This window comes from Equus quagga, chromosome 9, assembly GCF_021613505.1.
Source record: "Equus quagga isolate Etosha38 chromosome 9, UCLA_HA_Equagga_1.0, whole genome shotgun sequence".
NCBI classification, from domain to species: domain Eukaryota; kingdom Metazoa; phylum Chordata; class Mammalia; order Perissodactyla; family Equidae; genus Equus; species Equus quagga.
The window spans coordinates 73,760,123-73,832,211 of NC_060275.1; positions in this window are offsets into that span (position 1 = coordinate 73,760,123).

The following is a 72,089-nucleotide window of genomic DNA, read 5'->3' on the forward strand; positions in this document are numbered from 1 at the left end:
TCACAAATCTGCAAATACGCCATGTTCCTTCCCACCTCTGCCATGCTTTTCTGTTTCTGTTCATTTTCAATACTGATATCTCTATCTGAAGTGCCTTAACCCCACTTTTCCTCCTGGTGAAAAGCCTATATCCCTTGAGACTTCTCTACACGTACCAGGCTTGTTGGACTCTCTGTCTTCTGGCTACACAAGATTCTGTTCAGATCCGTCATAGAACAGCAACTACATTACTGTAAATATGTTTCTACTTCCATCCCTTCCCTGCTCAATGTAGATCACTCATATTTAAGTTAGTAACAAGTCCTTTACTGTGATTGCATTTTTTCAAACAGAAATGTTCAGAGTACAGATCCAGAGCATAGAGCTGTAAGGGCCCTTGGAGAATATTCAGTTCAGTCTTTCATCTCACAGATGAGAAGTGTCTTAGTTAGTTTGGGCTGCTATTACAGAATACCATAGGCCAGGTGGCATAAACAACAAACATTTTTTCTCCCAGTTCTAGTGGTTGGGAAGTCCAAGATCAAGGTGCTGGCCAATTTGGTTCCTGGTGATGGCTCCATTCCTGGTTTGCAGAGGGGCATCTTCTCACTAGATCCTCACCTAAAGGAGAGAGATCATCTTTCTCATGACTCTTCTTATAAGTATAAACAGGCTTTCTCATGTTTGCAATATGAATAGGCTGAGAATTCTACAAATCTTTAAGTTCCAGTTCCTTTTTGCTTAATAATTCCACCTTAAAGTTATTTCTCTCCTCTCACATTTTACTATAAGCAGTCAGGAGAAGCCAAGCCACACCAACACTTCACACAGAAATCTGCTAGCTAAATATCCAACTTTCTCTCTCAGAAGTTCTATTTTACACAAAACCCTAGAACATGAACACAATTCAGCCACGTTTTCTGCTACTTTATAACAAGGATTGCCTTTTCTTCATTGTCCAGTTACATGTTCCTCATTTCCATTTGAGACCTCATCAGAATGGCCTTTACCATCCATATTTCTACTAACATTTTGTACGTGATTATTTATGTATTCTCCAAGAAGATGGAAACTTTCTCTACTTCTCTCCTCTCTCCTTTACGGTCTTTCACCAGAATGGCTTTTATAACTCCCTTCACAACAATCTCAGCTTCTAGCATGCATCTCAAAACTCTTCCAGCCTCTACCCATTACTCAGTTCCAAAGCCACTCCTGCATTTTTAGGTATTTGTTACAGTAACACCACCACTTTTCAGTACCAATTTCTTAGTTCAGGTTGCTATGACAAATTACCTTAAACTGACAACAAACTTTTCTCACAGTTCTGGAGGCTACAAGTCTGAGATTAGGGTGCCAGCATGCTCAGGTTCTTGGTGAGTGCCCTCTTCCTGGTTTACAGATGGCTGTAATGCATACCTGAGACCCCTTCTCACTGTGTCATTACATGGTAGAAAGAGAGCTAACTAGCTCTCTGAACTCTTCTTATAAAGGTGCTAACCTCATTCATGAGGGCTCCACCCTCACAATCTATTTACCTCCCAAAGGCCCCACCTCCAAATACCATCCTAATAAAATTGGGATTAGGATTTCAACATATGAATTTAGCGGGACACAAACATACAGTCCATTGCATGTGCCCACCTGGATACCTATTAGCACCAATCTTAATTCTCTTTCACATCAATTACCCCACTGTCCTTCTCTGACACACTTTCCAAATTATAGTGTATATTATGATTTGAGTATGCCATCTCTTGCTAGGTAAGGAAGCTCATTGAGATTTAATCTCTCTCATTTATCTCTATACCCCCATAGCACCTTACATGTGATATTTTCTGCATAATTAATAGGTAAATGAGTACACAAGTGAATGAATAACAACAAAAAGAAATGGACCCCTTGTAACTGAGAAAATTAGCCACTGTGAACTGAGCATGCTCTTTCTTATTCCAGAGATGATTAACAATTTTACCTAAATCTAGTGTCCCTAATAAGAACTCAGGTATACTCATTTAACGTGATTTTTTATTTAATGACCTTTTAAGCTTTTTCTAGATATTTTGATACCTTGGTACAATGAATAGCATTTTTCTTTCTTCCATTGGGGTAGCTAGTCCCTGAAACAGAGATTACTTAGTACATTTCTCCCTTCACACTGGGGTCATCTAAATTGGGGGGAAAACCAAGCACTGTGCTAATATCAAATATAGTTAAACTGCTTACTTAAAATTTTCTTTTTGAAATATTTTTACTATTGTAATATTGAGCCTAGGATCCCTACAATATTTCTGTTTACTTATTGTTGTGCAATGAACCCCAGTAGATCTCTGAAATATAGGAAACAGAGAGGACTAAAGCATAAGTCTTCAGAAGAGAGAAAAGAAGAAAAAATCATGTCCTTTGATATAAGAATGATAAGACAACTAAAATGATTATTTAATTCTGACTGAAGGAAACATCTGAGGTGGTAGACACACTGCTTTTTTCCTTTTTTATATTTTTCAAATCTTCACTGATAAATGTTTTTCTAAAACTTAAAGAAATGGCCCTCATATACACTTAATGATTGGGAACCTTTATTTTTGGAAAGGAGAACTTTTAAGCTTAATTTTACATTGTTTATTTATTTTTTGGAAGAAAAAATGTCTTAGCTCTCATCAATGATAATTATCATTTTCTCTGTTTTTAAAAAGTAAAAATAGGCTTTTTTATACTTTTGAGATATTTTTGGTTTAGAAACCATTGTTTGAAGGATGAAAAATTCTGATGGAATCTATTTATAAAGCACAGGTAGGAAATATTAAATTGCTAATGAATGAAGGGGTGTTGGCAAAAGTGATGCAGACAAAACCTGCTGAGGGATTTTTTGGTAATATTATGTTTTAGGGGTGCTTAATTTATTGCTACAGAAGTGAATTACATGCACTAAAAACTCCACTATTTCATGGAAAAAAGGATGAAGTCTCCTAACACTTTTACTTAGGGCATTTGTAGAAATACATTTCTTTAGCTTGTAAATTTAAAAGTTTCTACTGTAAAAAAAAAAATGACAACCCACGAACTGGGAGAAAATATTTGCAAATCACTTATCTGACAAAGGGTTGATCTCCAAAATATATAAAGAACTCATACAACTCAACAACAACAAAAAAAACCCAAACAACCCAATCAAAAAATGGGCAGAGAATATGAACATTTTTCCAAAGATGATATACAGATGGCCAATAGGCACATGAAAAGATGTTCAGCATCACTAATCATCAGGGAAAAGCAAATCAAAACTACAATGAGATATCACTTTATACTGGTCAGAATGTCTATAACTATCAAGACAAAAAAACAACAAATGTTGGAAAGGATGTGGAGTAAAGGAAACCCTCACACTGCTGGTAGAAGTGCAAACTAGTGCAGCCGCTATGGAAAACAGTATGGAGATTCCTCAAAAAACTAAAACTAGAACTACCATATGACCCAGCTATCCCACTACTGAGTATTTATCCTAAGAACTTGAAATCAATGATCCAAAGAGATTTATGCACTCCTATGTGTATTGCAGCATTATTCACAATAGCAAAGATGTGGAAGCAACCCAAGGGCCCTTCTGTGGATGAATGGATAAAAAAGATGTGGTATATATACACAGTGGAATACTACTCAGCCATAAAAAAGACAAAATCATCCTATTTGCAACAACATGGTTGGACCTTGAGGGTATGATGTTAAGTGAAATAAGCTGGACAGAGAAAGACAAACACTGCATTATTTCACTCACATGTGGAACGTAAACAAATACATGGATAAAGAGAACAGATTAGTGGTTACCAGAGGGGAAGAGGATTAAGGGGTCAGCAGAAGAGATAAAGGGGCACATATGTATGGTGATGGATAAAAATCAGACTACTGGGAGTGAGCGCAATGAAGTTTATTCATAAATTGATAAATAGTAATGTACACCCAAAACTACATAATGTTCTAAACCATTATGATCTCAGTAAGATTACTTGGAAAAAGAAAAGAAAAGAAAAAAAACTTTCTACCAGAGGAAAACAGCAGCTGGTCAAATTCAAACGTATTATTCTTATACAGAATAACAAACAGTGATGACAACAGCAAAAATCCAAGAACAAAATTTTCAGTGTTTTTGTAATTTCTCTTAAATATTCAATGCATCCCAAACCACAGGACACCTTAGTTGCAATTCAGAAACTTTTGGCTTTCCTTTTAGTTCTTTCAGGCCAGGGTAAGTTGGTATATAAGTTGGTTTCCTCAGGGCCTGCATGAGTGTTAATGAACTATCCAAAGAAGACATAATAAAAAATGTTGTGTTACTGAGCTTGAGCCATTTCCCAGGTGGTATAAGGAGCTGGAGCAAAGTGTCAATAATCCAAAGGTCAGAGGCTTCCAGAAGTCTCTTTGTTCAGGAAAGAATACTCTGCTGGTTGGATCAGGATTCAACAGTCTCAGCAATTTACCAAATCAAATTAATATGTTAGTTTCAGATGTCAGACACAATGAAGAAACTTTATGCAAGAAGAAAAAAACCTTAACTCTTTTTCTTGAAGCATCGATGTAGACATATTAATGCATATGAATGTGATCTTTGACAATAATGCACTGAAATGATTGATTTTGGAATCATTAACTGAGATTATTCCTGGGAATGAGTTTCTTCCAAAGTATATGAAGCATATTTTCCACCAAATCTGCAATATTTCAATTTGACAAGGAATGAAATTTTTAGTAGTACTGTGAAAAATTAGAAGGCAAAGCTTTTGATGGTTACTTATTTGGCAAGATCTGGCCAGGAAAAAAAATGTGTTGAGAAAGGGGGGAAAAAAAAGAAAAAAAAATTAATGGTAATCACAGATTTTTCTTAATTAGGAAATGGGAAAATTATCTTAATCTCTTTTTATTGGATTATCATTACCATTTATGAAATTTTATTTGTAAAATGTAGGTGCAATTATTCCCAAACCTATATCCACGTCTTACAATGTGATTTTGCAGATCCTCTTATATCCATTGCTGTTAAGAGGTTAATTTTCCCACCCCTAGCACTTGGGCTGCCTTGTGACTTCCTTAGCTAGTGGAATGTGGCAAAATTGCTATGTGTCAGTCCTGAGCCTAGGCCTTAAAAGGCCCGGACACCTCTGTACTCCCTCTTGGAACTCTGATCAGCTGCTATTTGAAAAGCCCAGGCTAGTCTCCTAGATGACAGGAAACATGAGCATCTATTGCCTGGGTGGCCCGGGGTTGGCAAATAGCCAACCACCAGAAACGTGAGTGAGGCCATTCTGGACCAAACAGGCAACTTGCCAGCAAAACGCAGATACACAGGCAAGCCTAGCCAAGACCGGCTGATCCTACCCCAGATCAGCAGATCCATCCAGCCAACCTTCACATGTGAACAAAACTAAATGGTTATAGTCTTAAAGCCACCAAGTTTTGGGGCTGCTTTATTATAATATAACAGAAAACGGACGTACGATTTGAAAACTTTATTCATCTTATTATCTATTTTTTCTAATGTAATTAGATCTCACTTAAGATCTAACTGAATAAAATTGAGAAAGATTCCAATGAAGATATTTATGCTCTAACTGCTCATTTATTCTGAACATAGTTTTAAGGTATCTTGCTACACAGCAGAGTAAAAATTGTTATAAAAAGGCAAAACCAATGCTCCTTCTAGTCTGGTTGTGTGTATGAATAGGGTAATGGAGGCGCTAATACATAAGGACAGGATAGCTTGTCTCTGTAGTGCCTTCTTTCCATTTTCAGAGACTAGCGGGGCAGGGCAAAAGGAAAGGATGAAATTCCAAAGCTTCTGTGTGTTCTGTGCTGCTAAAGTTTGAGATCTGAAGTAAAAGGCTCTTTTACGGCAATTCTTTGCAAAACTGTGGAAACCAGGTATGATCAGCACAAGGAAATAATAGGGCTTTGGGGTTTGTCAAATGCTCTGATGGGGTCTAGGATGTGCTCCCCACCCCCCAAGACAGCACCTTGACATACTGAATATTTTAAGCTGAAGGAGTTTGAGAAAATGGCAGAAGCACAAAGGTCACTCTGACCTTTACCTCAGCCTTCTCTCCTGAACAGATCATAAAACTCTCTGTGAAGGGTGCCCTCCCAGTACCGAGAGGAAAGCAGCAGCCGCATCTCGAAGACAGCAGGAGGCTGAGAAGAATCCAAACTAACCTTGCTAATTTCCCCCAGTTGACTACACTTAGCTCATAGTCTTTGCTCTCTCCTATTTCTCCACGACTGTGCACCCTTCATCAGACCTAGCATAAAAATACTCTGATTTAACCATTTCTTTGAGTCTTCATTTCCTTAAGAAGGCTCCATGTCATGTGAAACTAATATTAAACAAAGGTGTCTGTTTTTCTCCTGTTAATCTGTTTTCATCAGTTTAATTTTCAGAACCAGCCAGGGACCCTATGACAGTCAAGGAAATGTTTTTTTCTCCCCTACAACTCTTTTCTTTTTTTAAAATTATTTCACTTACTTAGCATTCACAACCAGTATTAGCCTAGGAGAGCAGTGGATGTTGAAGGGGAAGTTGTTCATAATACATTGAAGAATCACATAAACCCAGTGAGTGGAGGAGAAAGTTTTAGAGAAGCCCTCAAATTCAAGTTACTGTGGCAACCCTAGGAGTCCATACCTTCTAAGAGAGGAGGCATTGGTTCAAATGTTACGTTATTCTCAGTTTACATGGAGACTGAGGCTCAGAGCAATTAAAACAACTTAATAAAAGTTGCTTTGCTCATAAATTTCAGATACTACAGTCTCAGAAGAATCTATTTCACTTCAAAACAAGTTTTCTAAGAAACCAACCTTCAGGATTAGTTTAGAATATCTTTTTTGCCAATGTAATCCCTTGGGTCTTATCTAAAACCTCTTCTTGGGGCCGGCTCCGTGGCTGAGTGGTTGGGTTCGTGCGCTCCGCTGCAGCAGCCCAGGGTTTGGACTATGGGCGCGGACATGGCATGGCTCATCAGGCCACGTTGAGGCGGCGTCCCACAGCCCACAACTAGAAGGACCTGCAACTAAGATATACAACTGTGTACGGGGGGTGGGGGGGGGGGGGGGGGGGTTTGGGGAGATAAAGCAGAAAAAAAATAAAAAATAAAAAAAATAAAACCTCTTCTTAAAAAATGGAAAAATGTGTCTGTGATTTTGTTCTCAATCTATTTTGGATTGAAAATTAACATAGATAACCAGAATTCTTGTTATATAGATCCTCTAAAAGTTGCAATCATCCTTAATTTTTCCAAGAAGAGTAACAGGAGGCACTGCTAGAATTTGTTTTTAACATTTTATCATTTTGTACCAATGCAGGTATATTCTCTCAAAGAAGATTTTTTAATTTGCAGGTTCAGCCTGAATGAGTCATGTTGTTTCTCAAACCTGTGGCTTATATTTTATCTAATCCTCTGCAAAATATGTTAGTTGCCTTCCACGTTCAACTAATAAATTCTTAAATTGTCAAGTAAATTACACCCAGAAACAAAAATGAAAGATAGAAGAGCAGTAGCTGAGTCTTTGTTATTGGATTAACATCATCCTTGGTAGGTTTTGCGCTTAACTTATTTCATCTTCATTTTCAAGAAAAATAAGATTGTCATTTTCTTGACATTAAATTGACATTTAAAAACTGAATAGGCTCGATTTTTCTGGAAAATAGACATCTTAATAAATATCTGTGCCATACTACCATGGTAACTACATTTAGAAAATGTGTTTCCTTGAGAATTGAAATTATATTGTTTGATAAGTGTTGTTTAAAAGTACCAAATTGTTTGCTAATAATACTCTAGCTGATGGAGACTAGAGAAAGTGATGGAAGTTAACTCCTCATAAAGACAATACTGAAGTTCTAACACTGGTGTTTCTCATATTTCCAAGGAATTTGTAAAGAGACATTTATTGAGCATCTTTTATACTCCAGTAGCTACGCCAAGAGACAGGGGCAATAAGACATACACAGCTCCTCAAGAAGCTCAAAACTTTAGCCAGATACACAGATAACAGCCAGATGAGACATAATGTCACAAGTGTCATTGGAGAAGCACAGGAAAGAACTATAAAGGAATTATCTAGTTAGGAAAACTTTATTGTGGCATGACTTAATTCCTTTTCTGTTGCCTTGAGACCCAGCGTGCTTCAGCTACCTCATGAATGTCTTTGTAAGTAGTTGATCCCAAAAACACGTTGATCAAACTCTGAAATTTGTCTGTCACTTATATCTGAAAAGAGGATGTCTTCAATAGGAATCATATTCCAGGAATTCATGTCAAAATAAACTACAAAACCTTGGTGAGGGTGGAACTTACAGACTAGTGGAAGAGATAAATAATCCATAAGTATGGCATATATTATCTGTGTTTTACCCTCCTTCTATTTCTAGCGACTGGTGGGGCAGGGAAAAAAAGAAAGGACAAAATTCCAAACTTCTGGCTATTCTCCATGCTGCCAGAAGTTGAGATCCACAGAAAATAACTTTTTATATAGTCATTCTTTGCAAGACTATGGAAACCAAGTGTTATTGGCACAAAGAAAGGAACTTGGCAAATCCTCTCTCCAAAAGGCAACAATGAAACTGGACAAAATTGTCACAAACAACCATTTCAAGACTCTGGAAATCAACTAAATCCTTAGAACAAATAGAGAAGCATTTGTTTAAGAAAAACTACTAAACCTTTGGCAAAAACAGTGCAGCCCTGCTTAGGGCAAGCAATGGAATGACTAGCCAGATATTCAACAGGGAGATCCAGGGGATGGGATGGACATAGGGAACTTTGATAAGCATCCACACATCCCTGGAGGTCTGGAAGGCTGTGCTTATGTGCAAGGCTTTGTGCATGCACAGAAGACGCCAGAGAGGGAGCAAGTCATCCACTTATTCCCTGGCTGAACATGGTGCCATATGCACATACAGAAGAAATGCAAAAGGACCCACTGGAAAGAAAAAGCCTGAGATCTGAATACGTTCTCCAACACACATACAGACTCACAGATTCCATGCAGAGAGTGGAAGGGTTACTGTCTCAAGGTGCTTGAGTATAACCTCTATTTAATCATTGGCTGAGTTATAAAGACACAGGAGTGACCACCAGGAAGCTGGATTTTATAAAAAAAGAACTAAAAATTTTTTTGAGCAGAGACTTTAAGGGAGGCACACTAAGCGGGAAACAGACTATGTTTAGTTCAAACAAGTAAAAAACAAAAATACTAAAAACAGAATCCAGAGTTGCTATAATGTAATATCTAAGATATTCATTTTTCAACAAAAATTAAGAGATACAAATAAATAGGAAAATGTGGATGCAAGTGTTGGATTTAGCAGATAAAGACTTTATAGTAGTTAATATATTCAAAAAAGTTAAGGAAATCACGTACAAAGAACTTTTTAACAGCTTTGAGATGGAGTTCACAAACTATATAATTCACCCACTTAAAGTATACAATTCAGTGACTTTTGGATTCACAAATATGTGCAACTATCACCTCAGTCAGTTTTAGAACATTTTCATTACCTCAAAAAGAAATGCCATCCTCTTTAGACATCACCTTCTATTCACTATTTTACGCTCCAGTCCCAAGCAGTGACTAAACTATTTTCTATCTCTATAGATTTGTCTATTCTAGACATTTCATGTAAATGGAATCATAAAATATTTGCTTTTTTGTGACTAGCTTTTTACACTTGGCATCATGTTGTCAAGGTTCATCTGTCTTTATCTTAGGGGAAAGCATATATGCTGTACCATGTTATCTCTTCATTCCTTTTATGGCCAAATAATATTCCAGTGTATGGATATACTACATTATGTTTGAACATTCTTTAGTTGATGTACATTTGGGTTATTTCTACCTTTTGGCTATTATGAATAATACTGCTATAAACATTCATGTTCAAATTTTGTGTGTATATAGTCAATATCTCTCTTGGGTATATACCTAGGAGTGTAATTGCTATAACTCTATGTTTAACTATTTCAGGAACTCCCAAACTGTACCACTTTATACCTTCTATCAGCAGTGTATGCGGGTTCTGATTTCTCCACATATTTACCCGGGCTTGTTCTTGTCTGACTTCTTGATTCTAGCCACCCTAACATGCATGAAGTGGTGTCTCATTGTGGTTTTTATTTGCGTTTTCCTGATGGCTAATGATATCGAGCATCTTTTCATGTTCGTATTGCCCATTTGCGTATTTTCTTTGGTAAAATGCTTATACAGATCCTTTGCCAACTTTTTTTCCTCTTTTTTATTTTTTTGCAGGCAAAGATTCTCCCTGAGCTAACATCTCTTGCCAATCTTCCTCTGTTTTTTTCTTTTTCTCCCCAAAGCCCCAGTACATGGTTGTATATACTGGACTAGAAGAACTAGTCCTTCTAGTTCCTCTCTGTGAGCTGCTGCCACAGCATGGCAACTGACAGATCAGCTTGTATGGCAGGAAAAAGACCAGAGCTGCAGAGGCAGTAAAAGCACCAAACTTTAACCACTAGGCCAACAAGACTGGCTCCTTTGCCCTTTTTTTTGTTGTTGTTGCTGAGGAAAATTCACTCTGCACTAAAATCTGTTGCCAGTCTTCCTTTATCTTGTATGTGGGTCACTGCCACAGCATGGCTGATGAGTGGCTGGGCCCAGGATCCAAACCCGCAAACCCAGGCCACTGAAGCAGAGCATGCTGAACTTAACCACTAGGCCATGGAGTTGGCCTGTCTTTGCCCATATTTTAATTTTTGTGTGTGCGTTTTGGTTTTTTTTATACAGACAAGCCCGACAAGTGTGCTTCTTTCTTTCTTTCTTTTTTTAAAGATTGGCATCTGAGCTAACATCTGTTGCCAATGTTCTTTTTTTTTTTCTTCTTCTTCTTCTTCTCCCTAAAGCCCCCCATTACATAGTTGTATATCCTAGTTGTGAGTGCCTCTGGTTGTGATATGTGGGACACCGCTTCAGTGTGGCCTGATGAGCAGTACCATGTCTACACTCAGGATGTGAACCATCAAAACCCTGGGCCACCAAAGCAGAGCACATGAATTTAACCACTCAGCCACTGGGCTGGCCCCTAATTTTTTTCCTTTTTATTATTGAGTTGTATGAGGTCTTTCTATAGTCTTGAGTAAGTACTTTATCATATATGTGATTTGAAATTAGTTTCTCCACTTGTGTGAGTTGTCTTTTCATGTCCTTGATAGTGTCTTTTTAAGCACAAAACTTTTAATTTTGATGAAGTTCAGTTCATTTATTTATTTATTTTTGCTTCTCTTGGTTTTGGTGTTACATCTAAGAATTCATTGCCAAATTCAAAGTCACAAAGATTTACCTCTAAGTTTTCCTCTAAGGGTTGTATAGTTTTAACTATAACATTTAGGTCTTTGACTCCTTTTGAGTACATTTTTATATATAGTGTGAGATAAGGGACCAAACTTTTTGTTGTTGTTGTTGCATGTGGATATCCAGTTGTCCCAGAACCATTTTTTGAAAATACTTTTCTTTATCTATTAAGAGGTCCTGGCACCATTGTTGAGAAACAGTTGACTGTAGATGTTTGAGTATATTTCTAGGCTCTCAATTCTATTCCCTTGATCTACATTCTTATGCCAATACCACAATGTCTTCATTACTGTTGCTTTTTAGTAAGTTTTGAAATTGGAAAGTGTGAGTGTTCCAACTTTATTCTCCTTCATCAAAATTGTTTTGGCTATGTTGGCCCCTGGCAATTCCATGTGAATTTTTAGGATCAGCTGGTTAATATCCACAAGGAAGTCAGCTAGGATTCTGATAGGGGTTGCATTGAACCTGTAGCTCTATTTGGGGGTATTTCCATCCTAACAATATTAAGTTTTCTGAGCGACTAATATGTTTTTCCAATTATTTTGGTCTTCTGAACTTTCTTCCAACAATGTTTTGTAGTTTATAGGAGTACGTATTATAGGTTTTGCACGTTTGTTAAGTGTACTCCTATTTTATGTTGCTGTTGTAAATGGAATTGAAATTGTTTTATTTTAATTTTTGTAATGTTCTTACAACTGTATAGAAATACTATAGATTTGTACATTGATCTTGTATCCTGTAAACTTGATGAACTTGTTTATTAGTTCTAACATTTTTTAACATATTTTTTAGGATTTTCTATATTTAAGAAGATATTATCTGCATATAGAGATAGTTTTACTTCTTCCTTTCTAATCTGGATGCCTTTCATTTCTTTTCATTTTTTTGTATTACCTAATTACCCTGGCTAGACCCTCTAATACAATGTTGAGTAGAAATGGTTAGCACAGTCATCCTTGTCTTAAAGGAAAGCATTTAGCCTTTAATTATTAGTGATGACATTAGCTGTGGTTTTTTCATAGATATCCTTTATCAGATTCATGAATATACCTTCAATTCCTAGTTTGAGAATTTTTAATCACAAAAGGTGTTGGCTTTCATCAAATAGGTTGAAATTAAAAAGATAGGAAAAAATATACCATGCAGATTGTAACCTTAACAAAACTGGATGGCTATACTAATATCAGACAAAACAATCTTTAATACAAAAAGTATTACTAAAGACAAAGGTGATGTTTCATAGTGATAAAGTATTATTTCATTATGGAAATATAATATTGTGAACACATATGTACCCAACAAGAGAATCCCAAAATACATAAAACAAATGCTGACATTAATTGAAATAAAAATAAGCAATCCAACAATAGTGGGAGACTTTAATACCTGAGTCTCTTCATTGATAGAACAATAAGATAGAAAATCAACAAGGATAAAGATTTGAACTCTATCAGCTCACTTGACCTAACTGAAATCTAGAGAACACTCTGCACAACAAAAGCAAAACATATATTCCTTTCAAGAGAACATGAAACCTTCTCTGGGATAGACCCTATGCTAGTCCAGAATACAAGTCTTAATAAGTTCAAAATGGCTAAAATAACACGAAGGACATTCTCCCACCATAACAGAATTAAATTAGAACTAGGCAATAGAAAGAAATTTGGGAAATCTCTAAATATTTGGAAATTAAACAATATAATTCTAAATAACACAAGGGTCAAAGAATAAATCACAAGCAGAATTGGAAAATGTTTTTAAATTAAATTAACCTGAAAACATAAGAGATAAAAATTTGCAGGATGCAACCAAAGCAGTGCTTAGAGAGAAGTCCATAGCTTTAAACTCCCATATTAGGAAAGTAGAGCGATCACAAGTTAATCACCTAAGATTCCACCTTAAGAAACTCCAGAAAGAAGATCATATTCAACCCAAAGCAAACAGAAAAAGGAACCAGTAAAGATTAGAGATTAAATAGAAAATAAAAAAAGAGTAGAGGAAAGGTCAACGAAACCAATTTTCTTTGAAAAGATGAAAAAAATTAACACATTTTTAGATAGACTGACAAAGAAAAAAAGAGAGAAGACACAAATTAGCAATATCAGGAACAAATTTAGACTCTTATATTGTACCATACACAAACACTAACCCAAAATGGGTTGTACACCTAAATGTAAGAGCTAAAACTATAAAATTAGAAAACTACATGGAAAAATTCTTGAGGATTTATTTTAGCAAAGAGCTCTTATATATGACACCAAAACATGATCTATAAAAAACAATATTGAGGGGCTGGCCCTGTGTCCGAGTGATTAAGTTCGTGCTCTCCGCTGCGGCGGCCCAGGGTTTAGCTGGTTCGGATCCTGGGCGCAGACATGGCACCATTCGTCAGGCCACATTGAGGCGGCATCCCACATGCCATAACTAGAAGGACCCACAACTAAGATATACAACTACGTACGGGGGGATAAAGCAGAGAAAAAAAAAAATATTGGCAACAGTTGTTAGCTGAGGTGCCAATCTTTAAAAAAAATATACATTGATAAGTAAATTTCATCAAAATTGAAAACTTACATACTTCAAAATACGTTAAGAAAATAAAAAGACAAATCAAGGACTGGAAGAAAATATTTGCAAATCACATATTTGATAAAGAACTTGTATCCAGAATATATAAAGAACTCTTACAACTCTTACAACTAAACAATTAGAAGACAACCAACCTCAATAAAGAATGAGAGAATGGTTGAATAGATATTTCATCAAAAAAGATAATAATGGCAAAGAAGCACATGAACAGATAGTAAACATTATTAGTTATTAAGGAAATGCTCATTAAAGCACACACCCATAGAATGGCTACAATCAAAAAGACAAACTATAACAGATGCTAGTGAGGATGAGGAGAAACTAGGACCCTCACACTTTGTTGGTGGTAATGTCAAAAAAGCACCTCAGAGAACAGTTTGGCCATATGGCAGAGAGACTCTAAAATGGTCCCCAATAATTCCCAGCTCTTAGTAGTCACTCCTCTTGTAATCACCTCCCCTTGAGTCTGGGTATGACATGTGACTTGTTTCTAACAACTAGAATATGGTAAAGGAATGTTGCAATCTTACAAAACGTAATCATGAAAATAGTATCTTGCTAGCAGACTCTCTCCCTTGCCAACTTGATGAAGAAAGCTGCCATGTGGTGAGCTGTCCCACAGAGAGGCCCACAAGGCAAGAAAGGGAAGGTAACCCCTGGCCGACAGACAGCAAGAAACTGAGGCCAACAGTCTCCCGACCTATAAGGAAATAAATTCTGCCAATAACCACATGCGATTGGATGCAGATTCTTCTCGAGCTGAGAGTTGAGATAAGACCATAGCTGGCACCTTGACTGTAGCCTTGTGAGAGACCCAGGACCAGAGGACCCAGCTACACCAAGCCCAGACTCGTGACACACAAAAACTGTAAGATAATAAATCTGTGTTGTTTTAAGCCTCTAAGTCTGTAGTTTGTTTTTACAAAGCAAATGATAACTAATACAGGCAGTTTCTTAAAAAGTTAAACACTGACTTACCATACAGCCTAGTAATTCCAATCCTAGTTATATACCCAGGAGAAACAATAACATATGTCCACACAAATATTTATACACATACGTTCAAAGCAGCATTATTTGTAATAGCCCAAAACTGGAAATAATCCAGCTATTCATCAACTGCTAAATAGACAAACAAAATGTGGTATATCTATTCTAGAATAATATTTTTCAATTAAAACAAACTAGACAGCAACACCAACGAACCTCAAAAACATTGGTAAGTGAAAGAAGACATATGCAAAGACTATATATTTATGATTCCTTCTATATGACATATTCATAAAGGGCAAATCTTCTGAAACAGAGGCTCAGTGGTTGACTGGGGCTGGAAGTGGGAGTGGGGCTTACTATAAAAGGACAGGAGGGATCCTTAGGGTGATAGACATGTTCTAAAGCTAAACTGAACTGATGGTTACCCAACTCTACGAATTACTAAAACTCACTGAATTGTACATTTACAGTAAGTGAAATTTACAATAGGTACATTGTATTTTAATAAAGTTTTTTTTAAAATCTTGATGGAGATCCTACCTTAGGAAGAATTATTTTCACTCTGGTCACTGTGTCCCTGCAACGTGGCCCCAAATGGAAGCCACAGTTTACTTTCATCAAACCACCAAGAACTCCCCCAGCCAAAACTGACTCTTCTCAGACTTTGGCTTCTCTGAACAGCTAAAAGGAGGAAGAGCAGTGTGGTCTAGCTACAGACCTTGACAGAAAGAGGTAACTTCTGAGCTGGGTCTTGAAGGAAAAGTAGGATTTATAGAGACTGGAAGGAAGAGCATTATAAGGAAAAAAAAAAGAGCATGAAAAAACAAGATATATTTGAGGAAGACTAAGTAGTTTGTTTTAGCTGAAATATTGTGGAAGGAGGAAAATCTACAGATAAGAACAACAGGATTCTTAACATGGGCTGGTCTTAACAGGTAGAATCTCTGATGATCATTATCATTTTCTTCACCAGCAAATGTTTACTGAGAACATGCTGCACACAATATTATATTGTAGGGATAAAATAGAAAACATATATTCTCGGTAGACCTAGCATAAGCATTAAAAAATAGTAAAATTATAAAGCAGGAAGAATTCTCTCTGACAATACTTGTCTTGTTATATTTTCCCCTCATTGTCCTTACATAAACAGAGAAGAAAATGGTAAAAGAAATCTAAGCTATTTTGCCTCCACTCCTAAAGATTCTCTAACCCAGAAACCAGAGGAGCAAGGAAAGAGGTGCATAGTGATCTGATAACTCCCTTTTTCTTGACCCTAAATTGAAATACATACATCTTATAAGGTCAGAGATTCCAGTTCTAATTACTAACTTTGCCAACTTGTGCTTCTAAAGTGCTGCTAATGGCTGGTAAATATTATTCTCACTCCAAGTAACGAGACGAGGGAAACCTAGCCACAAAACAACATACAGGGCCCTCCGCGGCTTATAGAGAAACAAAAATCAAAGTCATGGTGAAAAAAGGATAGCTATTTCTCAACATCTAAAAGGAGAGTCTTACTGTGGTCTTGTCTTTTTAGACTTTGTGGAAGACATGATGATAAAGAACACACGTCCTTGGAGCTAGAGTCAAGTTGCTGACATAAAGACTGCGCTACAATATGCTTTGCCTTCTATCCTGATGTCAGTGAAGTCAGGGCAAGTCTTCTGCTTTGGCTGGTGTTTTAGTACTTTCCATTAGCAGTTTACACATAAAAGTATGCTTTTAGAAGTCCACCAATTATTTTAGGAACTTATCTATATTTGAAAAGTGAGGCAATTTCAAAAGAGATAGCAGCCACCCATCTATAATGAAAGCTATGTTTTGACTATTAAATGGAACTACAAGGCTACATATAAGAATTAGACCTGCCTGAAATGCAGAATTCAAAATGAGGAAAGCCAACAGGAGCTGCAATACAAGTAATTAAAGCTCTAAGAAAGGTTTGAAAAATTTGAAACAGACTCCAAACTTTTCACTTAACTTAATTGGTTTCTATGCAAATATACATATAGTCCATCTGTCTGTATGAATACACATCCTTCTCTTTTTTCGTTAAAGCTTCATTTCATTCCTTGGTTAACTACCATGAAGATATTAGAAAGTTTTGTTCTGCAGTGTTAGAATGTCACAGAGTGACTACGTCAAACCTAAAATAGAGAACAATGTGAAATGTTGTGAACATGACATTCAACTTGAGGGCCACATGGGGAGCAGTAATACCAAGTAAAAGGTGGTGGTAGGTATGCCCACAAACTACTGCCATGAGACTACTTCTCGAGTTTTGGTTCCTTAGGGAATTTTCCCAGGCAATCTTTTCTTTCCAGTTCACCCTCACTTATCTAATTTGGCTCTACCAATTAAAATTTTCTCAAGTATTTGTAAAGAGACACATCCTCTATCTTAATTCTTCTAGATAAAAAAGTGACAGGAGATGAGTAACTTCTGGATCTTTGACATTTCTCTTTGATTTTGGATGGATAACGCTACCAACTTTATTTTATATGTGAGAGAATGGAGGAAAAAATGTGAAGAGATTCTGAATAATGTACCAAATGGAATTATAATTCGGTCAATATAAAAGTAGTCTTGAATATTTTCCTCTAAATAGTAAAATAGTAGCAACAACCATAGTACAAAGAAAAACTAAGTTAGAAGATTTGGGCTGAAAGCAGAATGGCATAACTTCTTGTTTCAAGGACAGGTCCACACTTAGAGCTGATGTGGACTAAATTGAGTCTTACTCACAAGCTGAGAGTACACTCTGAACAGGCAACAGGCTGATTGTGGGTGGGATAGAAAGTTAGGCATTCCCATAAAACTGGTGCTGCTTCCTACAATCTTGCCTCCCAGAGAGCCAAGCGACTCTCAGTAAAGAGACAATCTTGATCCTTGATTTTTGTAATCAGAGATTAGAACAGCTCATTTACTTCCTGCAAGAACTGAACTTCCAGTGACAAACATTTAATCTGATATAGAGTTATGCAAAGACAATTTATCTGTTTATTTTCTTGAGTTTCTAAAAATTGCCCTTCATTAAAATAGCTTCAGGGTACAAGAACCATCAAACCACATTAGTAAAATACATGGAAAACAACAAGCGGCAATTATTAAAACATATGAATTTACAAAGCTTATTTTAATTCTTTGTTAATTCATCTGTCATTTGGGATGTCGAGCAGTTTTAAAGTATACATAGATGTTGGCCAAACAAAGTATTTAATGCAGACAATGAGAAAGTGTTTCATTTGAGGAAATTATAGGAGCATAGCTATATTTGAAAGGAAAAAAATGACTAACAGCACAGCAAAAACTGTCCTTATAGATCACCACCAAGGGTCTAGCAGTCATTGAGCCATGCCGCCAGACGGTCCTGAATCATAATTTTGTGCCTTCTGCTGGGATAGAACCCAAAAGTGTCATCTTTGTTTGAGCATTGGCTGAGTTCCTGTAAGGCTGGGATTAGGAAGAAGCTCTGACACGTAGGACCCACTTTGCTGATATTTTTATTCTTTCATTTATTCAGCATTTTTTTTATTGAGCATCTATTATACTCAAAGATTTGAGGGATACAAGGAAAAACTAGACACAGCCCTTGAAGTCAAAGAGCACTTGTGCTACCCCTCTTGGTGGCAAGAATGTTCTTACCCCTCACATACTCATTTCCCTCATAATAACCCTCTAGAATATTTTCCATGTTAAGTGGTGTTAATTGGTTCATTTTACTGACACTAAAACCATTACTCCCCCAAATACCCAATAATTATCTTGAATTATGAACCTCCATGTCAGCTCATTATAATTTCATTGTATATAGGTTAATGTCTACCTTTGGAAGAAAGGAAAGACATGTAAAATATAAACAGGATCTCCTTACACCTGAGAAGCCCAGTCATACCAACAGGGAAACAGAAAAGAGTATATAAAAGATGTTATATATGCAGTTTCAGCTAGCTCACATGCCAACGTAGGCTTACTCTAATGCTAAGAAACAGAAGCAAAAATTGTATAATAATAATAACAAATAAATAAAACGTTAAAACAGACTCTAAATCATTTTAGAGAATGCGTATTTAGAAATAGAGGAAGGGATGCATGAATACGTAATAAAGAAAGAAGAACTTAGAGAAGTTGATTGTGAGGCCACACTTTCAGAGATTGAAGGAACCTAACTTTCTTTTCATTATTCTTTTTTTGCATTACCTATATCCCCACAAAGTGGGTGACTACCAGAGGAACTACTTTCCCCTTTCCAGCTTCACTGATGCCTTGTAAAATTGGGGCAACTGCTGATTCTAACTGGCCAGGAATAAGCTTCCATGCCATTTTGTGACTTAAATTACACTAAGTGTGTGAATAACACACAAAGTCTCCTTCTCTGCCATTTGACATCAAGGATGGTTGGAACTGGCCTATTTAGACATGAAGACGACATCCAAAACAGTAAAGAATGAGAATGCTGACTCTCATCAACAGCCAGTTGGGAGTAACCTACCTGGGAATGACTTGGAAACATTTAGGAAGCCATTCTTTGAAAATTTAACTCAAGAAGACAAGTGAAAATTTTTACCACAAGACAGGAAGCACAACTAAAGAATTTTGATACAGTAATCCAGATCTAATTCTCCAAAAGCCATATAGACACTTCCATAAAAGTCCAGTGAAAACCTTCAGAGATATTCTGTTAAACATAGTAAATTGTATCTAAACTATTATCTCTGCATACTTCAGAAACTTCACTAAAATTAAAGTGGAGGAAGTAAAATATAAATCCAAAAAGAAAAAGAGTACTAGAGAGTAGAACAGTAGACAAGAGAGGTCACCAAAACTTCACAAGATGGAAAATGGACAGAAGAATAATAATTGACTAAGGTGAATTTGTACTGTGTACAGTTGTGCATAAGGAGAAGCAAGCCAATTCATCCTATAGAATCCCAGATAAGCTCAGGATTTGAATCAACAAGCATACAGAAGTCAAGATGACACAAAGTGCTGGTACCAGATATTATGTGAAAGTCTGATTAGACTTGAGATCCCCTCACCAGCTTCAAAGCAAGAAGCAACTATCCCTCCCCAACTCCTGAAGGAAATGATTAGATATGGATCTGGAGAATTGAACTATGGAGGCTCGGGATTCAGGGACAACAGGCATAAGTGAGTGAGGACTGAGACCCCAACTGGCGAGAAAAGGAATATATGAAAGTCTGCATAATGAATGATGAGACCTCCCCACTCCCCACCCACTGTCAGCCACCTTCCTTCACCCACTTCCAGGGACACTGGTGGCCAGACATGAGACTAAAAGCTTCCTCTTTAATGAAAATTGAAGTCCTCACAGAGAAGGAAGGGAGGGAGAAACAACCTTTCCTGATGCCTCTGATGATATTCAGGACTCACTGGTCAAAGCTACCTGTTCAATAATTAGTGAATACTATTTGTAATTAATGTCAACCTTATCCATATTATCCTCTCAGGTACATTGTAAGTTTCATGAGTTCAGAGCCCATTTCTCAATACAGTATCTTCTGTATAACAGTTATTTCATTAAAGTTTCAATTCAGTGGTGATTGCTTCAATCGATTCTCGTTGATAAGCACAATTGCCAGGCACAAATAGAATAAGGCTTTCCAAATGACATGGAAGGAAGAATTGGCCTCCATTATTTAAAGAATTCCTCTTCCTTTTTAAATTGTCTTCTGTGGGAGCCAGAGAACACAGAGCCTGGTGTGTGGTTGAGGATGATGGTACTTTATTTCTTCTTCTGGTGCACTCACTTTGTCCAGAGCTCCAAGAGAGAAGTGACTGCCTCAACTTAACATGTTGCTGTATCTGTACTACTTGTCTCTAATTCTTGTAACAAAAGAGACCTTGTGATTATGGAATCCTTTCACTTTAAGAAGGAAGAAAAACATGGAAGCCTATGAATTTTAATATAAGTACAAATGCAAATGCAAATCTAAGTGTAAACACACACACAGACAGATCCAGAAGTGCTTTTCCTTCCGGGGCCTAATCAAAAGTCACCCTTTTCAAACACGTTCTCACTGATGTAAATCTCAGTGCTAGCTAAATGAAACATATTAGAGTTGATGCAAACCAAGATCTGCATCAATTTTCCACTTTAATAAGTAGAAACAAGTAGCTCAAACCTTGATATGAAATCCAAAATGTACTTTGTACAGATAAGCAGCAGAATTGCTTTAAAAAACGTTTCCCTGGGCATATTTCAAAAAATTGCTCATTTTTAAATTAGCGAGGCAGTAATATCTCAAAGTCGAATTGTGTTGATTCTCAACATATTCTAAAGTCCTGTAATGCTTGGATAAATATGCTGACTAGTTCATCAGTCTTTAATTATATCCCTTTCTAAAAAGGCTAACCCCTTGAAACTGAAGTATGTTAGAATAAAAACATGGCTATTTAGGTTAATTATCTGCAGTCTTCAAAATGCAAAAATGTTCAAGTTTGTACTTGCTGTACATGGCTCTTAATTTTTTTATTACATACTTTCTGGTTTTTCATGTGAGCCTATTTATTGCTCACAATTTTTCTTGTGGCTAATGAAAGGAGATGCTACAATTACCTGTAGCATACCATATGTTGTGGAATTCTTAATTTGCTAATCACAGTTGATGAGGCCCTGTGTTGGGACCGTGCATAAAAATGATAAGCTAGAAATAATAACTAAGGAGTAAGTCAACTTATTTTTAAGCTAAGCTCAAGATATTTGCATCAGAATTCAATAAAATTTCACATTAAAACAACAGTATGACACATCAGTGTACTAATGTGCCTCCAGTATCTAGCACACGGCGAGTATTGGTCAACACTGGTTGGATGAAGGAAGAGTTAATGATTAATTTGTTTCCTTATAACACAGTCAGCTTTTTTTAATTTTACCATTCCTATTCATGGACATTCTTAAAGATAAAAGTCATTTTGAATCAAGAAGCACTCTATAGAGTCCCTTCTTCTCTATCCCAGCAACATGTCATTATAGGGAGAGGCACAGAACTTAACCATATATACCTAAAGGCCCAGCCCAGAAAAGAAAGGAGAAAGAGAAATGATCAACGATAAAATAATAGTAATAAGCCATTGGAAACAAGAGAATTAAATGGGAATGGTTGCAGCTGTGTTTTGCCTTTGGAAAGTAATTAATCTACATATCATGGAATTTTAGTAGACTAATAACCCCAACAATAATGATATACTGAGAGCCAATTTTGTGCCAAGAACTGTATTAGGAGCTTTACATAAATCCCTCATTCGATTCTCATGTAGATTCTATTTTAAGAAGAATAATATCATTGCCTCACCACAGCAAACTCTTCCAGATGAGAAAGCTTAATGTATTAAAGGACTTTTAGTGATATATCTAACAAATTGGTAACAAAAGCATAGCTAACTTCTTTTAGCTCTATCTAGTCTTTCCTGTAACCTAGGAGACAGTATGATGTAGTAGATAAGGAAATTAGGATTATGGTTATCTAGAATGTAGTTCAAGTCCTCTTTCTACCACTTACTAATATTATGCCGCTGGGCATACTATTTAACCTTTCTGAGGCTAAACTTTTGATATCAAACCAGAAGTGCGTTCGCTCACCCGCTGCACAGCAAGCCAATCTCTGACACTGGGGATAGTGGAAGAAAGCAGGAATTTTATTATTGCACAGTGCTGAGCAAGGAGAGAGGGCAGCTAATGCTGAAATCCCAAACTCCCCGAAAAGCTAAAAGGAAGAGTTTTTATTTGGGATTTTAGGTAGGGGAGGGAGAGCATATGACCTTGCTGGTCAGAGCTTTCCCACCAGCCTGTCTTTGGCCTTGAGACAATTTGCAGAGAGGAGGGAGCCCGTGAACTTGCTGGTCAGCAGCTTTCCCACCAGCCTGTATCTCTTTGTGGGGAAGAGATAGTGAATTCAGGTGCTTGTCCTTGGTGGTGTCTGCCTCCATGGAGGATAGTGGATTCTGGAGCCAGTAAGCCAGGGAGTAAGGAGGGAATGAGCGTTTTGATTTTAACCCCATATATGCTGGGTTTAATGTGGGGAAACTGATATCACGGTCAGTGTCACTTTCTTGGTTATAATTATACTTTGTCTGGGACTATTACGTTTTAAGATGTATGATGTACTCAGTTCAGGATCTAAAACATGGCAAACATTCCATTGTGGCAGTTTTTATTTATGATGCAGGCTTTTACATTTCTGTGCACCTTAAAGAGAAATCCATTATGCTCTATGTGCATTTTCAGAGCTCCTTAAAAAGTAGACTGACCATGTGACCCAGCCATCCCAGCCACAGCAAAGTAGAATAGAGATTTATGCCTCTCCCACAGGCAGTTAACCTCTTTATGGCCAAGAACATCTGAAGCAACTTGGCATGACAGATTTGCCCAAGAGGGTCAAAAGTGTACAACTTAATAAAATCCCTTATGTTGGGGATTTTGAATGTACCAACTTTAGAAAATGATCAGAAGTTGGTGGCAGGTGGCATATCTCAAATATATACCTAGAGAGGGGAGTACATAGAAGCCATTAGCAATAGAAGCCATGAGTAAACTAAAGGCAATGAAAGAGTCTTTAGTTGGTGGATACAACTTGAAGTGCTTCTGGTCATTAAAATCTGAAGCAGTTTAACTAACCCGGTGTATATTTGGTATTAGAATGATGAGCAAAGGAACCAAGTGAACATAGTTGATAACTTAACTACTATATTGGAGCACATTTCCCAGCCTGAGAAGAAGACAAGGAGGAATATGATGTCCAAGTAAGATTATTTATGGAGAAAGGAGAGTTAATAATGAAGGGAATACATGGTCTTCTCACTCAGAAGAAAGCTAGTCTTTCTCTAGGATTATGTGTTAACACGGCCACTGGGACAACAGTAAAGAGTAATGAAATGGTCAAATGACCACACCAGCCACTTCCGTTAGCACAGTGCCAATTGACAAATAATTTGCAAAATGTCACCAGAAGCATTTAATTAAGCTGATAATGGCTGTTTCTGTTAGCTTTGTCTATAATTATTCTTTATTTCCTTAACATAAACAAATTAGCTTTAATAGTATGTCAGGCAATGTTTTCAGTCTCCACAGGACTTCTAATTTGTAGGCTTTTCAGTTACTGATTAATCAAAACCGCCAGAAAACATGCTCTCAACCCCATGCGTCTGCCTCTCTGGTGCTCTCCTGGCCCCTGAATGTCTGTTAATTTACTTTCTTCGTACTGGGACGATTTTTTCCTTTGCCTTTACAGGGATAATGTCACTTTCTAAGAATAGATGCAACATGGTGTCGAGCATGTTGTAGAACTCCAGGATACTAGTATAATTTTGAAAATTTCATGCAAGTATTAGAAAATTCACACTTTAAGGCAACAATGTTCCTCAAATACTTTACACAATTGAAAGACAAGATGCATTTTGTAATTTGAAAAATATTTTCTCCCTATCAACTAGTTTAAAATGATGAGTTACTACTGACATCTAAACATAATTAATGGGGATGCCCTACCTGTCTACAAATATGAAAAGCCATTCAAGTAAGAGACAGGAACAATTGAATACATTCCCACCCGTGAAATAGGGTGGACTTAAAGTGTTGCTTTCTTGCTGAATATCACGGTTTTATTCATCATGCCAGCTATTACCATCCCTGTCTATTGAAATGGGTCAAATACAGGCTGCCCTGGCTGATACAAGGCAAAGGAGGGAGAAAGAGACATTTACTCCTGTCTCTAGTCCACTCTCGTTCCCACTGTATCCAATGCTGATATATTGTTGATATTTTTATTAAATCACATGGGACTGAAAAAGGGACTGCCTGGGTAAAACAATTTTGACTGTGATCACAACCAATTACTTCCCAGGTGGTATTAATCTCTTATCTTAACACAGCACAATGGACTGTCCCCTAAATTTAGGAATGTGTATACTAAGTAATTAAAAACACGTAATTTTGTAATCTCAAGGTAATCTTACAAATGCAATTTCAATAACATTTCAGTATATTTCTGTGTCAAGTGGCCCACTATAGCAGCTTGTCAAAATCTCCTCTCCTACTTCCTGAACCTTATTCTTATTGCCCTATGTCCTTCCTGTAAAGCACTGGCTTTAAGCTTTTTGAGGTTTCCTAAATTTTGAAACCTACATTTATTTTTTAGAAATAATTTGGGGACAAACTATAATGGAGATGAAAATAATGTCTTTCTGAGATAACCCAGTGAAAAGTATAATCATAGCAGGCAATCTCTTCCTTAGGAAAGCACATCAGGGGAAAATATCTTTCATCGGCACTAAACTAGTCCTTGGGGAGCACCAGGTTCAACAATAACTCAAATAAAGATGCTAATATTTTTCTTTATTCCTTTCCTAGTTCATTTCTGAGGCATCGGAGGTCCCACTCTGTCACAGAGACCTATTGTTTTAGAGGTACTTCTATTTTTCAGTAATCCTTCAGAAATTAGAGGTCTTGGCTAGCTTATGTCAGAATTACAAGGATCAAGTGGACAACCTTCTAAAATCTTTATAATGGCATTTAATACTCCAGAGTACCTTACTTCTTCCAAAATGAAATGATTGTTCTCTACTCTCCCTTCAGTCCTTAGCTGTATTCATTCAGACGTATTTCTAGCATATTTAAATATTTCAATTCAATTTGATTCAATTCTAGAATGACAAAAGAACCAATGATCTCCAGAATCATTAAATATCAACAAGAAAAAACTTCAAAGTAGGATGGAGGGGGAATAATATCTAAATGCTAAGGTTTTCAGAATCTGGTGTTTATTGCCAGTCTCCTCATCTCTGGGCAATTGCTTTGTGTAACATGTGAATAGCAGCTCAAAAAGGAGAAACACGCACTTCCTGCCTGAACATACTAGCCTTCAAATCAAAGTTTTGAAATAAATGACGATTTTTTTTAAATGTAGCAACATTTCCCCTATTAAATGTTTTAATTCAATACCTTGGGAGTGTTATTGCCTTTTCTTATATAATTTTGTTTTTCTCATGACTCCTTCTAGTCCAGGGGGAGAGCTCAGTGTCAGGTAATATCAAAATATAACATAAAAACTCCTTCCGTCTCCATTTCACATGAGCTGGGAGCAAAGCTCAAAGCAATTTATTTGCTGAGATCCAGTAAAGAAAGATGTTTAAATTTAAATAAATTACGTAATATTGGGTGTTATAACATCAAAATTGTAAAGGTGGTTCCCAAAATATATGTAGAGATGGGACCAAATTTATCCATCACTTCAACCTTGCAATTCTCTATAGATTTCCACATACTTTTGACTTATAACGCTATATGACAGATTACAACCATCATCCTAAATGTGCAGCTGCTTCTCTTCATTTTATATACATAAAACTCATGTATCTTTTATTCCCCTTGCCTCTTGGAAACCTCAGCTGTTTACACAAGGACACTCCTTGCTTCCATGCAAAGACAGATATAGCTTAAAACAAAGACAGTATTGCTCAGCTTTTGGTTGCAAATTTAATTTCCTCTGTCCATAGTGATCTCCAATAGTCTTAATGGTTAAGCCATACTGAGAGAGAATGGCTATTCTTTACATATCTAAACCCAAAAGTTATTTGGTTCCTTGAGACTTATAAATATTACTTTTGAAAAGATACATAATATGACAAAAGGAAAAGTTCCCACCTAAAAGGAAGTAGTAGAAAAGTTTTTGGATTAGAAAGAGATACGGGGGTAATAATGACCCCTGGGATTCTGAGGATGGATATAGCGTTGAGAAAAAAAAATCTGGGAACTGTCAGATTTTCAAGCTGGTGGTATACCTCCTCACTGCTTCCAATATGGCACGGGAGTGAGAAAGCTGCAAGGACAGAAATGGATCTGGATACATGGTCCTGCAAGATGGAACCTAAGTCTCTCTGATCATGTAGAATTTCTCAAATGCCCATGGATGGCTGTGAAAGATCTCTCATCATAACAAGGGATAAAAATGGCACTGGAGGAGAGAAACAAAGAGAAGAACATCTAAATGCTTGATGCAACTGTGCTGTAACAAGGCCTGAGAGGTTCACCCTTGCTTTCAGGAACACTGTCATTGAGGAGAGCCATCATGCCTTGTTTGTACCAAAAGAGTGTGCTAGAAATTATATAAGTCCAGGCCTTCCTGGAGTGGCTGTAGTCAAGTTGATCCAGAGCTCTCAGAGAAGACCAACATGTCACCCAGATGTCCCTCCCTTCCCACCATGTTGACGCTTTTCGCAAGCTTTCTCCACAAGTTGGAAGACAGAGAGGAAGAGAGAGACAGGAAGAAACCTAGAGGGGCTGACAGTGTATCAAAGAATATTAGATTAAACTTAACTAGACTGCTGAATGCTGGAAGAAAGTTACATCAAACTAGCAAATTTCCCTTTCTCTTCTACCATCTTCAGAAAGGACAGCTTATGAAGATTATATGAGAAGTTCCATTTTTGCACATTGTACTATATAAATTATGCCCACTTCTTTAGAATTGTAGGATTTTTCACATCAGCTTGCATTTACGAATGTTTCTATTAGATGTGACAACTATATCTCCCTTAGTGGTACTATTATGTCAGTCAGCACAGAAACACCTCTCTCTCTCTCTCTCTCTCATTTGTCTTCAAATCCACTCATTCTGCCTGATATCACTCTTAGATCTCTCCATTTTCTTCAATCAACACCGTCACTTACATAGATGGTTCCAAGAGATTCCTAACTGGTCTTGCTCTCCCTGCCTCTGAATTTTTCCCATTCCATTCACAGCCAACACACCCCCAAGGTCTCAGTTTCATTCTTCATATAGTGCATCTAAAATAATCCCTCAACATGAAGATCTGTCCCATTATCGCCCTGCTTGAAATCCAATGTTTTTTTATTTTCCTGAGGACAAATCCAAGCATATTTAAACGGTGTACCATTCAGGGTCCTAAGGGGAAAGATACGGCACACTCAAATTGGTATCATTTCAGGTGGATTTTATAAATGGCTTATTTAACAAGTTGTGGGTGCAATGTAGGGAACCCATATGGGATAGCGTTGTGGGATTAGACTGTGTCAGTATGGCTAAGGTAGAACCACATTTTCCAGAATTTCCTTTGCTCTGTGGCTCTGGAATTGAGTTGACCAGAAGGAAAATGTATCTTGATATTTGAAAGGCAGAAGTGAGGCAACAGCCATTACAGTTTGATGGTAGATGTTTTAGAAGGTAAAGAAAAAAACACATGGATTCCAATTTTTTCTTGTCCATGTCCAGCTCTTCCTTCCCAACTGCTGACCAATAGCGACCCCAGGCTCACCGTTAGACACAGACTTCTCCCCCAGCTCTCCTTCATTGCTCCAGTCCAGCAACTGAATGTGACTAGCTTCCTAGATCGCCTGAAAAGCTCTGATTTGCCCACCTCTACCAGTCCCTCAGAAGGGCCAATTTGTGACTTCTCTCTGATCGTTCAACTCTCCTTTTTGGACCACTATTTCCCCAGCTTCTCCCAAAATTGTGTGAGGTCTTATTTCCATAATAAATCTCTTGTTCTATAATACCCATAGCAATTCTGCTTCCCTGACCCTGCAGATAGTACAGGAGTCTGGGATTATTGTTATCCTTAGACTGAAAGAAGAGGAGAGAATCAGGTAGAGGAAGCCTCCTTGAGACGAGGAGGAAATTTGAGCTATGGAACAAAGCTATTTCAAGGTGGTTTCATGGGAGTGACAGTAGGGAAATAAACACTCTAATTTTACTCTCCTTCTTCTTTCCAGTCTACCATCTTGGATCCTCATTGGCAGAACGTGGCTAGAAACCAAAGGCACAAAAACCATTGACATAATCCACACATATTGGCCTCTGGTGCAGAGAGCAGGGGACATTGGATCTGGAAGAAATCGAGCACACATAGCTCACATGATACATCATAGCCTGCCCCACGGCCCTTAGTTCTTTCAATGCCATGTCTCACCTTTTTCCTCACACTCTATGCTACAACCACTCTGAACTTCCTTTACATTCTTGAGTCTCCACATTTCTACTTTGCTGAGGGCCTTTGCACATAACATTCTCTCTGCACGTGCTATTCTTTCTTTTCCTCTTCTCCTTCACTTGGACAATTTCAAGTTATCCTTCATGTATCAGCCTGAATATCACTTCAGTATAGCACCATCACTAGACACCTTGGCCAAATTATAAGTCCTTTAGGTGGGTTTCTATAACATCCTATACTCTCCATGTCATAACTTGTATCACATTTTATTAATTATAATTTCCTGATAGAACATAGACTATGTAATGGCAGAGACCATGTATATATTGTTCACTGTCATAACCCAAAATATAGCACTATTTCAGACACTTAGTAGACACTCAACGTTTGTTAAATGAGGGACTGAATAAATAAATGAATGAAGACTGAGTGTTTACTACTAAGCAGCTGAAGTTTTAAAATATGAGCCAGAATATTTTTGTACTTTGTAGAGATTGTCCCAAAATCTCAAGAGTGAACCTACTAGCCCACGGTGTCCATGTCCTCTTTGCCTAGAGTGATGGCAGGGTGTGTGGAGAGCCCGGGCCCCTGAGAATATTGCCCCTGAGAGGGAAATAAAAAGGAAGTAAAGAATGACCACTATGTCCTTAACTGCCCAGGCCTAGATTATGGTGTGATTTCCACTTATAAGTAGGACAGACTTAGTCTACCAGATGAACCCTTCTGCAGAAAACAACTATAAAACTTGGACATAATACAAAAAGCAATTATCTGAAGGTACTGGAGGATGAACAGAACAGAATCTGATGTAAAGTACACACTCGCTTGGAGTGGGGAAGATGGTGTGCTCCACAAGTATGTTCCCATCTTTCATGGCCTTTAACTTGGGACTAAGTGCAGCCCTCATGGTACACACAGCGATGAGAGGCTCACATGGAGAAATTTGCACTCTTCCTGGTCCAGAGAATCAGAGAAGTGAAACCAGACAATGTCAAACTCTGAAGAAACTGTGGGAGTTCTGAAATGGTAAAAACCATAAAGGGGATCCCCAAACTCTTCTATTCATATCTCCAACTGACCCTGGCCATGCTCAAAGCAGAATAGACTCAAAGCAGCTGAATTAAAGACAAAAGATCTGAATGGAGACCAGATATGGTATCCGTGCAATAGAACTTGCAGTTCGAATCCATCCCAGCCAATTATCTCTGAAAAAGGAAATGACCCTGATTACAGAAAAACAACAGAATCCAGAATCTCCACAACTTAACATTCATAATATCTTGACTATAATCCAGAATCATCCAACACAAAAATCCCCGAGAAAATAGAACTCATCAGGAGAAAAGAAAATCACTCTGACTCAGAGATGAACAAATACTGGAACCAACATACAAGGATTTTAAAATGGCTCTTATAGTTATTACTAATTAAGCAAAACAAAACATTTTTTCAGTAAATGGAAATATCAGTAAAGAAATAGGAAATTGTCTAAGGCAAAGAACAGAGAGATAAAACATTGAGGTAAAAAACAGTCTTGGGAACTGATTAGATGATATCAAATGCTCTAACATACATGTAATTGAAATACAGAAAAAAATAGGCAGAAAAATATTTGGAAAAAATAACAATTGAAAATTTCCCAATTTGAGGAAATATAAAAATTTTCTGGAAGAAGATACTAAACAAACATATAAGCAGAATAAAACCCAAAGAATCTCTGGTGAGGCTCATCATAGTGAAAATGATGAAAGCCAAAGATAAGGAGCAACTCTTGAAAGCAGTAAAAGAACACAACATATTACACACAGGGGACCACTGACCCAATTAATGGCTGATATTTCTCATCAGAAACCATGAGGAGTGAGAAAATATCTTTACAATGCTTAAAAAAAATTTATTTTTAATGCCAAACCAGGATTCTAGGATATCTTTATCCTAGATATTTAAGCTATTTTCCTTCAAGAATAAAGGCAAATTAAAGATATTTTCAGATGAAAGAAAACTAAGAAGACTTACTGCCCGTATAATTGCACTATAAGACATGCTAAAGGAAATTCTTCAAGTTGTAGAAAAATGATATTGGGTAGCAACTTGGATTCTCTGAAAATAACAAAAAGAACTGAATTTTGTCAGCAATCTGAATGAACAAGGAAATGGATTCCTTGTTCATCCCCAGAGAATAATACAGCCCTGGCAACACCTTGATTTCTGACCTATAGAGCTGTGAAATAATAAGTGAATGTTGTTTTAAGCTGCTAGCTTGTGGTAATTTGTTAAGGCAGTAATAGAAAACTAATAGAGGGGCTCCTGGATAAATATGATACTCTTCCATGTTTTGGATGGAAAATTCTGAGGTAAGAAACTACACCATTTTTCAAAGGGTCCCCAACAGAACTGAGCCCCAGTTTCCTATAATAGTATCCAGCCCAATGATCCTACTTGGGACAGCATTACTACTAAACTAATCTACCTACAATCCAGCTTTTGCCTCCAGTTCTGATTTTTGGGGGACCCAGGCTAAGACTGCTGGTCCCGGGAGTGGCCATAGACAGGAGGTCCTCAGACTGGAGAGTACTCAGGTTAGCACCTTGGTTGTTCTGAGTGACCCACAGGTCAGCTGGCAAGCAGGACCCCAGTGCTGTTAGTAGGTGAGGTGGTGATCACAGCCAGCTACAGTAGCGGCACCACTATGACATTCTAACCCGTGGTAGACTGGGACAGGTTACAGGTGAAAGTGAAGCACTGGTTCATGAGGTAGGGAGAGCAATTGAAAGGTTTGGAGTCAATGGTAATTATAAGGTCTGTAGAATTGGCTACCTTCAGTTAACAGCTTTTAGAGTCTTAAAAAAGAAGACAGGTTTGGGTTATTCAACTCAATTCAAGGCATACTGTGAAAGCAGAAAGAAGCCTCATGCCATCATTTGACTCTGCTGGTCCAAGTGTGGTGCAAATCAGGTTCAGGCTCCAATTGTAGTGGTAGCACACCTACAAGGAGACTGAATTCACAGCCTCAGCAGGAGTCCGGCGTCAAAACCAGGGCGCTAATAGAGAAAGAGTGAGACCCTGATCCCTGGGAAAGACGCATTTGTTTAAATGAAGCTGAGAAGCTTGAACCCCCAGGCCAGTAGTAACAGATCCCACCTTCTTGATTGAGAGCAACCTTTCCTTGCCTGGAAGGCCTTGTGAAGACCTCACCTGAGATAGGTACCTCATCAGATGGGGTCTTTTCAATCTCCATTTGCAGAATAGCTAGCTCTAACCCAAGTTTCTCTCTCCTGTGGGACTTTTTCGAAAACTGCAAGCAGCAGCTAACACACTTCAACTTTCTGAATTTGTGTGATCCTAAGAACATAGACCTTTGGAAAAGTTTTAATTGTTTCATAAAGAGAAAAGTGCAAGAAGAAACAGAATATAAAAAATATAGGTACTAGCATAATAATTTAAAATTAATTATGTATAACAAGAATGTTATGTCTTCAAACATTAGTGTTTAGTGCTTACAAGGAATTCTTTAGTCAGGAAATGCTATTTGATTTTTGTGAGTAGTTCCAATGTGAAATCAATATCTGAATGCAGAACTTGAGGCAAAATAAAACACGCCAGGCAGTCAACTTTGGTTTGTTTACATTGCTAAAGCAGGTTAAAAAAATTTTCTTTTAATTGAGAGAAAATATTAGTTTAACAGGTAGTATTCCAAATGTTTGTGGTTGCTTTGGGCGCTAGGTACTTAACATTAAAGGCTTCAATTCATTCTTTGGAGATAAGTATGCTAGTCACTACAGATTTGATAATATTGTGCAGTGTTGCCATAGAGTCATTGCTCCAGGCATAAATGAAGAGATTTGCCTTTACTCTGAGACCAGGCCCCTAAGTCAATTAAACAAATTTCACAAGTAAGCCTGGGTAATTCTCATGTCAACAACAATAACAGGTCGATGTTATCGAATGCAGTATGGCAACATGTAAATAATTAAGTGATACGTCCATTTGTGGGAATTGTGGTACTATGAAGACTATGGAGCCAGAGAAACTTGGGTTCAAATCCTATTCTTCCTTTACAAGTTGTATAAATTTATTTGAGTAAGTCAATTTCTCTGAGCTTGAGCTTCCTATTCCCAAACATTGACATAAAAATGCATCCCTCAGAGGGTTAAACTATATAGCACATGTAAATATAGCAAATACATATTGGAGAAATATAATCAAAAATGAAACCTCCTGCCAACTCGTAAAACTTCTCACGAAAGTAGAAGGTTTATTACTGAATAAACATTAAGCCAGCATGTGATGTGCATCACAGTCTGCTAAGAAATTGTGAAGCAGACACAGCCCATTGCATACATGTTCTCAAGATGAACAGTAACTAGTCCTCAAGTCAGACAAGTTGACAGCACCATTTGTTATGCATAGATCATCCTAAATTCACCTGGTAATTTGGGTGGCCATATGTGTTTGCTAATTACCTTTAGCCAAAAGAAAAATAAACTTCTCATATCTTTATGACAGGAGGTAGTTTTGTAACTTGAAACAAGGGACCCACTCAAGCTAGGCTCTGATTCTCCCACAGACAATAGGAGATAGTGCCCCTGTCTTTCCCTGTTTTTTTTTTTTTACAAGGAAGACTGTCCCTGAGCTAACATCTATGCCAATCTTCCTCTATTGTGCACGTGGCATGCCACCACAGCAAGGCTTGATGATCAGTGTGTAAGTCCATGCCCGGGATCCAAACCTGCAAACCCCTGGCCACTGAAGCAGAATGTGGGAACTTAACCACTACGCCACCTGACCAGCTGTCCTGCTATCTTTCTTGATGATTGCATTTTAAAGAAATGGCACCTAGGTCCTTGAAAAAGACATTCCTGGGTCTCAAAACTGGCGAGAGTCTTTTAGCTTTTAAAAAGACTTACAAACATTTCAAAGGGACAGAGAAAGGACTTACAAATTACAAGGTTTCTAAAGTAAATGCTCTAAGAAAAAGGAGGGAGAAGTCTCGTCTTATTTTCAACAGGGAGGATTAAGCCTCTTACTTTTAATTGTAATTGATCTTACATATAGCACAATGTCTACCACATAGTAGATATTCAATAATTGGTCAAGTTTATTATCCCTTCATTCAGAATCTTAACTATAGTACTTATAAAGTAAGCACGTTTTTCACTTCCTATCAAAAATAAAACTGGTACATAAAGTCTCCAAATGTTTTTCTGTCCTATTAAGAGGCAGTAAAATAAAACACGAGAAATGTATGGGCTTTCAATATTACAATTCATCCATGCAGTAACAATTACTCCAGATTAATGCCTGAACAGATACACTGCAGCAGGATTTAACTACAACAATTTTAAAGACCCAAAACATCCAACTACAGAGGTTGAAGGATACCCAGTGACTATACTTCATGAAGTTGAATAGCCAAAAAACATTTCTTTGCAACTTGCAGCTCTGATAAGGCTGTTAGGTAGACCATATCATTAGATGACTAGAGAAAAGATGTGTCTGGACATTCTGGGGCTGTTCTTCTACTCTGAAAGGACATACTTCACAGTGGGCATTAATACAGTCATGGCATAGGGACCTTACCTATACCTCACACAATGCAGTCCCATGACCTAACGTTTGAGTGACAGACCCAACTTGGTCCAGTCTCGGAGTTCCTGGAGCCAGAAAAAAAATAAGTTACTGAGGTAGAAGTAAATTTCAGGTTTAGGTAGGACTACAGCCTCTATAAGATCATATTTTTATACAGATCCTCATTTAAATCTGGAGGGGAAAAGCAGGGGCATCTTGAATTGTCAAGTTACCGGCGGCATTTGGAGGACAATTGCTGAGCATGACAGGAAGCTCAATAAGATGAATGACAGGAAGCTCAACCAGCTGAACGACAATTTTCTGGAGGCATGAAAATGTCAATTCAAATGAGGTTGCAGACAATAAATTCCTTAAATTGAGAGGTAAATTCAGGCACATTGTAGAAAATAATGTTGGACAATCCGTAGCTTAGAAATACCTTAATAATTGTAGTTACAAGGAAAAAAACATAGCCTTTAAAAAAATTTTTAACAGAATACAAGTAGTTGACGAATTGACAGTCATAATGAAAGAGATTGACACACTTCTCTGAGTAATAATGGATTATACAGAAAAAATAGAGATCTAAAAGATTTCGATATCATAGTTACAAAGCATGATCTAATATTACATTTATTAAGATCCTTCATCTAACAATTAGAGAATATACATTCTTCCTAAATACATATGAAATACATATAAAAACTGCCCACGGCAACATCTCAAAGGAAATCTCAACAAATATCATGGGACAATATCCTCAGGCCGTGTTCTTTGACCACAGTGCCACAAAGTTAGAAGCAAATAAACTTAAGATAACAAGAACCCCCAAAACATTTGATATTTTTAAAGTCATACTTCTGCATAATCCATAGATCAAAGAAGAAATCACAAAGGGAAGAGAATAGGTCTCTGCCAAAATTGGTTAAGGAAAAAAAGAGACAAAATGCAAATAAAACACAAAATGAAAAAGAGAAACTGGCTAGAGATAAAACAGATCAAAAGATCATAAAAACACAGTTTTGGGGTCACACCTATGAGAGTTCCCGGGGTGAAATCTGATATGGGGCCTCCCACACTGAGGGCAAAGAGAGACTGAAGAAAGAGCAGACCACTCCAGACTGGTAGGAAGCAGGTTTAATAACCAAGGAAACTTAACTAGGAGACTTGTCTTGTGCAGCCACAAGACGGGTAGATCTCCACACCAGCCTACCAGAATCTTAAGAATTTTTAGAGACCTGAATTGGGTTCAGTCAGGTATTTAGTCCAGGTGATCTCAATAACACCTCACTCTCTCAAGGCTACATCCTTGAAACTGGCCCCATCTCGGGGAACATGGGCAGAGCATACATTCTAAGGACAGGGGAGGGGGGAAGAGCCTCCAATTGCCTGGGTCCAGCTTGCGTGTCAATCGGCAGTCACATCCTGTTGATGACATCCTCCAACAGTAGTCAACTACAGGCACACCTCGGAGATGATATGGGTTCAGACCACCACAATAAAGCGAATATTATAATAAAGCAAGTCACAGGAATATTTTGGTTTCCTAGTGCATATAAAAGTCATGTTTACACTATAGACTGTAGTCTATTAAATGTGCAATAGCATCATGTCTAGAAAAAAACAATGTACATACCTTAATTTAGAAGTACTTGATTGCTAAAAAATGCTAACCATCATCCCGCCTTCAGTGAGTCATAATCTTTTTGCTGGTGGAGGGTGTTGTAATAAAGGAAGTATCTGTGAGGTGCAATAAAGTGAAGTGCAATAAATATGAGGTATGCCTGTATGCTCTAATCAAAATGATGACCTGGTGCAAAAGAAATAGGAAACTTAAATAACTAATAAGGGGGCCAACCCAGTGGCGCAGCGGTTAAGTTCACACGTTCCGCTTCTAGGCGGCTCCAGGTTCATCAGTTCAGATCCTGGGTGCGGACATAGCACTGCTTGGCAAAAGCCATGCTGTGGTAGGCATCCCACATATAAAGCAGAGGAAGATGGGCACAGATGTTAGCTCAGGGCCAGTCTTCCTTAGCAAAAAGAGGAGGATTGGCAGTAGTTAGCTCAGAGCTAATCTTCCTCAAAAAAATAATAATAAATAAATAATAAGTTTTAAAGATATTGAAATAATAATTGAAACCCTCCCCCAAAAAATGTTTGCAGGTGACTATTCTCAAATATTCAATATCAATATCAGACTTTCTAATTTAAGCTAAACAAATATTGCTGTTTCCCTTAACCTCAAAAGAAAAGTGGAGTTGGGGGCAGGAAGCATACAAACATATTTTATTACAAACATATTTCAAAGTTAATTGGTTCTAACTTAAAACATTAATGACATTTTGCTACTTGGAATTGAGTTCATCCATGACCAGGAATATCTCCATAACAAGCTGTGGACAGACAAGGGAAAATCTCCTTGAGCTCAGAGATAAATCACCAACAATCTATACAAAACTTAAATTTTATACTGCAAAGGTAAAGAATCAAATGTAATAAAACTGAGTTACAATTAGGTAATACATATAATTTGAAAACTAGCACAGCAGTTCCATTGCTTGAATAGGCTTTATGGATTGGCTGAGTATCCCAGCTCCCACTCAAGGGAGCTTTCCTCAGAGCTCCTTTGAGGAAAAACCACCTTGCACTCTGAACAGCTGACTTACAAACGAACTTTAGAAAAGATACCCATTCCCTTTCTGATCTTTGAAGCCTCCCAGGTCCACAGCCCCCAGTTCCCTATGTTTATATATCTATGCCATTTTAATAACCTATAACTGTTAAGAAGAAACTTATTTTATTAAGAAGTGGATCTGATTAAACCAATGGACAATGAAATATGATTGAAGAGTACACCTCTCCTAAGCTATTCCTTAAAGCAGTGTTTTCAAAGTGTAGTTCATAGACCAGCAGCGTCAGCATCAGTATCATCTGGGAAGTTGTTAGAAATGGAAATTCCAGGGCTCCACTCTAGATCTGCTAATTCCAAAACACTGGAGTCAGGGCCCCACAATCTAGGGTTTAACAAGCCTTGCAGGTGATTCTTACATATACTCAAGTTTGAGAATGACTCGCCTAAAGGTCTACTCCTAGAAGCAACAAAATTTATTAAAGTGTTTGTACAAATTGTCCAACAATATTGTTTTCTACCATGTGTCTGAATTTACCTGTCATTTTAAGGCATTTGTCATCTGTAACCTCATTTGAGTTACATTTTTCATGCCTCCAGCAAACTGTCAGACTGACAGCATGCAGCTTGTTGAGCTTCCCGTCATGCTCAGCAATGGTCCTCCAAATGCTGACAACTTGACAATTTAGGATGCTTGCTCTCCTTCTCCAGATATGAAAATACAAATGGCCAGGCCCCACTGCCAGGGATTCTAATTGCATTGATCTGGGATAAGGCCTTGGTATCAACATTTTTAAAACCCCCATAGTGCACGCATGCACATACACTTCCTAATATGTAGGCAGGGTTGAATACCACTGCCCTTTAAAGCAATTGCTATATGAAGGTTATAAATAAACAAATAAATCTACTATATGAAGGTTAAAGAATCCAAATAAATCTTCAATTGGTGATCTGTGTGATGATAAGTTCCCATGCTGTTCTGCACCCTGCCTCACCTCCTCTTCAATTTCCAAGACTAACTAGATAGGGACAAAAAAGGAAGAATGGAAATAATTGGAAGCATGAAGCCCCACACCACTACATGTCACTTTTGTAACTCTTGTAAATGGGTCTACACTCCGAGGAAATCATCAAACATGAGTCATCACTGAGGGCCAGAGTGTTGGTTGGCATAAGGACTGTTGAAGACTGAGCACCACATAGAGAATAACATCATACTAGAAGACTTTCAACTGAGTCCCGTGCTCCCTGTTCCTTGCATGATAACCTTGTCTCCTGTTAACAACAGCCCACACGCAAGATCACCTCCAGGAATGCTTCCGTATTTGAAAGGAGAGTGTCCCATCTTGCGAAATGCCACCACCTTCATCATTTCCAAATGCTCTGAAGTCTCCACAGAAATCTGCCCTTAGCCCCTTCCCCTCTCATCAGTAGATATATTTGTCCACTGAGATAGCAGTATTTGTACTGTGGGATTACACAGTGCCAAATCAATGGCGGTCATAGTCATATTCAGAAATCATCTGGAAACATGTTTTGCCAATGTTTTTTTTTCTGCTCAGCCATAGACTCTGGATACAATAATATTTCCCAGAGAAGTAACCAAAATCAGGCTCCCACTCCCCATCACTGCTGCTCCTCCCATAGCTATTTTTTTACCCACCACTACCACTAGTGCTTATTAATCTTTGAAAACTCATAGCCCTGAGAAAATAATATTAAAGTATAATGTAAAAGTGTATGTGGCTTCGTACATATGCTTCATGGGAAAAGTGAGTAACACATTACACACAATGAAAAAAAATTGGTTTTGTTAAAACTTATTATGAACTGAATTGTCTCCTCCCAGAAATTCGTGTTACAATCCTAATCCCCAGTACTTCAGAGTGTGACTGTATTTGGAGATAGGGTCTTTAAGGGGGTAATTAAGGTTAAATGAGATCTTGGGGTGGATCCTAACCCAATATGATTTGTATCCTTATAAGAAGAGGAAATTATAACACCAACACACACAGAGGAAGACCATATCAAAACACATGGAAAGAGGAGAGAAGGGCCATCTACAAGCCAAGGAGAGATCTCAGAAGAAACCAACCCTGTCAAAACCTTGAAGTCATACTTCTAATCTCCAGAACTGTCAGAAGATGAATTTCTATGTTTAAACCACCCAATCTGTGGTACTTTGTTATGGAAGCCTTAGAAAACTAATATGCTACCTTGCCGTAACACATGGTTTCTCACATCTTGGAGTCACTCTCTATTTCCTAAGCATCCACTGCTCTCTCACAGTGAGGATCTGATTTGAGCAGCTTACAAAATAGGATTTTTTTTTTTACAAAGTTTTCTCCTTCATCTAGGAGAGAAGGAAATCCTTCTCTTCTCACAAATTCTTTGCATCTAGGATGTGAAAGAGGGAAAAGAGGGAAAAAAATATATTTGAATTAAAGAAAAAATGGAGAAAGAGAAAAAAACAAGGAAGCAAGAAGGCAGGAGAGAGAGAGCTACAAAAGAAAAAGAAAAGCAAAAGTACAACTTTTGGTTTAATAAGTAAGACAATTTTAATAAGTAAGAAGTACAAGGATCAAATGACAGTTTAATAAGTAAGAAGACAAGGATCAAATGATTCAAGATTACAATGAGAGATCTCATGGCGACAGGAGGCAAGGAGATGCTTCTTTAAATATCAATTCTTGGGCTGCATGTGCTGCATGCATTCATTGAAACCAGGTCAAAACCAACAAAACTTAAATCAACCAATCTTTGAGTATCCACAATTGGGAAGTCATTACCAACATGCCATATTTGAAAGAAATCTTTTCATAAAGAAGACCAAGAAAGATCTCTAAAATGAGGAAAAGAGAATGTGAAAGAGCCATGATGGTGCTTCCCAACAGGTTTCAGGTCACGGGCCTCACCATCACCTCAGTGGTCACAGCCCAAAGCTGTGTGAGTGATGGCCCTGCTGTGATGACAGCAAGAACCCCTGCACAAGGCCTTTTCTGTTGGCACTTGTCCTTTCAAATTAGCCAGCGGTCTCCCTTCACAGCCACTTGTAAGTCACCTCAACCAGCCCCCATTATAGCTCCTAGAGTTTTCTCACTATCAAACCTCAGGAGAAAGGCAAGGCCAGATAGTGGTGACCAGAGAGGCAGAGAGGTTGGGAGGCCAAATGTGAATGAAGGGCTATTAAACTGAGATTTCCATCTCTTCCTCTTCTTCAGATGAAACATTTCCCAAGAGTTTGAATTCTAAACAGGTAGCAAAGCATCATTCATGTTTCTTATATCTAGATTTTTCAGCTTTCAAATTCATGGGAAGTAAAAATATTTTTTTCAAAATCAAGAAGCTGCCTGTTGTACAAAATTAGTACATTTACCAACAGGATATTACTAGCAGTATTGTTGTAAAAATCAGATCTTCATCTCATAAGGACAATATCTCCCCAGGAGTGACTTTTATCCATTCAGACACAACCTCTTTCTGAGTATTCCGTATTTAAAAAGAATTACATGTCACTGTTCTTCTCCCCAGATTTGACAGAAAGAAAACTTGATAAGTTACAATGGAGATAAGCAAGGTTTTTCTCTCTCTCTCTTTTTTTTTTTTGTCTGAATTTATTCTTTTTTTTTTTCCAATTAGATCTATTGGCTCTTCACCAGAAATTGACTTCAGATCTTTCTCTAATATGATTCAAAGACTCTCATTCAAATGGTTTAGCTGGGCCACTAGCCTGGCACCAATCTTTGACTTCTCTGTCCTTCATTAGATGTATCAGATGGAAATGCTGCCCATGGGGCTTGGGTGACTCAAGTCTTTGAGGGGGTTAAAAGGCAGGGAGTTATCAGACGAATAATGTGAACGCAGCCATGAAATACAAGGAAGCCTGCATTTCACTTAAAAGAAGTGTAAAATCTCACAGAAAGCTTATATTGTTGTGACTTTTCTTTTGTGCTTTCCGAGATACACATTGACAAGACCAAGTCTAACTACAATTTGAGTTTGCCATGGATCTGAAAGGAAACTTAAAAGCTATGCTGAACCACTAGTATTTAAGAGACAACGTCAATGGAGTGAAATATTTCCCCTGGCCAAAGGCCTCCTCACGCTATATAAATCTTAGGAAGTATCAAAGCAAGCCAAGTTTTATGGTTATTGACATAAATGTCTAAAACTCAGCTTTATAGTGACTCTAACCAGCTGAGGTTGAGAAGCAGTTTATGCAATTGTTTAAGCAGAAAAGACTGTCAGCAGTAAGAAGAAAGCTAATCATAGATAATACCTCTATAAGACTCAATGAGGTCTTCAATGTGATCAGCTGATCCTCATAGACAAGGTAACTTATGACTCATCCGTGGAGAACTACTTAGAGGCAAAGAGGTTCTGAGAGAGAACTTGGAGGGGGAAAGCCAAGGAGGCCTAAGAGATAACATCAGAAAGATTGGGAGCAATGGAAACACAGGTCAGATATATTTAAATTGAGTATATATTCTCCATTTATGTCTGTTTATCTATGAGAGGACATGAACCCTCAAAGACAGCGTGTACTCAGCCATAAAAGGAATGATCAAGCCTGGAAACCAGAATTACTCTCATTCTCTAAATAATGATCAAATAAAGATGAAGTAATAATAATATATTTTATTTATAAGTAACTTTGCTTTCCTTACTAATATCACTTAGTTTTCACAATAGTCCTATGAGATGGACGAAGAAAGAGAAAAATGTTCCCCATTTTATAGATGGGAAATCCAAGACCCCAAGTTACTGATTTACTTAAATTAGCAATGAAATCAGGATGAGGACTCAGGACAACAGATTCCTTATTTCACAAGAGATACTAGAAAAGTTAATGTGACTCACACAAAAGAAATCTGGTTTTAGTCACAAGACACTGATATGGGATTTCCTTTCCAGGGCTGGAAACCAATCACATTCTGTGAAGTAGTGATGTTCATTTGCCCTTTCTTCAGTCTGAGTCTACCTTTCTGTGTGCTTTTGCCTTTGGAAAATAGGAAAAATAACACAAATGGACAAATATATCTCAACTACTATAATTAGCAAACTTAAGAAGTTTGGGATTTAAAAGTCATAGTACACCCAGTGGACCACGATAAAATATTGACATATTAAAGTTTAAAAGATGAGATATATAATGTTCCATATCAAACGCAATCAAGAATAGAAGAATATATCTTTAACATAATAAAGGACATCTGCTAGATGCCTACAGTAAGTATCGTACTTAGTGATAGAAAACGTAAAGAATTTCCATTAAAACCAGGGGAAAAAAGAACACCCGCTACTGCTTTTACCTGTCAACGTTGTGCTTAACATCTTAATACAGTAAGAAAAGAGAAAGAGATTAACATCAGAAAGGAAAAGCAAAAACTGTCATTATTTTGAAATAACTAGTTATAATTACAAAAAAGAATAACAAAAATGGCAAGTAGCTCTAGTTAGAATTTAAGAAGACTTGATACAGATGTTAATCCTAAAATCAATAGCTTTCCTACTACTTATCAATATCCAATTACAAAATTTAATGTTTTAAGTTTTTATTTTTTTAACTTTTTATTTGAACTAATTGTATATTCACAGTGTTATAAAGACAGTACAGACAGGTCCTATGTACTCTTTACCTAGTTTTCCCCAATAGTTACCTCGTATAGAATGAGAGTACAATACCAAAGCAAGGAAATTGGTATTGATATACTGTGTGCATATACTTCTATGTCATGTTATCACACATGTAGATTCATATAACCACCCCACAATCAAGAAACAGAACTCAAAGGTGTTCCTCATGCTACCTTGAGGAGTGTAGATATAGATCACACCTATCTCCTTCCTCCTCACCTTTGCTAACCCATGGCAATAATTAATTTGTTCTCTATCACTATAATTTTGTCATATCAAGAATGATAAATAAATAGAATCATACAACATGTGCATATTTAAGATTTGTTTTCCTGCTCAGCATAAAGTCTTTGATGAAAACTGGACATTTTGAATATGTAATGCGATAACTCTGGAAATCAAATTCTTCCCCCTCCTTGAAGTCTGTGTACGTAGCTTGATGTGGACACTAATGATTTGTTTGTTTAGTGACTTTTCTAAACTATTTTTGCTAAGTTTGCATTTTTTTGTTATATGTGGTCTTTGAAAGAATCAGTTCATTTAGCTTGGGTTCAGCTAGTGTTTTGACAGATTTCCTTGAATGCTGGGAGCCAACTAAGAGAGACAAGAGAGAAAGAGGGAGAAGAAAGAAGATAAAGGAGGAGAAAGAGAAGGAGAAGAAAAGGAGGAAGAGGAGGGGAAAGAGGAGGAAGAGGATAATTAGAAGAAGATGAAGAAGATGAAGAAGCAAAAGCGAAAGAAGAAGAAAAAGAGACCCTCTCCCACTTTTTGCAGATTAGCTCTGTGCTGTGGCACTCCTTAAAAGCTCAGCCAGGCTATTTACAGCTCTGCCTTAGCCTTCACTTCCTGCTTGTACTGAGGCTAGAGATCAGTCAGAGGTAAGAGCTTGAGGTCTTCTCAGGTCTTTCCTGAGCATATGTTCTTCCCTTATCATGCCTGTGGCTTTCTAAATTCCTCACTATATACAGGTATTTTGAATGCTCTAATTCCCCAAAGAAACTCCCTCCCCAGCCTTTCTTCCCAGGCTCTCAGTGCTCTATCATATGCTTCAATTTAATCTTTTGTTTCAGGTGGCTGCTGATTGTTCATTTACCTCGTAATGATTTTGAAGAATGCCCAGCACTTTTCTGCCCTCAGTGAGTGCCAAGTTAAACAAAGCAAAGACAAGCACTTTGCATCAGTCCTTCTGGTAGCCCCTAGACAGGTTAGAACAAACACAATTCTTTGCAAATAAAGTCAGCTCTGTTTCTCCCAGAACCAGACACTGGGGTCCCACACTGGGAATGGATGCTGCCATCTTCAAGACCATCATCAAGCAGGGAGAGGAGTGGAGCAAGAGCAAATAAAATGCTGCAAAGTTTTCCTACCATTCTTAAGGTGTCTATTTCTTGATTCAGCATTTGTTTGGTTGCTGTGAACATTTGACTATTTTCCAGGATTCTGATAAAGTTGATTCTAACAGTGTTTGCTTAATTATTCAGTGCTTCTGTGGAGACATGGGCCGTTGGAGCTGCCTACTCCACCATTTTTGCTGATGTCACTCAGTATAATGCCTTTGACATCCACCTAAGTTCTTGTGTATACAATAGTTTGTTCCTTTTTATTACAGAGTAGTATTCCAGGATATGGATCTGCCATGGTTTGTTTACCCACCCACCTTTCATAGAACATTTGGGTTGCTTCCAGTTTGGGGCTATTATAAATGAAGCTGCTACAAACTGTCATGTGTAGGTTTTGGTGTTGACATAAATTTTCATTTATCAGAGATAAATGCCCAGGATTATGATTGCTGAGTCACATGGCAAGTGTATTTAGTGTGTTTTTTAATAAACTGCCAAGCTATTTTCCAAAGCAACTATACCTTTTCATTTTCCTATCAGCAATATGTGAGAGAGACAGTTTTTCCACATCTTCACCAGCATTTGGTATTGTCACTGTTTTTTATTTTAACTATTCTAATCGGTGTGTACTGGTATCTCATTGTGGTCTTAATTTGCATTTCCCTAATAGTTAATGATGTTAAACATGTATATACACATACCTATACATACACACACACACACACAGATATATACAGTCATGTACTGCATAATAACATTTCGGTCAACGATGAACCACATACATGACAGTGGCTCCACAGGGTTAAATACCATATAGCCTAGGTGTATAAAAGGCTATACCATCTAGGTTTGTGTAAGTACACTCTATGATATTTATACAACAAAATTGCCTAATGACACATTTCTCATAATGTATCCCCATTGTTAAGCGACACATGACTATGTATATATATGATTATGTATGCTTATATATAAGTGAAATGAATGACAGTATTGTTACAAGGGATGGGAGGAAGGGATTAGGATTATTTTGTTATTTTAAGGTACTCACACTACACATGAAGTGGTATACAGTCATGCACCACATACTGACGTTTTAGTCACTGATAGACAACATATATGATGGTAGTCCCATAAGATTATAACGAAGATGAAAAATTCCTATCACCTAGTGACATCGTAGCCATCATAATGTCATAGACAGTGCATAACTCACATGTTTGTGGTGATGCTGATGTAAACAAACTTACTGCACTGCCAGTCATATAAAGGTATAGCACATACAATTATGTGGATGAGGATGACATTGAGGAGCTCCCAGAGGTGGTCCCCGAGGAACTGACTAATGAGAAGTTGCTGAAACTGGAACAGTAACACAAAGCTGAAGAAGAGGTAAGAGAAAAGGAAACTGCAGAAGCAGAAAAAGAACCCTAAAAAATTTTACTGTGAAGCATTTAGTAGAAGTTTTTACAGACTTCAACAAGCTCCTTAAAAAGTTTGAAAACTTGGACTCCAACACCAAAAAGTTTTTATTAATTGAGAAGAATGATCATAGTGCATTATCTGCTTATGAGCAAATCTATAACGAAAAAAAGACACAAACCAAGCAAACCATCATGGACCTATCTCTGAAAAGAGTGACATCTCCTCAAGAAGGGCCTCAGACACGTCCTTCATGAGGTATTCTAGAAGAAGGCACTGTTGTCACAGGATATGACAGCTGCATATATGTTACTGCCCCTGAAGACCTTCCAGTGGGATAAGATATGGAAGTAGAAGACAGTGATATTGATGATCATGACCCTGTGTAGGCCTAAGCTACTGTGTGTGTGTTTGTGTCTTAGTTTTTAACAAAAATGCTTAAAAAGTAAAAATAAATGAAAAATTTTAAAAATACGATAAAGGTTATAGACTAAGGATATCAAGAAAGAAAATATTTTGGTACAACTGTACAATATGTTTGTTTTTTAAGCTATTATTATAAAAGAGGCAAAAAGTTAAAAAGTTTATAAAGTAAAAAAGTGAGAGTAAGCTAAGTTTATTATTGAAGAAAGAAAAATATTTTTCATAAATTTAGTGTAGTCTAAGTGTTCAGTGTTTATCAAGTCTACAGTAGTCTATAGTAATGCCCTAGGCCTCACATTCACTCACCACTCACTCACTGACTCACCCGGGGCAACTTCCAGTCCATTTTTCACCTTTTATACTGTAGTTTTACTGTACCTTTTCTGTGTTTAGATACACATGTACTTACCACTATGTTACAGTAACATGCTATACAGGTTTATAGCCTGGGAGCCATAGGTTGTACCACATAGCCTAGGTGTGTAGTGGGCTATCCAATCTAGGTTTGTGTAAGTACACTCTATGTTTGCAGAACCATGAAATGGCCTAAGCACGCATTCCTCCGAATGCATCCCGTCATCAAGCAAAGCATGACTGTAGTGTTATTTAAAAGTAGACTTGGATTAGCTGTAAAGGAATATTGCAAACTCTAGGACAACCACCATAAAAAGCATAAAAAGAAAACCGATATACTAAGGAAGGAGAGAAAATAAAATCATATAAAATGCTCAATTAAAACCACAAAAAGCAGAAAAAGAGTGAGAGACAAAAATAGAAACAAGCAACAAAGGCAACACATAGAAAACAGTAATGAATATGGTAGATATTTATCCAACTATATCAGTAATCACTTTGAGTGTCAATGGTCTAAATGCACGATTTGAAAGACAGAAATTGTCAGAGTGAATCAAAAAATACAACCCAACTCTGCTGAAAACTCAATCACATGGTCTCAATCTAATTACGTTGTGGGCTTAGAAATTCAGTCTTCCTGAAGACCTAGAAAAAGAAAACCATGTAGTGAACATCCCAGAATTTCAGTGACTTAATCTTACAAATATTTACTTTTATTCACGTAAAGTCCACATAGCAGAAGATGGGCTTGAGAGGGGAGCAAGCTCTGCCATCCACAATTATTCAGGGACCCCATCTTATAACAGTTTCACCTTGCTTGCACTTGGTTTTTAAAGTTGCTTTCTGTGTGGAAATCCTTCCAGGAGAGGAGAGGAGAGGAGTGGAGAGAGAGAATGGAGAAGCTACCTCCACTTCTTAAGCATTTGACCTGAAGTAACACAGAGGAGTTCTACTCATATTGTATTTGCATAAATTGACTACCATGACACCACCTAGTGAGGAGGAGGAGGAGAAAGAGAGGGTGGAGGAGGAGGAGGGAGGGTTTGGAAACACAGTTCCTAGCCAGGTAGCCACCTACAAGCAACAACTCTACGTATGGAATGGGAGTGTCAGTGTTTCCTGGTCAAATAGCATATCTACCACAGCATCATTTGTTAGGAACTCAAACAATATACACTCTTTAACTCAATAAGCCCAGTTCTGGGAATTTATACTAAAAAAAAAAATCATTCAAAATATTGGAAAAGCTTCACAAACATAGATATTAGTGCTCCTTTGGTGTTCTTCACACCTCTCTCCTCACCATCTGACAAGAGCACAAAGGACCCTATAAGAAGTAATGGATTTCTTCTCCACGCTGATCCAGGTAATTCTTCTTCCAGACACCACCTTTGACCTTTCAGGGAGATGGCTCCTTTAGAAGGTTCGACTGGCTGTAGCATTGGTTTTCCCTATTTGGTGCAACTATTTAATCATTCACAGCTTCATTCTTTGCGGTTCATTGGCTAATCATGCCACTTCACCCAAACCAGATCCCAGGAAATTCAGTGGCTCAAGCTTTTCAGTGATAAGACAAAAGTTCTCTATTACAAGGTTATTTATAACGGCAAAAGTTTTAACATAATTGAAATGCTTAAGAGGAAAAATTTTCGAATTTAATATTATATCTGCTAGATGTAACTTATTCCAGCCGTTTAAAATAATGATATCTCTGTCTCTAAGAGAGTAGATCTTAAATGTTCTCAACACAAACGCATGCAAGATGGTAACTATGTGAGGTGATGGATGTGTTAACTAACTTGATTGTGGTAATCATTTCACAATGTATACACGATATATATTCACATGTATTTTAATATTATTCAACCATGAGAAAGAAGGAAATCCTGCAGTTTGTGACAATATGGGTGGAACCTGAGGGTATTATGCTAAGTGGAATAAGTCAGACAGATAAAGACAAATATTGTATGATGTCACTTATATGTGGAATCTAAAAGCCTGACTCATAGAAACAGATAGTTGATTGGTAGTTGCCAGGGGTTGGGGGTGGGAGAAATGGGGAGATGTCAGAAAAAGAGAATAAATTTCCAGTAATAGGATGAATAAATTCTGGGGACTGTAATGTACCACATGGTGACTATAGTTAACAATACTGTACGATATCCTTGAAAGTTGCTAAGAGAGTAGATCATAAATGTTCTCATCACAAAAACAAATGTTAATTATGTGAGGTGATGGACATGTTAACTAACCCTACTGTGGTAATCATTTTGAGTATATAAGTGTACCAAATCATGACCGTGGACACCTTAAAGTTACACAGTGTTATATGTCAATTATATCTCAACAAAGCTGGAATCAATAAATAAATAGTGCAGATTGCCAAGACTCAAAAAAATATATATAATGGGATAAGCAAATATATTTAATTAAGAAGACAAACTGGAGTAGAAAGCATTTCTCCAAATATATGTTATTATGGAGACATCTAAAGTAAGGTGACTCCAAAAACCTTGAAAGTAAAAGCATTGGAAGATAGATCATTCCAAAAATAATTAACCAAAATCACAGCATTTCCTGTATACAAATAGAAACCAGTTTAGAAAGATTACTAAAAGGAGAAATGATCAAAATCAAAATTTATGCATTGGACAATATACCGTGAAAACGAGCCAAAAGGCAAATTGAAAACTGGGAAAAGTTATTTCCAACATACCTAGTAGACAAAGGTCATATTTCCTTAAAATTCGTAAGAGAACACTAAAACTCACTAGAAAAAAAATTTGCTCAAGCAGATCATAGAAATGGAAATATAAATGAATCTGAATACTTGAGAAGATGCTCAACCTTATTCATAATTTAGAAAGTGTAAATTAGCTTTGCGATGAGATACTGTCTTTAACCCATCAGATTGACAAAGATAAAAAAAGTTTGGTAACGAAATTATTGGGAAGTGTAAAAATTTTGCTTTTAGTTCATAGGTGTAAAACATAAAAATTAAGTTAAATTTTTTACAGAAATCTCTATTTATAATACTTATATTTCTAAAGGTTTTTCAGGTACTACAAGATCTGTAGAAGTCCAGGGCATCCTGCTTAAAACCTGTTTTCATGTCAGTTGAATATTAATTATTTTGTGCTTTAATTTGCATGCTTCATTGTCACCATTAGGTTATACTATATCCCAAATTTGCAAACCTAGGAAAGATTTCAAAGAGGATTCATTGAAACAGTAGCATTATTACCCTAGTTCAAGGGGGACAAATGTGAATTTAAATATACTGAGATTAGTGAAACTGTGACTATGGCAGTTCCCCACAAGTAGCCACAAATTCACAAAAACAAAGTGCAAATAGAAAGGGAAATAACGCATGTCAGAAAGTCTGACTTCATTTGGGTGAGCAATCCACTTTGCCCTTTTGCAATCTGGCATTTTCTGCATGAAACATTATCAAGTAGCATTACGAAGCCATAGAAGTTCACACATCATTCTAAGACAAAACACATTGCCACTGCTAGCAAGCAAATTGATCTTTTCCCAGAATGAGTAAAAATAATGTTTTCCAGTATCAAATTCATTAAGTTTGTGACAAGCATAAAGAGACTAAAAATATAGAAGCATAATTCAAATTACACCCTTTCTAGAAAATACAAATTTAAGTCACTGTATTGTCCAGAAGATAGCCAAATTGAGTACAAAATTAAAGATGACCGTTGTGTGCAAAAGGAAAGTGGAAAGATCTATAGACTTATTTTTCAAAGGATGTTGTTGGATATAACACAATGTCAGTGGTATTCAATGTAAGTGAGAAATAACTACCACTTTGTTCACAGTGGCGGACACTTAACTTTACAATTGTACATATCCACTCACAAAGTGTATGAATCTGCTCTTGGTATACGTGCAATATATGTGTGTGTGTATATATATAATGTATATGTACGTATATCTATATGTATGTTATGTATATGTATGTATATATAGATAGATATATGAAACATTTTCCTGTTATCCTCTTAAAACATTTACTGTAAGAAACACATATTATATAAAAGACTTGCTTCCAAGAAAGTTTTTTCTGAGCTGTGATGAAAACTTGAAAAGCATCAGCACTGAGCACTGGAGCTATATGTGCAGCCTGAAGAGAAATCGCTGTGAGTAAAGGATTGAATGCCAATTCACACAGTGCATCGTGCACAGAGAACGGTAGGGGGTCATGCACATGCCTCCTGACCTTGATTCTCTGTTAAAGAGCATAAAGAAAATTATGAATTTATTTAAGTGAAGATGCTGTATCTTTTTTTCAATCTGATATCTGAAGAAATAGCCAGTAATTATGAGACTTTCCCAGTGAAATACACTTTCTGTTGAGGTCAAAGACAAAATTCACTGAGCACTTTCTAAGTTCCAAGCATTCTATTTGTCTCATTTAATTCTAATTAATTCTCATTGTCTCATTTATTTCTCACCTCAAACCCTTTATGGAAGGTACTGTTCCTATTTTTAATAAAGCAATAAAGATTTAGAAAACTTAAGTAACTGACACTCTGCTTTTTAAAATCTAACTTGGGACTTAAAATATCTCTTTCTTTATTATATTTACTAAATTAACTAAGTTCGGTATGTACCTATTTTATGGTGAATAGATCACAAAGCTCTTTTATAGCCAGCAGAGTCTTCTACAATACCTGAGAATATATAAGTAAAATGTATGGAACTACAGGTCGAGACTGACAAGTTCTCTTCGTGATAGATGATAAATAGACTACAAAGAGAGAGTGAGAGACAGAGAGAGAGAGAAAGAGTCTGTTCCCTATAAAAAAGGAAAATACATATTATTCTCAGGCATACCTTGAAAATTTTTTAAATTGGCAATTAAACCCTAGTAAAAGCAAATATCAAGAGAATTTCAGCTAATCAGCGGCATGTATACAATCTCCACCACATCACAATTAACTTATAAGGCAATAAAAATGCACAACAAACACTGTATATTTGGAAAATTTAAAACCCATTTCAAATAACTACTGAGTCAAATAGAAACTATAATAGTAAGTAAAAGATATTTAGATCTAAATGACATCAAAACACTATAAAATATAACTTTGTGACATAGTAAAAGAGGTACTTAGCTTTGATCCTTATACTAGAAAAAAAAACACTGAAAATAAAGAAGTATCCAAATTAAGGAATTACAAAAGGAACAATTTAATAATCTATATGTAGTAGATAAAAGATGGCCACAAATTCCCTTATATTACTCCCCTGGGGGAGGGGCAGTGTCTGTGTCCCAGTCCTTTCAGTCTGGGCTGGTTCTTATAACTTCTTTGATCATTAGGATAATGTGGAGATGAAAGGGGCCACTTTCCAATCTTGGAGCCATGAGATGCCATGTAAGAATTCCAACTACCTTGCTGCAGGTATCACATGAAGAGGCCCTTAGACTATGTGGAGAGGAAGAGAATCAGCTGCACTCACCTTTCAGCTGCCATTTGAACCTCTAGAAAATACTAGCCACCAACTGAATACCAAGGGACCCCAGGCAACACCATATGGAGAAGAATAATCCACCCAAGTGCTTCCAAAATTCCCAACCCATGTACTCAAGCACAAATTAAATGATTATTGAATCTTAAACCACTAAGATTTAGGGTGATTTGTTTTACAGAAATAAGTAATTGTGACAAAAATTGGTTTCTAGAAGTAAACCATTGTTATAAAAAAAAAACACTGTGGATGGAAACTGGAAGAGCATTGAGGCTGCGCAAATGGAGACTGGAAGGAAGGGGAAAGAGATACTAAACTCTAGAGCGTCTACCTTTCCAACTTCTTAGCTTAATAGACCTTTTGCCCAGTCACAGTATCCTGAGTGACATCTTTTCTTCTCTGTGGTTCTCTTTACTCTGCCTGAGAAACCCACAACCTAGCTTTGTTTGTAGATGTGATAGCCTACTCTTCTCTTCAGAGAGGTTTGGCTTTTTTGCCTATTGTTGGCTACGTCGGGTTGAAACTCAAAAATGGCCACATAACCTGGTAATGTCAAAACTTAATCCTCATTTCTCATATTTCCACAGAGACACAAATAATGTGTACTCTACTGAGTAGGAGGGAACAGTCTGACTCTCTCTTGCCCCTCCTCACTCCTTTCCATGGAGGAGGAGGTGACTTGATGGGTTGGTAAGTTCAATGAAGGAACTCAAGTTAGTCCCTCTAGATTCCTTCATGTCTTTTTGCCTGGAAAGACTGCTATGCGGTAAGCTTAGCTGGGAAGGCTATACTATCCAAGGGGGAGGACTACTATTATGCATCCTATTTCTCATTTAGTTCTAAGCTGTGGTAGGAAAGAGCAGGATATTTATACCCCATCACCCCAAAATTCAAAACTTCTAAAATGTTCACCTGTATCTTAGCAACAGGAAACTATTCATTTGACTAAACCTATATCCACTCAATCACATCCTAGAGCAAAAATTGTTAACCACGTAAGCTTAAAGGGTCTTTCAGCACCATGAAAATATATGCATATTCTTGTACTCTTTTGTAATTTTTTAGGAGAGGGCCAATAGATTACTTTCATCAGATTTTCCAAGAAGTCCATAACCTAACTCTGGTTAAGAACAAGTACTGCCCTTGAAATACCCTGCTGAGCTCCTATTTCCTGCCCCACACCCCCACCCCTCATAGACCTAGCTCTTAATTAATTGCAGAAGCAAAGGATCCATTCCTGGTTCAGAGGATTCTCTGACTGTGTTTACCTATAAGGATCATCATTTTGCAATATCGATGTATCTCAGATTTATGAAACTAAGAAGCCACAATAGGAAGAGGCCTCTCCTCACCAAAGCTAAATTTGGAAATGATCTACTACAACCTACAAGCCTTGAGAAAAGATGTGTTTCAAAATTCACACTTTTTCAAACTTTAGAGAGGTAATATGGTACATATATTCTATGTTACTGCCTCCGACAAAGTCTGGAGCAGTATTCCATAATCAAATACATAAGTATTTCTGCAGCAAACTATGAATATTCACACTAAGTGGGATAGAGACTATAAATAGTGTCACCTCAGTTCAGGTCAGGATTTTTGCCACAAAATGAGTCATTAAATATTTGTTTTCTAGCTGTTTTGGAGAAGCATGTGGTCAACAGATTGTAAACCTATAACTAAATACCATCATTGCCTTACTTCCATCTTCCCTTGTTTGAGACTAAATAACTCTAGTTTCTTAAATATTTCTTTGAAAGTGTGTTTGTCTTCATCTTTAATTATCCCCATAGTTGTCCTTTTTCAGCATAATCTGACAAAGAATAGAATCCAGAATACTGTATGTTATTACGCAATGGAGTCTGAATGGAAGATTATTTTTGGCTTCCCAGACCTGTGATGATACCCAAATAGTATGAATCAACTTTATATAACATTGGGGATAACACAATTTACTTCTGCATTCCTCTTCCTAGAACTTGATTAATCCCTGATCTAAACTCCAGTCTCCAAACATCCACAAAAGTCATCTTGTTCTTACAGCCCTTAGAAATAGGCTCAATGATCCTTTTATCCTACAACAAAATGAGCTGTCCAAAAGTGGAACAGGCTGTCTTAGAGCATAATGAGTTTCCTTTTATTAGAGGTATTTAGGCAGAAGCTAGACAATATCGTGAGTGTGCTCATAATACTGAACAAATAAACAATAAAAGAAGTTCATTTAATCCTTGTGTGATTGCACATTTCATCCTGTAAACCCACTTACATAGAGTTTATAACTAAGCCTTATTCCACATGCTCAGAGTTAATAACTAACACTTCGGCAACTGAAAATCTATGATCTCAATTCTTTCGTGGTCCACGGGGAAGATGAGCATCCTATTTGGACTTATAGGATTCTCAGGTCACAGGATTGCTCTTCTCCAGAGGGGATATACAATTCAAATCTATTTCAATTCAAATCAGTTGAGTATTTACGGCTAACTTGCTTTATTTCTAATGAACTGCTTAGAGTCTGTTGGGGAAAAAACGTACATGTCTATACAATAACTAGAGGACAACCTAAGCATGTGTGAAATAATATGGAAATTACATAAGCAAAAACAGAGGGAATTTAAATAAAGAAAAGAAAATTAAGAAGCAAGGCACTCTGATTTAGGAGTCTATTGTCTTGCCATTGCCTGGGCCATCTCAGGGAAAAACAGAGAATTAGAAGGTGTTTGCAATCAGGGGACTGACCTATTTTTTTAGCCTTTTTTCCACTGAGTATTCTTGGGTGCTAAGTCCAAAATTCTTACTGGATCTCAAATCTCCAAAACCTAGGAAAACTTCTGATCAGCTTATTTTCTTATTTGCATTAGATTCCACTGAGGATTAAATAGCATTTAGCACAGTGCTAGACACCTTAGAAAACCCTAAATAAATGGTAGCAATAATTACCAATAAAGTATTGCATTTCTAAAGGTATTATCAGGAGACAAAAAGTTGCAATGCAATCAAGAGTTTAAAACACGTATTATTTTATGATTATAAAAAAGTTGCAAAAGGACATATATAACATATTAACTTGGAAACACATGCAAAATTAGTATATGCTTAGACATACATGGTGAAAATATATAAATTTAAATGGGAAGAATACTCTCCCACTTAGCAATAGTGTTTTTCTCTAGGAAAAAAGGAAGTGGAAATGTGCCTCTAACATTTCATTGAAAAATAAGAAAGGCAGAAAATTTTAAATATTTAGAAAAGTATCATGAAGTAAAATAAATAAATCCATAAGTCCCTCTTAATAATCATTACCAATATTTTAGTTATATATTTTTAATCATTCATATTTTATCTTACATAGTTGGAATCATTCTACAAAGAGTTTTGTAATCTAAGCGTTTTCTCATGTCATTAAAATTTATTTGTAAACATTTTTTCTTTTAAAATTATTTCTCTATTATATATTTAAATATAAAACTAAAATGCTCTTGTAGGAAAAAGTGACATAATGTGAATATGTTTAAAGAAAAATAATCTTCCCTATACTTCACCCCTTCAATGCCACCGCCTTAATCAGTGCTAACATGCTGACATGTTATACAAAACATACACACGCACACACATATCCTTTCCATCTTTCTCTATGCTCATTAAAATGTGGATACCCGTATATAGGAATTTTTTTTACAGAAACATGTAACTTGTTTTATGTTATTCATTCAATCAATTCATTCAACTATTTCTAATTAAGCATGTTATATGTTCCAGACAAAGAGGATATAGCTGTGGACAAGACAGACACGGTCTCTGCCTTCATGGAGCTCTCACTTAGCATTGTACAATGATTATCACTCGATGTCAATACATATATCTAATTCTTCGGGTTTTTTGTTGCTTTGTTTGATTCTCCCAATTGTTTTTTATTGTGCCAGAAAACCACACAACATAAAATTCACCCTCCCAATAATTTTCAAGTGTACAATACAATATCGTCAACCACATGCACATCCTCAAAACCTTCCCATCCTGTGTGACTGAAACTCTACACGCACCAAACAATTCCCTACTTCCTCCTACCGCCTGCCTCTAGTGACCACCATTCTCCTTTCTGTTTCTGTGTCTTAATCATTGTTTTTAACAGCTGCTTAGTATTCCCTAGTATTTATGAACTATTCTCCTACAGTACATAAAGATAGATGATAGATGATAGATAGATACAAAGAGAGATACATAGATAGATATAGTATGGATATATAAAAAAAGACATTTATAGTGTTATAGATCATCCTAAACCACTTTACAAAGGAATTCACGCTCCTACCAGCAATGAAGGACTGGTATGATTTCCCCACACAATCACAAGTTATGGAAGTTATAATAGGGTTTTTCATTTTTGCAATTCTTTTGAGTCAAAAAAACCCTTTATATTTAGTTTCTGTTAATTTTTATTTGCTAATTATTAATAAGTTTGATGAACTTTCAATGTTTATTTAGTTATTTGGAAGTTTCCTCTACTGTGAAGGGCTTTTTGCCCATTTTTCAATTTTAATTTTTCAATTCTCTTGGCAAGTTGCAGAACCTCTTTGTATATTAGGAATAACAACCCTTTTTATCTGGTTGCAATTACTTTTATTTACCTATCATTTGCATTTTTATCTTTTTTATGGTATCTCCCACCATACAAATTTTAAAAATATTTGTACTGTCGAATTTTTCTGCCTCTGATTTCGGTTATTGGATCTTTCCTACCACAAAGTTATAAAAATGTACTCCTCAATTTTCTTCTACTGTTTTTATTTTTCATATTTTTTTACATCTAGATATTTAATCTTTCTGGAATATATTTTTATAAATGATATGGAGTATCGATTCAAATTTCTTTTCTTCTGGATGGATGGATAACTAGATGTGTTAGCACCACCTATTAAATAAATCACTACATTTTTACTGAATTGAAAAAACTCCATTGTCTTACATTAAGTTCCAAAATATCCTTTGATCTCTTTCTAAATTCTCTATTCTTCTCCAACAATCCATTTGTCCAATCCTATACCCAAAACATACTATTTTAGTACAGTGCCTTGAACATGTATTTTAACATCTGGCAAAGCAAATCTACATTGGTCATTCTGTTTATAAAATATCTTTGGCTATTGTTAGATATTTATTATTTCATTTGAACTGTAAAACAATTTTATCCAGCTTTAAAATTAAATCCTATTTTGATTCTTACTGGAATTGTACTAAAGTTGTATGTAAATTTGGGAGCACTGATATTTCTATGCCATGGCTTTATGTATTGTATTATTTCATTTCATTACATCATGTTGTATGTCTTTGAATGATATTTTATTGGTATTTCACATAGAAACTTTGTCTTCCCTGTTAATTTATCCCTGATGTGCTTTTTCCTCCATGACAAATATGAGTTGTTTCGCAGTTTTAGAGAAAAGCAATGTATTAGTGTGTATTTGTCTTATATCCAACTACTTTCCTTGTTCTATTATTAATTACACTCATTTGGTAGACTGTCAAAAGTTTCTAAGGTATTATTAATTATGTCTTTTAGCATCTATAACACATGCCATTTTGGAGACCTATTGAATTTATTATCATTCCAAAACAAGGTTAAATAAAACTGATGGTAGAAGATGTTGTTTTATTCCTGATTTTAGGGGAAATGGTTTTAATATTTCACCATTTTTATATACTGTTTATTCTTGGTGTGTGGAAAAAGGTTTCGTCATATTTATTTATTTCTCCTTATTCTTGTTTAAGTTTCACTTTAGATCAAAAATCTTTGCTAAATTTTATGAAGTCTTTTTATTCAAATATTTATGTAAGCATAAAAGTTTTTTTTAATTTAGTGACATAATGAATTATGTTAATAGATTTCCTATTATTGAACCATAAATGTATTACCGAAATAATCCATGTATTGTTCTAATGCCCTATTGGATTTGATTTACTCTTCAGGAATTTTGTCTGTATGTGTATGTGAAATTAGTTTATGGTTTTATTTCATTACTATCTCTATTAAGACTTGGTAGTGAAATTATATTTGCTTTATAAAATTAAGTAGGTTGATTTCCATCTTTTGTATGGTCTGCAATAGTTTTTAGCAGTTAAAGGCTATAAACTAGTCAGCTTTTAAAACAGCCTGAGCATAACGTCTATTTATAAAGATAAATTTTCATTACCTTTCCTATCTTGATGAATCAAAGCTTAAATACCAAAGAAGATACCTTAAAATAAATAAACAAAAGGCATTATATAAGGACCACATAAATGAAGAATACTAAAATGTCAATATCTGATTATAATGAGTGTGTAAAAGACAAACTTTAGACAAAATGTCCAATAACTGCTAAAGTCCAACTTTATGAATCACACAGTTTGTGGTGGGCAGCCTCTAAGATGGTCCCCTTGTACAACTTGCTCCGCTTCGGTGTGGGCTGGACCTAGGGAGTCACCTCTTATGAGTAGAATACAGGAAAGACAATGAGATACCCCTTCTGAGATTAGGTTCTAAAGACACTAGCAACATCTTGCACAGCTTTTCTCCTCTTTTTCTCTCTCCCTCTCTCATGCTGGGGAAAGCAAGCTGCCATGTTGTGAGCTGCCCTGTGGAGAGGCTCATAAATTGAGGAAGTGACGTCTCTGGCCAACAGCCAGCTACAACTTGAGGTCTGCTAACGGCATGTTAGGTGGATGGAACAAGTTTTTCAGTGGTCAGTGAATAGATTTCACTAGTAAATAGAGTATTTATGGTCTGATTTTCCCATCACAAGATTATAAAGTTATACATTTTACACTCAGGGATTTTTTTAATAAAATTTCAATTGATATGTGCTTTGACTAATTCTACTTTTTTTAATGATGACTATTTATACCTAACAGTTTTGTCACCATTTTTTTTCTGAGTGTAATCTCTTAGAAAAACAATTCCTTTTCTCAACAGTTGAGAATCCAAAGGTGAAACAAAGTTTTAGAAGTCCCTATACAAGAGAAGGGTTGCAGTGAAGTGCCAAGATCTGGACTTCTGTCCACTTAAAATCACCTGGGAAGCACTGAATAAAAAATTTGAAAGAAGCGTTCAGAGAGAAAAGCCTTTTCCTGCCCTCACCCTGTTGACATCTCAGCACCACACACCCATACACAGACACACACAAACACACACACACACACACAAACTGTTTTAACCAAGGAGTATGCTGCAGAATTTGGTGTGACTCTAGAATGTTAAGTATGTCCCTGACTTTTTAGAACATCACTTTTATATTTGTTTACCCAAAACAGTGACAGTAGAACCACATTTGAATCGTTTTGTTCTTCAATGAGAAGGAGGATTTTAAGGAAATTCAGTTTCACTTCATGACGTCAGCAAGTATGTGATCCCTCATCATAGCATTGGTCTGATCCCAGTTGCCAAAAAAGCAATGAAAGGCAGAGAGAGAGCCCATTTTAATAAAGGAAACACAATGCTTTTAAGAAAATGCAGTCTATGGAGAAGGATAATAGAAGGAATTAGATGACTCATTCTACTGTTTTTTTAATTAGTTATTTTTATTGCAGTAACATTGGTTTATAACAGCACGTAAATTTTGGGTGTATATCATTGTATTTCAGTTTCTGTGTAGGTTGCATCATGTTCACCACCCAAAGACTAATCACAATCCGTCACCACACGCATGAACCTAATCACCCCTTTTGCCCTCCTCCCTCCCCACTTCCCCTGTGGTTTAATTCCGTACTTTCTTCTAAGCTACTCTAAAATATTAACAACTTAAAATTTGAAAGTTTGACACTTAAATGATAGAAACACAACCTGGTTTTTTAAAAGGTTATCACATTTTCAGATTAGTGAGGCAATTTTAAGCTCCTAAAATTTTCCAAAGTACAAATTAGAAAACAAAATAATATTTTTACATTTTATATTTTACATTTCATTGGCCTAAAATTAAACCAGACTCTGCTGTCATCTTATCATATGACCAGGGCCCAATCTCTAGAAAATTATTCATTAAGCCATGTATATTATATAGGAGCAGATCAAGGGGGAAAAGCAAGTGTGAAGAAAGCAAGGTTTTTTTCTAAGCGTATCAAAATGGAATGACTAGGAGTGTCTTCTATGAGATTTCATGGAGGATGTTCTGTATGATAGAAAGAAAATCACTAATTTTTCTTGCTATGCTCTTCTGCAAAAGATAGGGGCAAGAAATAGGAAAGAAATGCATATTTATGGCCTTTTTTCCCCAGAGTGTATCCACTTTTCATACCATCAGCTTAACTGGTTCTATCACATGGCTGAATTTTCCGGCTTATAGAAAGTGCAGATAGAAATAGGCAAATTTTAAGCATCCAGGTTGAATTTGATGATACTTGCACTCTCCTAAGTCATTTTTGGTGTAAATTTGTTCCAGTGCTTAAAGGACAATCTTAGCAAGGATTGTATGAAAACGAAATCTGGAACTTAGGTCTTCCCTCATAGAAGGACGAATTTCTCTTAAATATGGAGAGTTTTTCCTTCATCAGGCACGTCAACTATAGCCAGCCCTGATAATTCAGTGAACAAGAGACGTTGTGCCTCCTAGGAGAAAAATACAGTAATTCCAGAGGACGAGAATGTCCACCTGGGTCTAGGCCTGAGCAGATAATCTTCATACTGGCACTAATGTCTGGCTGGCAGCCTTCTCCCATCAGAGTATTGCTGGCCATGGTGACTCTTCCTGCTGCTCAGGTGATGGTGACTTCAGAAATAAACAGATTCAAGCAAGCAAACAATCAGTCAATTAATAAATATGTGCTAAACCCTAGAAGTACTCAGCACTGTGCTGGGTACCACGGGGGACACAGAGAAAGAATTAAAGCTGAGGAAGCTTGCAGTCATCCAGTGGAAAAATGAATGCTCTTGACCAAGAAAAATAAATTAATTATGGGGTATTAAGGAGAAATAAAAAAAATCTCAGGGGCTGGCCTGGTGGTGTAGTGGTTAAGTTCATGTGTTCCTCTTCGGTGGCCCTGGGTTCATGGGTTCAGATCCTGGGCATGGACCTACACATCACTCATCAAGCCATGCTGTGGCAGTGTCCCACATGCAAAATGGAGGAAGATTGGCACAGATGTTAGCTCAGGGCCAATCTTCCTCAAGCAAAAAGAGGAGTATTGGCAACAGATGTTAGCTCAGGGCCAATCTTCCTCACCAAAAAAAAAAAAAAAAAACTTAACTTCAGACTATGGTTTGACTTTGAACAAATCAGGAAACTCTAGGTCTCTATCTCGTTGGGCAGAAATCAAGGAGCATGAGCTAAATTATTTCCCCTAAAGAACTTGTGAGAACTTGAATAAGTAACTTAATCTTGCTAACCCTAAATTTCCTCAGCCATCAAGTAGGGCTATTAGTAATATATACATCATTGTATAAAGAGGCTTAAATGTGGTAATGCATTGTGTGAGTTAGCTATTGCTGTGAAACAAAACACCCAAAATCCAATGGCTTAAAACAACAAGCATGTATTATTGTTTGAGTCTATGGGGCTTCTGGGTTTTTCTGTTACTGTCAGCTGGGCTTGCTCTTGCATTGGCAACAAGTTGTGGATTGAATAGGCAACGCTGTGGCATGTTTGGGGGTCAGCTACTATAGACTGGCTTGGGATAGTCTTAGCAAGGACAACTGACCTCTGCTCCACATGGATCTCATCTTCCAGCAGGTAGTCCAGGCTTATTCACATGGTGGTGGGGGGTCCCGAGAGAGAGTGAAGGCACACAAGGCCCCTTGAGGCTGTCATTCACAATTGGCACACTGTCACTTCCATCACAGTCTGTAGTCCAAAGCAAAATGTAAGATCAGCCTAGATTCAAGGGGTAGAGAAATAAACTTCACCTCTTGGTGGATAAATAGATGTGGATGCCTGGAGCCCAGGGGAGAGGATTGAAGAATCAAGGCTGTATTTGCAATTGATCTACTACATTATTGAATTACTAAAAGTGCTTGGTGCTTAAGTAAACAACAATCATTGTCACTACAAGTTGCAATAAGAAATAAGAGGTTAAAATCATCAAAGGCTTCACATACATGGGATCAAAGCTAGATGTTCTTAAATTAGTATGAAATAGAATTTTGTTAGAATGGGAAGTGGCCAACATAAAGCATAAAGATTGAGTGAGGGATGGAGAAGACTGGACAATGTAAGAGACAGTACTGGATGTTGGAGGTGTATCAGGAATTATCAGAAAGGAAAGGTGGGTTCTAATAGGATCCATTTGCTTGACTGGTCTTTGACCATCTCTACCAAATTAGAGTTCTAACTTGCCAACCTGCCCTCTGTCCTCTGTTAAACTACCTGGACAAAGAAGGCAAAGCATTTGGAAAAGAACAAGGCTGCAAACAGTCTGTTCACTACAATCTAGGCCAACCTAGAGAAAATAATTAAAGATAAGAGCCTGGACTAACTGTAGATGAGACAAGTGATACTTATACTGAAAAGCAAATGTGGGCAATGCAAAAAGATCTGCTCCAGAACCTTCAGGAAGAGATGTCTGCTATTAATGACTTTAATAAGAGGATTTTCAGCCAAAGAGGAAGAAAATCTGGGAGAATAAAAGCTTTTCCATTCCTCTCCTGCAGTAACAGAATGGACTAAATCTAGGAATCAACCACGCTGTGTGCAATTTTTTTCATAAACACTTAGCAACATATTGTGAGAGTTGGGGATGGGAAGAGAAAACGGTCAAGGAAAGCAAAATTTCTTTGACTAGATTCCATTATACAACCAATAATTCTTAAGCATCATTTATATTCAAGTCCATGTGGGTGCTATGGTTGCTCCAAAAGTGAACATGACAGATCCTTGCCCCTGAGATGCTTGTGTTCTTACTCTTAGGCACAGAAAACACTAGGAATGATGGCAATCCTTTGGACATTGATAATTCCTCAATATGAACAACATCAAGCATGTTGTGGTAACCAGAAATGCCTGTTTTATCAAAATTGGGCATTGTATCAGGCCAAATTTCCAACTATACATCTGCTTATGGGCAGTCTAGTACAATGACCGAAAATCAGGGTTTACAGATAGGGATCAACTCTCATGCTAGACAGGCCATGGAAGTCTTTTTACTTCTTTAGGTCTCAGTTTGTTCATCTTTATGTTAGGGATCAGTAATAATACCTACATTACAGGGTTATTATGAGTATTAAATATGACAAAATTTATTCTAAAAAAAGTTCTTTATTGTAAATAAATTGTTATACAAATTTATTTAGCATCAAGTAAGTACCCAGCACCATACTAAGTACTAATAATTCAGAGATGAATAAAATATAGACTCTGTCCTCAAGGAAGTTATAAACTATTTTCAGAACACTGATAAATGGTGTGTGTGATAAATGATAACAAATTGTTTTGAAGACCCAAAGAGGGAGAGATTAATTAAGAGTGTAGGCAGGTGACTGAGTCCAAAAAGATAATAAATAAGATGTAACATAAGAACTGAGCCTTAAGGAATGATTAGAAATTTTCCTAGCAAAACAGCTGAGATAAAGGCAAGCTCATTATGAACGGAAGTTAGGAGATGGAGCAAAGCACTTGAGGAATAGTGAGATGGCCCTTGTGTCTTGGAGTGTGGGGTGCATAGTAACAAAAAGTGGGAGACACGTTCTCAGAGTGAGGTTGTGCCCAATTATAAAAGATCTCAGTAACATGAAGAGTCAGGACTGTGTTGGCCATGTGGGGCCATCAAAGCTTTTTGAGCAGGAGAGAAAATAGTAACACCTTGGTTTTATGAAGATTAATTTTTTAGAGGCAGTATAAGGGACAAGTTAAAAAACTTAAATTGGGCATATGAGTAAGGATTTCTTTTTTTTTTTTTTTTTGGCACTAATCTGGATGAGGGATCATGAGATGCCAAATGGAGCAAGAGATTGGGGCAGGGTTGTTTGAAGAGGAAGAATGAATTTAAGAGGTATTTCAAAGGAAATGGAAACAAACTTCATAACTGATTGAATATGGAAAGTGAGAGAAATCGAAGATGACTCAGAAGCTTCTACAAGTGGAATTCTGTAGATAGTAGTGCCATTAACCAAGACACAATGCCCAGAAAGAGGTATGTATTTTGGAAAAGGGAAGAGAACGGGTTTAATTTGGGGGTAAGTTGAGTTTGACAAGCCAGCAGGATATCCAGATGGAAATGTCCAGAAGGCTGGGCACAGATGCAAAGAGAGCAATTTACTTTGCCTTTCTTTCCTCCACTGCAAAATGGATGGGATATTGCTTGCCACTTTTCTCCATGGACTGTGGAGAGGATTAATGAGGCAGTGTTCACATTTATTCCACACCAAGGATCAATGAGAGCTTGGCAAAGTTTTAGGTTGGAGTCCCATTATGTTAACTTGAAAACAAAGCAGCTTTGATATGAAAGATATTGAGAGAAGAGAATGAAAACCTGCAAGTCCATGATGTAGAATATAATTGTCCTTGAGGCAGCCAGTGCAGGCACAGCCTTCATGTGGGTGGGCACCAGCCTGTTTCCAGCTGAAAGCAATGAAAGTGAAGCAGCCTTCCTATTGTCTGCACTTTCTTTTTGAATTCCTTTCCAAAGCCACCAAGACTCAGCCCTAATGTGAGCTAAAGAATTAGTCAAATAGAGCCCTTACAACACTTTCCAGTGAAAGCCTTGTCACAATTTCTCTCTTTGTCAATAACAGTGCTCCCTAAAGCAAGCTATTATTAGCTGCCTTTGCCCTATATAAAAGTAACTTTGGATTGGCTCATATGCCAGTGATTAAGTGACAACACTGAGGTCACCAGGTAACATATGTTTGAAACCACTGCCAAGCCAGCAGTTCATACCTTCTAAAAATGTGGACTCAGACATAGAATTATGCCTATTCATAAAATGGGAACTTTCCATAACAGTTCTAAACCCTTTAATTAACAAATTTTATTTCCTCTTCCTACACTTCAGTGGGAGTAGAGAAATAAAACATAGAATGAGAGACATATGAAACAATGGAAACAACAGCTCTTTGGGGGTTCTGAGAGACCTGATTTCAAATTGATCACTTACTGTATACTCTTGGTTCTAGTCTTTCAGGGCCTCAGTGTCCTTATTTGTAAAGTATAGTGTTGTGAGGCTTGAACTCTTGCCACTTGCTATCTGTGTGACCAATGCAAGTTACTGAGACTCCCTCTGCTTCAGTTTTCTCATCTATCAAGCGAGGATAATATTGCCTGCCATAGTTTGTGTAATAGTTGGATGAGATAAAATTAGTTAGTCTTTAGCCTTGGGTCTGAAACATAGTTACTGTTAAATAACCAGTTGTTATGCTGCTGATGCTGTGATAATATGCAGCAAATGGCTCATTGAAGATCCTCAATAAATGTAAATTTAACTATGGAGCGGGAAGAGGGATATCGCTACTAGTATCTCCCATGTAATACAGTTTACAATATACATCAGTGGTCATTTAAATAGGAAAATAAACCTCCAAAGGATAGCTTTGGATGGATAAAAGCACCATACTGCCTGTTTTGCCTTGGTTCTGAATGAGGAAGCCTAAAAGCTATTTGGACATTTTAAAAAATAGAACAAAACTTTGGAATTGTTGAAAACACATTATGTTAGAGCCAATTCCTTCATCCTCAGTGGTGGCCTCACAGCTGCTCATAGTAGGGGTCTTCAAAGCAGGCTGAGGGACATTAGCCGCTGTTGGCCTCATCCTAGGAAAACCTCTGAATATCAGATGTAAATAATGTTGGGCATAATCTCTGCTGAAAAAATCAACAGAGAAGGCAGGACAAAAACAAGTGCCTCCCAACTTCCATTCCAGTGGTTTCAGGAACAAGTGAAGATTTCTGTGAAAGCCTGTGAGACTTTCTTTTGTAATATTTTTCATCTCTTTTCTTGAAAATTAGATGGCTTCTTTTCTAGTACTATATTTGTTGCCATGTGGGCACTTTAGAGTAGCTGAGCCTTATGTTCCTTAAAGACAAGGTCATTCAAGGATGTCAGCATCACAGTGGCATGAGAGGATCCCTATGTCTCTCCCCTTCAATATCTAGTGAGTAAAACATCCATATTTAAACAATGGCTACATCGTCCAAAACACCAAGATGCCAAAGAGATCCATGCATGAGAATATACAACAGTGGGTGGATTAGAGCACATAGAGGAGGTGAAATGGAGGAACAATAGAGTTGGTGCCCAGGTTCCTGGCCTCGCAGCCACAGCAGCTGAGCCAACCATCCCCAGCCCCAGAGAACCCAGTGAGCAGCAGCAGAGGCACATGAGCAACTGTGGCCTCCTCATCACAGTGGTGCCTATAGCCACCGGGACCAGAGCAGCAACAGAGGTGGAACATTGCTATCCCAGGCCACTGGCCATGGCTCAGAGCCTGGTAGCAGCAACAGAGGCACACACACAACTCTGGCCTCCAAATCACAGTGGTGCCGATGGCCACAAGGAAACAGACAAAAGTGGAGGCAAACCCATGCAAAACCCAGCTCCCTCCCCTCCTTTCCCCTCACCCTGCCACAGTAGTGTTGTTTTTGACCAAGTAATCCCAGATGCAGTGGAGCTGTCAGCTATCCCTGTACCTCCAGAGTCGAAGCCAGTGACTGCAGCGACACCAGCAATAACAAGGCATCAGTGCTCCCCTAGAGGCACAGGCTGCAATAATGAGAGTACCAGTGACACCTCTAATAGATGTGGTAGAGGGTGGAACCTGCTTATCCTCAAATATAGACAGAGGGAGCTCAGTAAGAGAAATAAAAAACTGGTACTATAGAGTCAGCTACTGAAAAACAAAGACCTCTAATTTCCAGTCGGTTGAAAAGTTAGAATCAAAATAAACAAAGCTACACCTAAATGAGGAAGGCGTTTGCCACACCAAATGAGCTGGCAGAGGAATGACTCAGCAAGCACCACAAAAAACCATTATAACACAGCATCACAAAAAGAAAATAACAATTCTTCAGAAACCAAACAGAATGTCATGAAGACTGTGATCTGATGGATGAAGAATTCAAAATAGTTGTCATGAAGAAACTCAACAAGCTACAAGAAAACTCAGAAAATTAGCTGAATGAGCAGGAATAAAACTAATGAACAAAAGGGATATTTTACCAAAGAGATTGAAACTCTAAAAAAGAACCAAACAGAAATTCTGAAGCTGAAGAATTCAATAAACGAGAAGAACAATGTGTTAGAAAGCACTGGAAAAGGGGAGATCACATGGAAGATTTAGCCAGTTCATGGAAAGAAAAAAAAAGAAATGTGCAGGTAGAATAGGAGAGAGAACTAAGATTTTTTTTAAATGTAGAAATTCTTTAAGAATTAGCTGATGTCATTAGAAAGCGCAATATAAGGATAATGGGTAACCCAGAAGGAGAAGAGAGAGATAAGAGAGCAGAGAGAGTATTTAAAGAAATAATAGCTAAGAACTTCCCAAACCTGGGGAAGGAACTGGATATACAAATCTACAAAGCTAATATAACACCCAGTTATCTCAGTGCAAAAAGACCTTCAAGACGCAAGATAATAAAACTGTCAGGACAAAGAAAGAATATTAAAAGCAGCCAGGGGAAAGAAACACAATAATCTGCAAGGGAACCCTTATTAGTCTATCAGCAGATTTCTTAGCAGAAACTCTACATGCCAGGAGAGAATATAATGAAATATTCAAAATATTGAAAGACAAAAACTGTCAACCAAAAATATTCTATCCAGAAAAGTTATCTTTCAGATATGAAGGAGAAATAAAGGCTTTCCCAAACAAACAAAAGCTGACATAATTCATCATCACTAGACCTGACTTATAAGAAATATTGAAAGGAACTTTCCTACCTGAAATGAAAAGGCAAAGATATACAAAATGTTTAGCAAGGTGATAAATGGACAGAATCAGAAAATTGCAGCTCTATATCAGAATAGATTGGTAAACATTTAACTATAACATAAAGGTTAAAGGGAAATAAAACACTAAAAATAACTATAACCACTTCAATTTGGTAACAAATTTACAAGATTAAAAGGGATAATTTGTGACAACAAAAACATAGAAGGGGAAGAGGAAAAGTAGGAAACCTGTATATGCAAATGAAGATAAGATGCTATCAATAGAAAATGGACTATCTTATCTATGCAACCTTTTATACAAACCTCATGGTAACTATGAAACAAAAATTCAGAGCAGAGACAAGAAACATAAAAAAAGAGGAAACCGAGAAAAATATCACAGAAAACCAGCAAAATGAAATGACAAACAGAAACACAAGTGTAGAGAAACAATAGAAATATTGAGCAACCGGAAAACAAAAAATAAAATGGCAGTAGAAGTCCACATATGTCAATAGTCACCCTAAATGTAAATGGATTGAATTCACCAATAAAAAGACACATAGAGGCTGGATGGATTAAAAAACAAAACCCAACAATATGCTGCTTCCAGAAGAAACACCTTGCCTCTAAAGACAAACATAAGCTCAAAGTGAAGGGATGGAAGATGATATTCCACACAAAAATGGCAAGCAAAAGAAAGTGGGTATAGCCATACTTATATCAGACAAAAGAGACTTCAAGCCAAAAAAGATAACAAGAAACAAGGATGCACATTATATAATGAAAAGGGGGGCAATCTATCAAGAAGATATAACATTTATATATGTGCACCTAACATAGGAGCACCAAAATATATAAAGCAATTATTAACAGACCTAAAGGAAGAAATTGACAGCAACACAATAATAGTAGAGGACTTTACCATCCCACTTACATCAATGGATAGATCATCCAGACAGAAAGTCAATAAGGAAATATTGCCCTCAAATGAAACATTAGACCAGATGGACTTAATAGATATATATAGAACATTCCATCCAAAAGCAGCAGAATATACATTTTTCTCTAGTGCACATGAAATATTCTCAAGGATAGACCATATGTTAGGAAACAAAACAAATCTCAATAAATTTAAGAAGATTGAAATCTATCAAGCATGTTTTCCAACCACAGTGCTATCAAACTAAATCACAAACCTCATACCCTTCACAAAAAGTACCTCATACCCTTCACAAAAAGTACCTCAAACTTGATCATGGACCTAAATATAAAACACAAAACTATAAATCTCCTAGAAGATAGCATAGGAGAAAATCTAGGTGACTGTGGTTTTGGCAATGAATTTTTAGATACACACCAAAAGTATGATCCATAAAAGAAAAAACTAATTTCAGGTCTTTATTAAAATTAAAAACTACTCTATGAAAGACACTGTTAAAGAAACTAAAGGAAAAGTCACAAACTGGGAGAAAATATTTGCAAAACACAAATTTGGTAAAGCACTTGTATCCAAAATATGAAAAGAACTTAAAATTCAACAATAGGAAAACAACTCAATTTAAAAAATGGACAAAAGATGTTAACAGGCACCTCACCAAAGAATATATACTGATGGCAAATAAGCACATGACAAGATGTTCAACATCATAAGTCATTAGGAAATGCAAATTAAAACCACAAGAAGATACTACTACACAACTATTAGAATGGCTAAAATCTAAAACACTGACAACATCAAATGCTGGTGAGGTTGTGGAGCAACAGGAACTCTCATTTATTGCTGATATATGTAAAAAGAAAGACACAGATACTTGGAAAACAGTTTGGCAGTTTCTTAGAAAACTAAACATACTTTTACCATACAATATAGCAATCACACTTCTTGGTACTTACCCAAATGAGTTGACAACGTATATCTATGCAAAAACGTACACATAGATGTTTACAGCAGCTTTATTTATAATAGCCAAAACTTGGATGCAACCAAGATGTCCTTTTGTAGGTAAATGGATAATAAACTGGGTACATTAACACAATGGAATATTATTCAACAATAAAAAGAAATGAGCTATCAAACCACAAAAAGACACTAAGGAGGAAACTTAAGTGCATACTGATAAGTGAAAGATGACAATCTGTAAAGGCTACATACTGTATGGTTCCAACTATATGACATACTGGAAAAGGCAAACCTATGGAGACAGTAAAAGGATCAGTTGTGGACAGAGGCTTGGGGGAAGGGCAGGAGGGATGAATAGATGAAGCACAGGAGATTTCTAAGGTAATGAAACTATTCTGTATAAAACTGTAACATTAGATACATGAAATTATGCATTTGTCAAAATCCACCTAACCATACAATACAAAGAGTGAACCCTAATGTAAACTATGGACTTTAGTTAATAATAATGTATCAATAATAGTTCATCAATTGTAACAAACATTCCACACTAAGGCAAGATGTTAATAACAAAAGAAACTGGGGAGAGAGGGGCTATATGGTAACTTCTCTGTACTTTCTGCTCAATTTTTCCGTAAATCTAAAATTTCTCTAAAAAATAAAATCTATAAATTCAGCAAGAAGTAAAGAATCTGACTTGACTTCTTCCCAAAAGGAAAATCATACTATCCCTGCAAGAAAATAAGCTATATGAGTCACAGTCAGAGTAAAACAAAGCTTTTCTCAGGAAGCAGATTTAGATTTGCTCATATAGATTTGCTCATACACACCTTGTAAAATAATCATAGATGAAGCAGCCGAGGGCATGTGGCACACTGGGATATCCTGTCGGGCAGATGGGGAAAAGCAGAGGAAGACAAAACTCTTCTCGGGAAGAAGATTTAGATTTGCTCATATAGTCAAAACTGCACGGTTGAAATCCCAAAATTATAACTTGCAAAGCCAATAGGACTCTGAGAATAGATGGCTTACCATTGTTCTCCTACATCTTCAGCACATCAACAGACTGCCTCATCCTAAAGGCCATTGCCTTATATCTACCCTCCTAGAACTGGGTAAGAGTGTGAAATGAAGGAAAGACATACCTTGTAAAAAAATATCATAGATGAGGTAGCCATGGCCACGTGGCACACTGGGATATCCTGTCAGGGAGATGGGGGAAAGCAGAGGCAAGCATAAGATTGAGGCTAAGGATGAAATCACTGGGGCAAAGAAACATTAGTATACATTATAAAGTCCCAAGTAGTGCAAGAAGACAGACTGAGCTGGATATTGATACGCAAGTGGTAGAATCATGTATTGGGCATTGTATGGGGACATAGATATCTCAATAACAGAGGTGGTCAAGTCATATGGGGACCAGAAATAAAGCCCAGTTCAGGGATAGGCTTATAGGAGAGATGAAGGAGTTAGGGTCCTAATCCTGCATACTGGAGTTCTAAGGACAGGTTCAAGTCCCAGTAGGACCTAGAGTGGAAAATTGTTGCTGTGGCTTTAGCAGTGTGTCTGTCATATGCAGTGGAAATGGAGATCATAGATTCAAGGCCACCAGTTGCTAGGGTTCCCTGCCCTCCAGTTTCACTAGACATTTTGCAGATATGCCAAACCACACTCTAGTGCAAAAAAAAGCCCATGATACTCTTTAATGCTTGTTCTCATTGGTTTTAAAATTAAGTGGAACAGATATCTAGTACATCCTGCTAGACTGAGCAGAGATAGCCATTTTCAGAAATACTTGATAGGAAAAGTAAGTTCTGAAGAGTTGAAGCCCTTGCTAGAGAGGATATGACTGTGTGGGACTTCTCCATGGGTGGCAGGTAAGCCCAAGAGCACTGGGAGAGATGGCTCTTCAAAGGATGGAGGGTTGGAAAGGAAGAGGCTATATACCAAGAGATTCCTCTTTAGTGTTATGATTCCCAAAATACACTTTCAGTTGTTTGCAGACATCCTGACTCTTTTCCCACTCAAACCTGGGAAGATCACCTCTCTATGTCCATTGTTCTTGTGAAGCCAATTATCCCAACCTCACTTCCCAACTCTCAAAGCCAGTTCAGAAGAGGGAGTTCAAGGTACATGCTAAACAGGTGCTAAAAGGAGTGTGTGTTTGTGTGTATCTGACAAAATGTGAATCTCTAACTGAATATGACCATGTTCCAAATCATGAATAAATAGAATAAGAAACATGAAATATAGCCACTATGTTTTGACATGCATCATTTTCTTGCCATGGGAAGCATCAACACTGGCATGTTCAGATGTCAATCAAGGAGCTTCCCTCCAGAGATGATATATGCCAATCATACTGATGAGTTTTCAAAATCATAATATCTTACAGGGCCAAAAGTTCACTAAATTATAGACATATCTCTTAATTCAATTCTATATAAATATGCCCAAAAACAGTTCAGCACCCTTCCATAGAGAGCAATCAATACATGTTTACTGAATTGAATCAAATTCAATCATTTAATTGAATTGGCTTGTATTAAGTAATGCTCAATTAATTCATTTTTGTATTGATTTAGGGACATCTTCATTCTAAAACACAATAAAG